The following is a 70,910-nucleotide window of genomic DNA, read 5'->3' on the forward strand; positions in this document are numbered from 1 at the left end:
AGCGAGGGGGGGGGGGGCAGGAACACAAGCATCTGAGGGCCCCCCTTCCCCAGGGACACCATCCTAGCAGCTTCCCAGGAGCCTGCCCTCAGGTCACATCGTCACCTCCCCAGCTCACTGCATATTTTCTTTGAACTTCTAGAGTGCTTCCACAGTGTTCCAGGGACACCCAGATTGGTTTGCTGGGGCCTCCCAGAAGAGGGAGACTGGAGGGTGCAGTGCCTGCTTAGAATGCTGGATGGTCACAGATTTATTGATGGAAGCTCTTCTCAGAGCCTCAAACATTCCAGTACCTGCTACCCAGATGGGGAGTCCTCGTGCAAAACGTCTCTGACCTGCCCCTCACAGAGGTGTGGCGCCACACTGCTTGGAAAGCTGTTTTACCACCAGCCCGCAAGGGCCAGAGTGGGAAGGGTGGCAGGTGCAGCGCAGCCCACAGGGCCGTCTGGCTGAATGATTCTCTTCTAAATCGGGCATGCAGACGGCTTCCGTGGGGCTCCCTGCGGCTCAGCATGGCACCCTGGCCCAGCTCCTCCGAGGAAGTGGCTGGCCTGCCTCTGTCTGGGACAATAAGGGCTCGTGGGAGAACAGGAATCAGGACAGGCCCTGGGAGGGCGCCAGAGTAGCACGCACCACACACAGACCTGCTCAGAGCCGCCCTCTGACCCAAGCAGTGGGCTGCGGGGATGGCCAAGGTCCAGTGAAGACTTCTTTCAGCCCTGCCTCCTCCCACAGGCCGCCCTCCTATGACATTTGCCTGGGATGACAGGCCGTTGGGGCCTTCCTTTCTTCCTTGCCTTGCAGACATCGGGACGCCTCCTGCTTGCGCACACAGCTACTGTGCTGTCCCACACATACTGAAGAAAGGTGTGAGCCTTGGACAGGGCTCAGTCCCCCTTCCCACACTTGGTGGCCTCCCAACAGGCAGCACCGTGGTGTGGGCTGAGCAAGGGCTCTCAGGTGGTGTGTGCAGAATGAAGGGAGAAGTGGGGCAGGGAGACTGGGAAGGGCAGGGAGGACACCATAACCCTCTGGCTCCAGTGAAAGGTCCTGAGCTGTTTGCTTTGGAGAAGACAAAATGCATTTTAATGATTTCCATGGCCCATGGGACACCTGGGTGGAGCCTGGTGAGGGACTGCGGGGCCATCATACAAAGTAGGCAGCCAGGGCTGACATCTTGTCCTTGGGCCGCCTGGCGCTGGGCCTTCCAGGGGGCCGCCGGCCCCGGGCCCGCCCTCGGCCCTGCCTCCTCCCCGGCCCACCGCGGTGCATGGGGTGGCAGGAGGCCGCGTGCTTCAGCTCCACGAGCTCCTGGAAGATGGGGTCGCAGAAGACACAGCCCGTGTGCTGGGTCTTGTCGCCCGGGAGTGGGGACTTGGCCTTGTTGAAGTCCACGGCGAGCAGGGCAGCCTCGCAGCTGCCGCAGGTGTCGGCCGACACGCGCACTCGATAGGCATTCTCGAAGCAGTGCGCCACCACATTGCACTTGTTGCAGGCCACCTTCCACTTGGGGCCTGAGGTGGGGTCCAGCACCAGCACGCCGCTCTCGCATTCCACGCACTGGCCGATGCCCAGCATGCTCAGCGAGTGCTGGCAGGTGGGGTGCGTGCACTCATTGCAGCCCATGCCTGGTGGAGAGAGGGCAGCCTGATGAGCACCCCCAGCCCCGCCCACCGCCCCCAGGGGCCTTCTCCAGGGCCTCATGGTCCAGACCCCTCATCCCAGCAGAAAGCGTTCCTCTCGGCCTTGCACACCCTGGCTCTGGATTCCCCTGCTGCCACTGCCCCTGCTTCTCTACTTATCTAAAACCTCCTCAACCTCTGAGCGCCAACCCCCCAATCATTTCCAGAAGGCCTTCCTGGTGGCCTCCAGCCAGGTTCAATCTCCCCTTCACTTTGCTTCCACAGCTCATTATGCCACTGAGTCACACGGGGCCGTCGGCTTCCCTGGAAGCTGCTGGAGGGCAGGGAAGGACCTCAGTGACCCCAGCAGCTCAAATGCAGACTGTCCCTGCCTCACAGGTGAGGCTTGAGTCAGGAGAGGTGAATTGAGACCCCTGAGGGCTCCCAAGACCCCCAGATGAAAGTGGGTAGATGCCTCTCGCTGTGCCTCGCTCCTGTCTATAGCATGGGGTGTAAAAGAGACGGCACAGGCCAGGGTGAGTGTGCTGGGCCCTGGGCCCCCTCTAGACTCTCGGTCCCACCTGGACACATGCTCTCCTTTCTCCAGTAATAACCGTGAGGAGAGAGAACAGTGGTGGACGCTGACTGAGGGCACACCCCTTGCCAGGAGGGGTCCCCCAGCCTGCTGCATCCTCTCATTCACCCTAGCCTGGGAGGGGGCACAGCACGCCTACTGCCCAGATCCCGAATGAGCTGACTGTAGGTGCCCACTTGATTCTGACCAGCATGGAGAGGGGCAGACGGCTGGCTCCGCCTCAGCAGGGCCCAAATCCACCCCAGGTCTCCTACCCCCACGCTGGTGAGGAGCCGGGGCTGGGGAGGGGCCCCTCAGAGGCCAGCATGGTGTGGGGCAGGGGCAGGGCCTGTCTCTGGAGGGAGCAGCCAAGGCCCAGAGACACGGCACTCACCTTTCTTCATGTCTCGGAAGGGCGGGTGGTTGGAGCAGTAGGGGCACAGTGGGTAGCTCTTGCCCCGAGAGCCCGATGACCACAGGACCAGCTCGAAGTCATCCAGCGGGCACCGGAGCTCCTTGTAGAGCTTGATGGTGCCGTTCTGGGGGAGGGTGTAGGTCTCGTCACAGTGCGAGCAGTGCAGGCGGCTCGGCTTGGCCTGCAGTAACACCAGGGAGGGGGTTCGGGGTCACCGAGGCCACCAACTCTCCTGTCCACCCTCACTCTCATAATACCGAAGTAACCGGTAACGTGATATGTAATGCATGTAACACGTAACCTGTAACATATGCTACACAACACAGACTATGGAACATGTAATGAGTCATGCATAACATGGTATGTGATACAGAAAATGTAACATGACACACATATACCATATACACAGCCTAATACACTGTTTATACAACACATGAATACTATGTAACACAAAATACTAATGCATAATGCATAATACCTATGTATACCTCCGCAGATAATGGCAGAATACAGACCTATGTGATACACGTGTCACATGTAATCTGTAACGTGTAACACATAATACACAATAGATAATGTGGAACGCGCTGCCAGGCAACAATCTCTCAGGCAAGGACCCCTGGCCACGAGTCTCAGGACACCTGCTGCACGCGTGAAGAAAAGCAGTTCTAAATTCCCCGTGTGTATATGAACATCCAGGACAGCAAATAAGGTGTTGTTGGGAAAGAATGGACAATGTGTTTAAGTGGCCTCACAGCTTACATGCTCCTGGGGTCAGGGACACACTGTGGGTGTTTGTGGGCAAGGCTGCAGTAGGCCTCTCAAGCGTGTGTGACCACCAGGACCAAGACTATTATTCCTGTAGGACTGAAGATAAAGCAGAGGCCTCCAGAGGTGACAAGACTTGCCCAAGCCTGCGCACAATGGTGCCAGAGGCCAGAAGGGGCGGCCACAGCCCTTCACCCCACTTACCTGAATGTATTTCATGAACCGGTGGCACTTCCCGCAGCGGGACAGGGGCTTGCCCGTGGCCGCCAGGGGCGAAAAAGACACCTCCATCAGCTCGTCCATGCCTGAGGGCAAGCAGTGCAGGGAAGAGTCACATCCTCCGGGCCCGGCAGCCCACCTCCACCTTGGACAGGCGGGTGGAGGGGAGGCCCCCGTGAGTGGGCAAGGATCAGAGTGAGCGCGTCTCTATCCCCAAGGGTGCGGGGATCACGAAAAGGCAGAGCTGCAGCCGCATTGGTCACCTGAGCCGGGTACCTCGCGTGTGGTGTTGAGATGCCCACTCTTTAACCCCCATGATGATGAGGATGGCCCAGCAGTGAGGCGCCACTGCCTCGTCCGCCCAACGGAGCCCCAGAGCCTGGAGCCCAGATCTGGATGCTGGTCCCGCACGGCCATGGCGGCCCTGGCCCAGGGGTAGGGAAGAGGCAGGCCTCACCGGCAATAGAGTCCACGAAGTAGTGGAACTTCCTCTTGAAGACATCCAGTGTGTGGCCCAGGACCTGGCGGTAGTCGGCCTTGCCCTGGGCGATCAGGTTCAGCTGCTTCTCGACCGCACTGCGGATGGTGGGGAGCACCAGCTCCGCATCTGCAGGGTGGGGTGGGGGTGAGGTGCCACTGTGAGCACTCGCACTGAGGGGCTGTGGCTGCCCCCCGGCCAGCGCAGGCTGGAGTCCCGTGACCCCAGGCCTTTCCTGATCTCCTACCCAGAAAATCCTGCGTGGAGTGGCCAGGGACATCCTGTCTCTAGGACGGTGTCACAGTTCCTGGGAGTCCTCGGGCCAGGCCTGTGCTCTGACATCTCCCCTGGTCCCCTGGGAACCTCTCGGGGACAGAGCAGACAGCTCCACAAGGAGGACCTGGGCCCCACCAGGAGCCGGTCTGTGGGGAAGAGCCCCCCCGCAACGCCCCTTTTGGATCCTTTGCACATGACCATTCATGCATCAACCACACAGAGCCCCTACTGGGGCACGTCCTCAGGGGGGCCGGTGTAGCACCCTCGCAGTGGGAGTTTATTGGCCCGGCAGAGGCTGTGGGCCGATAAACGCAGCGCCACAGCTCAGCCAGACTCACCGATCTTGTAGTAGCCGTGCACCAGGACGATGCCCAGGTTGGTGGGTCTGAGCCGGCGCCCACTCTCCACAGTGACATAGTTGCGCTGACAGATGTTGTTGATGTGCACGGGGATGCTGGCGTCCGTCCCTGAAACACATGGCAAGGCCCCGGGCTTCCTTGGGCTGTGCCCGTCACGCTGCAGGCTCCATGTCTGCCCCCACCCACCACGCGGGCCCTGGTTCTCAGCTCCTTCCCCTCTGTTTTTGGCCAGCACTGTGCGGGACACCACAGTGTGTGTTTCGAGAATGGTCTTATGAATCAAAAAATGGCCCTCCCAGCGCCAGCGCTCAGTGCTTAATCCCCCTCTACAGACAACAGGGGCTCATAGAGGTTAAGGAACTCTGCCAACATCATGGGAGCTCATTCTACCTGCCCCTCACACCTGGGAAATGTGACCTCCTCGGCCTCTCCTGCCTCGATGCTGAGACACTCGACCCTTCTAGAACCAGGGCTCAAGACCCCTGAACATGGAGGAACTCCCATGCTCGCTGCCAAATCGTCCCCTCTGAAACCTGCTCAGTATTGCCCACTTTCTGGCTCCTAGGTCCCTCGTGGTCAGTTTCCGGGGCAGCCCCTTCCCCGGAGACCTCAGGGATGCTGCCCTTACTGCTTCGCCGTGCTGAGGAGCCTCCTTAGAGGTGCTCAGAGGCTGGGACCACCGAGGTACCACACTTGAAGGATGATGCTGGGACTGGGATCTGAACCAGCACACTACCCGCCATGCCCACTGCATTCCTGCCACCCCTGGAGTGGCGCCCCCCTCCCCCGGGGAAAGCGTCTTCACGCAGCCCTGGGGGCGCCTGGTCAATAGCGGCACTGTCATGTTCAGAAGGTCACATGAGCCCTCTTCGAGGACACAAATTCATTTTGGTCATGGGGTCTAGGGAGACATGGATGTCTTGTCAACAGGGAAGGAGAAAGGATGCCCCCACCCCACAGCATCTATACCTGAGGACTCAGGGCAGGACCCACCGCAGGCACCCAGGCCCCTGGAAGAAGCAGGCTCAGCTCTCCAGCTGAGGCCACCACTGTCACTAGAAGCCTAGCCTCAGGTGAGACATCACCTGTCATGACTGTTAGTGATAGAGCCGAAACCAGGTACAGCAACCTGGACTGTTCGCAGCCTTCTAGAGCCTGGTCAGCTGGTGCAGCACATCAGGGAACAGGCAGTTCCCATCAGAGTGATCAGTCCCTGGGGAGCTGGCCACACCCTGGGCCCCGATTACCAGGTGCTGGGCACGGAGGGGTCATAGAGCAGCTCTGGAAGCACCGTCTCCTGGACCCCGGTCCTGGGATGGGGACCCTTGGGCCTGGGGCCTGGGCAGGCGGGAGGGTGGGTGCACCCACCGATGCCGTGCTTCTCCATGAGTGTGATGAGCTCAGCCTCCGTCAGGTAGTCGGGCGGGCTCGTCTGCTTCTCCAGCATCTTCATCTCACTCACGGGAAAGATATCGCCCCTCTGGCAGGTGGGCAGGCTCTCCTCCAGTGGTATGCTCTGCCAGGGCATGATCTCCGTGAAGCCTGGAGACACAGGGTGCTGCCACTCAGGGTCCCATCCCAGGCAGCCCAGGCCCAAGACACTGAGACCCCCTCCCCAGGTCCGATGGAGAACATTCTGTCCGTCTGTGGAGGTGTGGGAGGAGCCACGCTGGGACTTGCAGTTCTACCTGGAGACATGACGGTTTTCCCTGTGCAGGTGAAGTGCTCGGGCCCGATTCGGAAGGAAATGGTGCTCTGGAGGTACCTGCAGTCGTAGCTAACCGTGGCGATGAAGTGTCTGGTGATGTACTCATACAGCCGCCAAGCCTCGCTCCCTGCAACGGACACGGAAGCTGGTCACCGGCCGGGGACTGGCTCTGAGGACTACCCCCCGGCCAGCGCTCTCACTCCAGCAGCAGGGCCCTAGCTGTTGGCACGGGATGCCAGGGCTGGCCTGCACCGAAGCTCGAGAGAGGAGGAGGGGAAAGTGAGTCTCCCGGGCCGTGGCGGTTCCTTCACAGCTACGGCTCCCACCCCCCACCTCCCACCCCTGCTTTGAGGTGGGACTGCTCTTCAGAGCCTGGCCAGTCCGCAGCTAGGGACTTGCCACCGTCACTTCAAACTTGGGCTGTGCCCAGTGGCTCCTGTCTCTACCTCTCCCCTTCCCTGACTCCTCCCCCAGCCTCGATCAGGTGGGAAGCAGGCTGGGCCCTAGCACTCCCTGTCTCGCTTGGTCCTGTCCTGTTCCGTCCTTGCCCATCTGTCTCACCTTCCCACTCGCCTCCTGCGAGCAGCCTCCTGCACCCTGCACTCAGGCACGCCACCACACACCTGCCGCCACTTCACTTCTGTCCTGTCCCTCGGCCACAGAACACAACTTTCAGGCGACCCCCTCTGCCACAGCCAGGGGCAGGTGGGGGAGGGAGGGAACTCCCATATTGCCATCGGGGCCTGACACTGTCCAAAGGTGCCATGTAGCTTCCCACCCAGAAGCTTGGAGAGAGTGTGTGTGTGTGTATGTGTATGTATGTGTTGGGGGATGTGCCCAATACCTAATTCGGCCTCTGTGGCAGACCTCATGGGGGTGATGGGGGGATGGTCGCCAGCGTCATGGCCCTTCCGTGGACGATTGATACCTTCTGCTAACAAGCGCTTTACCTGAGGGAGAGAAGACAAGGTGGTGTGAGTCCTGTCTGCGGAGGGAGCCAGCACCAGTTCTGGGTTTGGCCAAAGAGCCTGGGCTGGGTCCCAAGACCCTGGCAACAAGTGTGCCCAGTGGCTCTGCTCACCGTGTCGGCCCAGTAGGGGTGGTTGGCCTGCTGCCGCAGAGGGCCCTTCAGGTCAAAGTTCTCGGGGTAGTGGGTGGTCTCAGTCCGCGGGTAGCTGATGTAACCTTGTGTGTAGAGTCGCTCGGCGGTCTGCATGGCATGCTGTGGTCCCATGCCTGCGACAGAGGGCAGGCTCAGCTGGACCAGAATGCTGGGGATGGCCAGGTCCCTGCCCAGGGGCTGGGCACTCAGGCTCCCCACCAAAGGCGGCCAGGGCCTCCTGGTAGGTGAGGAAGGCTCTGGGTGGGCACCGCGAGCGCACGGAGCTGCTGGCCAGGCACCTGTGCCCGGGCAGCATCCTCCAAGGCCGAGGTCCTGAACCTGTGAGGTGGACCCAGGATGGGGACGCACCACAGTGTCACCCTCATGACATGGCTATGCCGATTAAATGTGGCCTGCAGAGTGCTGATGTCACACGCTCTGGCCATGGTGCGCATGAGGTCTGCCTCAGGGTTGGCTGATGTCCCACTATGAGAGCAGAATTAGCACACGCCCCCCCATTCTGAATCCCCTGGGTGTTTCTGTCCTTATGGCACTCCGGGACCACTGAGGGAGGGCTTGTCCTCCTGCTTCCTCTGACCAGCAGAGGCTGGCCCTCAGCTGTCGGTCACTCGGTGTCATCGTTGCCCTCTGAGGATCCCTGAAGGTGACACTCTGCGAGGACACTGCCCAGCTTCCCGGGGCTGCAGAGGCCACCAATACCTTGAGGGCAACAGCTGTCAGAGAAGGCCGACTTTCCAGTCCCCACCTTCTCACTACTGTGGAAACAAGGCTCAGAGAGGTTACGTCAACACTGGTCACACTTGCCCTTGCAGGAGACGGGCCTGGAGCACCAACCTCCCATGGCCTCTCCCTGCACCAGGGAAGCTGCTGTGGGATGCTAACGCCAGGCTGCCCCTGTCGGGGAGTGGATTGCCTCTGCTCTTGTGAGGATGCACATTTCAATCATTTCATCCTCAGAACAACCAACTCCAGTGATGGTCGCCCTGTGTTCCTGTGAGGAAACTGAGGCTCCAGGACAAGAAAGAAAGTAGCCAAGCTGAGATTGGACCAGAGTTTGGGTCCGGAGCTGGACCTCCATGGTCTAATGCCTCTGAGGGGACTCCACTGAGCCAGTGACAAGCGAGGGTTGCCCCACAGGGGGTCCCTGACCATGGCCTTCCATGTACAGCCCAGGCAGCAGCTGCATGGATGTCTAGTAATACAAAATGGTCTGAGTTTTCCCCACATAAATTCAAAGAAGCTGTTGAATATTAACCAATTATCCTCTGAAATGGGATCCTCTCGCGTGTTTGTTAGTTTATTAGTTATTTTCACTCTGAAATTTAAGAGAAATGAACGCTGCATGAGGCTCAGATTCTCACTAAGCCTCACAAGACACTGCAGGTAGGCTGTTCCTTGGCACAGGTGAGCACAGAGGGAGTTACTCGTCACAGGTGAGCACAGAGCAAGGGGCCTCGTCACAGGTGAGCGAAGAGTGGGGGCGCTCGGCACAGGTGAGCACAGAGCAGGGGGCACTCGGCACAGGTGAGCACAGAGCAAGGGGCCTCGGCACAGGTGAGCACAGAGCAAGGGGCCTCGGCACAGGTGAGCACAGAGTGGGGGCGCTCGGCACAGGTGAGCACAGAGCAAGAGGCCTCGGCACAGGTGAGCACAGAGTGGGGGCACTCGGCACAGGTGAGCGCAGAGCAAGGGGCCTCAGCACAGGTGAGCAGTGGGGGAGTTTGGCACAGGAGAGCACAGAGCAGGGGGCACTCAGCACAGGTGAGCAAAGAGCAAGGGGCCTCGGCACAGGTGAGCGCAGAGCAAGGGGCCTCGGCACAGGTGAGCAAAGAGTGGGGGCGCTCGGCACAGGAGAGCACAGAGCAGGGGGCACTCGGCACAGGTGAGCACAGAGCAAGGGGCCTCAGCACAGGTGAGCACAGAGCAAGGGGCCTCAGCACAGGTGAGCAGAGTGGGGGAGTTTGGCACAGGAGAGCACAGAGCAGGGGGCACTCAGCACAGGTGAGCACAGAGCAAGGGGCCTCGGCACAGGTGAGCGCAGAGCAAGGGGCCTCGGCACAGGTGAGCAAAGAGTGGGGGCGCTCGGCACAGGAGAGCACAGAGCAGGGGGCACTCGGCACAGGTGAGCACAGAGCAAGGGGCCTCGGCACAGGTGAGCACAGAGCAAGGGGCCTCGGCACAGGTGAGCAGAGTGGGGGCGCTCGGCACAGGTGAGCACAGAGCAAGGGGCCTTGGCACAGGTGAGCAGAGTGGGGGCGCTCGGCACAGCTGAGCAAAGAGTGGGGGCGCTCGGCACAGGTGAGCGCAGAGCAAGAGGCCTCGGCACAGGTGAGCGCAGAGCAAGGGGCCTTGGCATAGGTGAGCACAGAGCAAGGGGCCTCGACACAGGTGAGCATAGAGCAAGGGGCCTCGGCACAGGTGAGCAGAGTGGGGGCGCTCGGCACAGCTGAGCAAAGAGTGGGGGCGCTCGGCACAGGTGAGCGCAGAGCAAGAGGCCTCGGCACAGGTGAGCACAGAGCAAGGGGCCTCGGCACAGGTGAGCATAGAGCAAGGGGCCTCGGCACAGGTGAGCAGAGTGGGGGCGCTCGGCACAGCTGAGCAAAGAGTGGGGGCACTCGGCACAGGTGAGCGCAGAGCAAGAGGCCTCGGCACAGATGAGCACAGAGTGGGGGCACCTGGCACAGGTGAGCATGGAGGGAGAGTGCTGGCAGAGGTGAGAGCATCAGCACTGCCTGCATTCCCAGGCACCGCGCACCAGGGCTGAATGGCTCACCGCGTGCCCGTCCCGAGAAGTCTTTTGTGGGCTTTAGAGGAGCGCGCTTACATACCCAGAGAAGAGCTAGCTACTCGCAGCATCTCCACAGTGTTCAGGGCGAGGGGCCTCTGCTTTGCCTTCTCTTTCTTGCTTGTGGCCTCCACCTAAATAGAAGACAGAACAGATTCAGTGATTCGGGTGGCAGGGGGAAAGATGCCGTAACAGAGAATCCGGATGTGTGGGCAAAGGGTCTCGTTTCATTCATTTGGTCTCCCTGCTTCTCGATTTCACTCTTCACAGTGCTCTCAAGACTTGAATATTTATTTAGACCCAGGAAGGGAAAAAGAAAAAAAATTCTTTTTTAGAGAATTTCTAGGGAAAGAGAAAACTTGGAAGAATGGCAAAGAGCCAGGAGAAGGGGTTGCAAACTCAAAATCCTCCAGGAGCCAGTGGTGGCCAGGCCAGGGGGACGGCAGATGAGGCCTGGGCCAGGCCACGGAGCACGGGCCCACCTCAGAGGCAGCCACTTGCCCTTTGCTGCACCCGAGCACTCCCACCAGGGCCTACTGGTGTTGCTCCATCTTCCAGGTCGTCAACAAAAGCTGCAAATCCGGACTCTTACGTGAAATCTTGTAATTTTCTAATGTTGGTAACTATTTTAAGTATTTGTAAACACCATGCAGTTTAAATAAAATACCGGTCAGCTTCAAACTCTGGGCTTGAACGGCTGTCAGAAGGGATGACTGTTTTGCCCGTGGCAAAAACAATCCAAACAACTCAACTCTGATGCCTTGCCCCTCCCAATCCCATGGAGACCTAGCCACGGGTCAGTGCAGTGCCTTCTGAATTCCAGATGGACAAACGTGGGGGCGAATTTAGGCCAAAATGGGTGTGTGCTGCAGTGGAGGCTGGGGTCACAGGGGGCACTGTGGGTGAGATCTGGAGATGGTGGTGAGGGGGTCTCTTGAGGAACATGACCGAAGATAAAAGTATGAAGCAGCTTTGGAGAAAGTTCTGGAAGCCTGAGTCAACTGCATAGCTGAGCAGAGGGCACCCAAAGAAAGCTTGAAAAGGACAAGAGGAGGCGGCTAAAGGAGACCAGGCCGCACCTCCACGACTCTGGTAGCTGGTAAGGCTTCAGGTAATGGTGGTGGAACTCCTCCACCTGGGGCACCCAGCCCCTCATCACCCTCTTCTAACAGCCAAGCACGTGACCCTCAAATTCATAAAGACCCTGAGTAAGAGCCACAGTACCATAAAGGCCATGAAAGCTGACCGAGGTGGGGACATCCCATGCTAGCTGTGGGACCCCGGACAGGGCCACTGACGTGCACACAGGTCCCTCTGGAGCTGTTAGCATTCAATATCACAGAAAAGGGACCTCTGTGTGAAATGGAGTCCTGCCAAAAGGAGAGAACGCCCCTGGGGTCACGTGGAAAGGGGCTGGCAGGTGGCGGATGTGGGGCAGTGCCCAGGGCGGAGCAGGGGCATCGCACACCGCAGTGACCGCAAGCGTCAGTAACTGTCCTTTCCGAAACATGTCTGTTTCCAAAAAGGAGACAAAGACGGGACCCTAGGTCACGAGGTGCTCTTCCAGCCAGAGGCACCTAGAAGCCTACTCCCACCCAGAGCAAACATGACAGATGTGGGCGGCGCAGGCCCACCTGGGCTTCCTTCTCCAGCTTTGTCAGGTTTAAAAACATCTGTGCGATCTCCCGGTCGAACACTCGCACCCGGTCCCAGTCCAAGAGAAGAGACCTGTCTTTATCCACATTAACCTGCAGGAAAAAGGGTAAAAGAAGTCGGGAAAGAAAATATCCAGGTGAGCACACTGCCAGGGAAGAGAACTGAGTAGATGAAGCAGCTCCTTGTCTGGAGGAAAACGGTCCCGTCCCTACGTCTCACGGGCCTACGTGTACAGGTGTGCGCAGGTACACAGACACGCAGGCGGAGACCCCGCCCCGCCCCAAGGGAAGGCTGCTCTGATTCCAGGCCTCCCCCCTGAGATTAGGGAGGTGGTCTCACAAGGGGAGCCTGAAGCTGAGGCTGCTGTGTCCTTAAGGAGTGTGGGAACCTCCACCTCAAACACCATCCCTGCCAACCCTCTAAGGCCTGGCCAGCACGAGGTGTGGCCCTTCTGGGGGTCCCCAGCCCTATGTCAACCAGACCAGCTCTGTGTGATTTAAATCTTATAAGCAGCTTATGTGGAGGATTTTATTTGAAGAAAGGGTTCTAAGGCTTCAAAAAGTTTGAAGTCACTGGCCTATGGCCCTCAGTCCAGACCTTGGACCTGACCATCACAGCTGACGGCCCTGAGGCGTGACCTCCCCTCTCTGCACTGCCAAAGCGGACTTCATTCCTGCTTCTCTAAGTTCAATGCATCCAGGCCTATGTAGGCTGGGTTCCCTTCTCTGGGCACCCCGCAGACCAATCTGGCCTCCCTTCTCTGTGCCCGTGGCCTGGGGGGCTTACAAGGCTATGATGATGATGGAAGACCCTCAGAGTCCATAGCCTGAACCCGGGAAGACCCGCGTGCATAGGGAAGGGAAAGCAAACCTTGGCCTGCAGCACCCAGTAGGTCTCCGGTTTGAAGGACTGGATTTTATCATGTCTCTCCACGCAGAAGCCCAGGGTAGGGGTTTGACATGGCCCAAAGGAGATGAGGGAGCTGTCCAGATTGCCGTATTTTCCCTGGAAGTACTTAGTTTGAAACCTACAAGGAGGCACGGGGCAGAGAAAGGTATTCTGGTCATGGATTCACTCCAGACACCATCATTCACCAGCCATGTGAGTCCAGCACCGGGCCAGCTGGTGGCGGCGCCCAGCTCAGAAGACAGGGGACAGGGTGAGGACACGCTCAGCAGGGGGCCTGGGGAGGGTGTGTGTGTTGTGTGTTGTGGCACACATGGCGGGGAAGGCAGGAGAGAAGAGTAGATGGGGCTGGGAAACCTTTCTATTCCATTCAATCCCCTCCACCCTCTTCTCAAGACCCACACAGTGTAGACGAACACCCCGCTCATCATGTGGTGCCCTGTGTGGTCTAAATCAGCTAGATCGTTTCCTTCATACAATGTTGACATTGGCCTAGAGCTAACCAGGCCCAGGGCGGCCAGTGGGGACCGGCGAGACAGGGGCTCTAGCCAAAGGGCAGGCAGCCAGTACCTGGTGAACGCACAGCCGATGCGCAGGTCCAGCTCTTGCCTGGCGTCCACCGACAGCGCCTCGTTGTGGTCGGGCTCGCCCAGGCGGGCCATGGCGGCGCAGATGTCTGTGTCTGTGATGGAGCTGAACCTGGCCCTGTACACTGTCTTTTCGCCACCATGGGTTGGATTCATGACTGGCAGCACAGCGTCTAGGACCTGGGGGAGGCGGCCCAGCGGTCACCCACCTCGGAGGCCTCTGCCCCCAGCTCTGTGTCCCACCTGTGAGGCCGCGGCTCCTGTCCTGGCCAAACCTCGCTGTGCGTGACTCAGTCTCCCTCCTCCGTCCCCTTCCCCGTCCAGAGGCTTCAGTCTCTCCACAGCACTCCTTCTACATGGCTTCCTTTCCTTCCGCTGACAAACCTGTTCAAACACCCCCCTCCTTCCTACCACCCTTTCTCTCTTCCTTCTGCTTTCATCCCCGCTAAACCAGGAAATGCTAATGCCACGGACGCCAGGGGGCGCAGTCACGAAAGCCACCCCACTTGACCCATCTCCCTTCCTTCTAGAAGGCAGAGTGCCTCTAGAGGGGTGGGTGGAACTTTTAAGAGACTGAAGAAAAGCCAGGGAAGGAAAACAGAATGAGGAGGAAAAGGCAGAGGGCAGGAATGGGGAGGGCACAGGGAACTCCCAAAGTGGGGGCTTCGGGGGGCTCAGGGCTAAAGCACAGCGTGGGGCCTGGAGCCAGACTCACTAGGAAGGCCGTGCAGTATATGGGGAAGAGGTACTTTCGTTTCGGAGGGGAGAAAGCCCCATGAGCCTCCACCCCCAGATGCAAAGGCCCCCCAGGGGAGGAGCAACCCTGTAGGGGAAGGGCCGGGAGAGGAGTGTCTGGGAAGGGACAAAGCGTAATCGTGTTTACTGAGGGTGCTGTGGAACAGGGGGTGCCCCGAGCTCCCTCTGTCACACAGGAAGCATTTCCTGAGCCCCAAGGTGTGCCAGGCCCCAGGTGAGAGCTGGGGATGCAGAGGCAGGAGGGTGAGCGGCACCAGAGGACACCTGCAGTCAGGACCCACGTGAGGGCGCCACAGCTGCAGGCGAGGCAGGCTAGAGGGCATCTTGGGTGGGGCAAGGACAGTGAAGGCCAGAGCTGAGGAAAGGAGCAAGGAACGCGGCCGAGTGGCAACCAGCCTCAGCTGAAGGTCCCTAAGAGGTGCCCAGTAGGCTGGGATGCTGAAAACCAACGCTCTCCTATCCACCAAGAAAATTCTGCCCTTTCTGTTTGCTCACACAGTGCACCCCGGCAGGGGAAGTAACACCCCTTCGCCCTTGGTAGAGTCCATACGTTTGAAAGTGTCTCTGCAGTTTCCAAAATAAAGGAGGAAAGAAAAGGCATTTCTAAGGCAATGTAGTGGATTCCTGGGCTGCAGCCTCCGGAATGGGGTGACTGCGGGTACAGCTGGCAGGAAGGCCCGAAGTGAGGACCACAGTGGGCCCCCCTCTCACCTCAAAGCAGATGTTCTCCCCCTCCTTGTCACAGTCCAGCCACAGCACGATGTAGTCGCAGCCTTTGCCCTCCACCTGCCACGCAGCACACAGCGACTGGCACCTCCGTGGCCCGGCCCGCAGTGCCCACCCACGGTGCTCCCACCCAGTCCCTGAGCCCCGCGGAGCAGGACGGGTGCCCAGAGCAGCGCCTGGGCAGTGAGGTTGCCTTCGCCACTCAGAGAACTTTGCTCAGAACTTAGTTTTTTGGACACAAAATGGTTATAAATGCAATATCATCTTAACCCCAAAACCGCACAGAAGAGGACTGAAATGAGATAAGCTTAAAGGTTAATGGTGGTTGTCTTAGGTTGTGTGATTATAGATAATTGTTTCTTCCTTCTACTTTCTAATATTTTCCATAATATGTATGCATTTGTTTTAAAACTAGAAAAACCACTACCACCACACAATTTAAAAAGCAGAATTTCTGCTCTCCAGGGCTGAGTGACAGGGCTGCCCTGGTGGGCCAGTCAATGGTTCTAAGGCGAGGAACAGGCCTGAAAGGTGCCTCATGGGCCAGCAGGGGCGCTCAAAGAAAGGGTAGGGAGGCCCGCCCAGGGCTTCCAGCGAAGGCCTCCAGGTTCATGAAAGGGGGAGGGACCGGGGGAGGCCGCCTGCAGTGCCCGAAGCCCGGGATGGAGACTTCCCAGATGTCGGTGCCCTTCCCCGCCCCACACACCTGCAGGAACTTCACCATGTTCAGCTTGGGGTTAGCTTCCTTCTTCTCTGTTGGCGCTTGGCTGAACAGCTCTGCGGGGTCCACCTTGTCCCATTTGTTGTACTTTCCTACAAACCACAGCCACAGTGACATCTAAATCACACTTCTGGGCTCACAGAGCTTGACCTCTGCAATGGTCGTAACCCCAGGAGGAAAGGGACAGCTTGAACAATTTGCCCAGGACAGCCCCACAACTGGAGGCAGAGCTGGGCCTTCGTTCCCCTGGGCTGCTGAGGTGACACCACACCGTGGCCACCCCCAGGAGCCACCCCTGGCCAGGGCCACCGCTGCCCCAGCCTCACTTCAGGACGTGCCCTGTGGCTGGTAGCGCCATTCCTGGGCTGGCTCACTTTGCCAGAGCACCGAACCACACCACTCGTACTTCTGCCTTCTCTCCCAGCCTGAATTTCTGCAACTCTCCCCCCACCCAGCACGTGACCGCACACAGGCCAGGGGCTCAGATGATCCCCGTGGGAAATCAATCTTTTGAGCCTCATGACTGGTACCTCCACCTACTAAGCACTGAGCCCTCTTTTAGTCCCCATTTCGTGCAGCCTGGGAGAACAGGGTCAGATAGAGTCAAATTCAAATCCCAGCTCCCCACCTGCTGGCTGGTGACAAAACTCAAGAGTCCAAATGCTTGGCCACACAACTGAATCAATGTCATTGTTGTCACTGAGCAGCAAGAAGTGTTGAGACTTTGTTGTATGCTAAGCTCTCTACCTTTCACGGTCACACTGAGTCCTCAAACAATCCTGGGAAGTGGATGGCACCGTCGGAAGAACCACTTCACCCATGTGGGACAGAAACTCATAGAGGCCCCAGTCCCAGCCCATGAGCCCCTGGAGCAGGGGTCAGAGCCCAGGCCGGACTCTTGTCAACCACAGGGCCCTGCATTTGGCTCTGCTGGGTCACTAAAGCTGGCTCTTCCAAGGTGACAGATAGCAAAGATACAAGGATGACAATGACGGCCACCGAATGACCACTGGGCAACAGTTACATTCAGCAGGAACCACCTCCTGAATGCCTGCATGGGCCAGGCCCCCCTGAGTTGGGCATTCACCACCTCTAGGAAGCACAGGAAGAAGGAGCATAGGGCATGCAGTGACTAAAGGGTGTCTCTGGGATGGGAACCCAGAGGGCACTAAGCTCCAAAACCCGGGTTCTGGGCACCTCACCCAGGGACCCTGGGTCACCTCTTCATGATCCGTTGGCCTCAGGACTCATGGGTTCTGCACACTTCTCTGCCTGAAGCCCTCCCCTGGCTCCAACTAGACCCACGGCAGCACTCTGCAGGGCTTCCCTCAGAGGGATGGGGGGTGGGCAGGGGCTTGGGGGCTCACCCAGGAAGTCCAAGGTCATCACGTGACCACAGACAGATGTCATCTTGAAGCGGACGGACTGGCCAGCGAAGGTCCCGCTGTACTCGTGCACTGAACACGTTCCGTTCAGCCCTTTGTGTGAGGACATGTTTCCTGCAAGGGAGAAGTACAGTGATGGCTCGCCATGCAGAGCCCTGGGTCGGCTGAAGGCCAGGAGCGCCCTCTCTGAACGCTCTCAAGAGCAGGCACTCTTTTTTTTTTTTTTTTTTTAAAGATTTTATTTATTTATTTGAGACAGAGAGAATGAGAGAGAGAGAGCACATGAGAGGGGGGAGGGTCAGAGGCAGAAGCAGGCTCCCTGCCGAGCAGGGAGCCCGATGCGGGACTCGATCCAGGGACTCCAGGATCATGACCTGAGCCGAAGGCAGTCGCTTAACCAACTGAGCCACCCAGGCGCCCAAGAGCAGGCACTCTTGGGCCCTTCGCTGCATTTTCTGCCTCACTTCTTTCCAACTTCACTTGAAGGCCTCTGGGGGCCTCCTCATTATCAAGTCCCTCGATGTCTTCTCATGCTCCCCACTGACGGCCCTTGGCCTCTGGGGACTGGGCACTTCTCAGCTCTCCCCTTCCCTTCGGAGAGAAGCCAGCCCGCTGTCCTAGCCCAGGGGAGGTCACGGTGGGCGTGTGCCATTTCTAGGTACCCAGCACCCAGGCACCCTTCCTGTCTGCAGGGAATTCAGAGATACGAAGGGAAGCAGCACCCTACCCGCTGCCTCAGTAGCCGGAGCGGGGCTAGCCTGGTGTCTCAGGAGGGCTGTAGACAAGGGTCAGCCTGGTGGCTACTCTCGAGTGACGCGAGGCACACCAGCTGCAGATGTAGCGGTTCAAGGCAGGGGCAAGGGTCCTGGGGTGACAGTGTCCGTGGCATGGCCTCAGACTTACTCTGGGGTCTAAGTTCGGGGTCAGACTTAGAGTAGGGTGGGCTCCTGGCTCTGTCTTCTTCCTTCCAGTGAATTCTCTTTCTGTGTGAGTTACCAGGGCTGGTTGCTGCTTACGCCCAACAGCCTGACAGGTGCAGTGCTCTTACAGGGGCTTGCCTCTGTGACCTCGGCCTGGATCCCTTGGGAGTCCCAGACCTGGCCCGCACCGGCTGCGGCAGTAAGTGCATCCCACAGTGACCAGTACCGAGGGGCTGCAGTGGTGCCCGCTGTCCTGAAGCACGTCAGCTCCAGAGGCTGGGTCACGCTTGGGGAAAGAAAGAAACGACCATGCTTACAGTGCCCCCTCCGAGGGCTGTCCTCCCTACCTCGAGAGAGGATTTTAGCAATGGACTGGGCCAAGGATGGCTTTTCTGCAACCATGAGCACGGTCTTCATCTTGTGTTAAAGCTGCCAGGGGCTTCGGCCCTTCACACTCCAGTCTCAGAGAGATGGCAATGAAGGTCAGAAACTTCTCTTCTGCAGCTCAACACTACTGTCAGCGCTGACTCCTGAAGAGAAGAAGAGACACACTGAAAACAGAGATACTTCCAATGGAACCTCTACCACTAAGAAGGAAACTCACTTAAAAAAATGAAAAACAGGGGCATCTGGGTGGTGTAGTTGGTTGAGCATCTTGGTTTGAGACTCTTGGTTTCAGCTCGGGTCTGATCTGAGGGTCGTGAGATTGAGCCCCTCGTTGGTCTCCACGCTCAGTGGGGAGTCTACTTGGGTTTCTTCCTCCCTCTCTCTCTGCCCCTACCCCCGCTCGCACGTGCTCTCTCTCTCATAAATAAATCTTTAAAAAAAACACCCTGGGGCGCCTGGGTGGCTCAGATGGTTAAGCGTCTGCCTTTGGCTCAGGTCATGATCCCAGGGTCCTGGGATCGAGTCCCGCATCGGGCTCCCTGCTAGGCGGGGAGCCTGCTTCTCCCTCTGCCTCTGCCTCTCTCTCTCTCTGACTTTCATGAATAAATAAATAAAAAACATTAAAAAAATAATAATAAATAAAAAAGACACCCCAAAAAACAAATAAATTTCTTTGGGGCGTCTGGGTGTCTCCGTCGGTTAAGCGTCCGACTCTTGATCTCAGCTGAGGTCTTGATCTCAAGATTGTGAGTTCAAGCCCTGTGTTGGGCTCCACACTGGGCATGGAGCCTACTTAAAAACAAAACAAAACAAAAAAGGGGCACCTGGGTGGCTCAGTTGGTTAAGCAGCTGCCTTCTGCTTAGGTCATGATCTTGAGGTCCTGGGGTCAAGCCCGATGTCAGGCTCCTTGCTCAGCGGAGAGTCTGCTTCCCCTCTCCCTCTGCCCCTCCCCCTGCTCAGCTCTTTCTGTCTCTCAAATAAATGAATAAATAAAATCTTTAAAACAAAACAAAACCAAAAAAAGTAAAAAAACAAAACCAAAAACGCCCAAACCCCCAAAATAGGGGTGCCTGGCTGGCTCAGTCAGTAAAGCATGCAACTCTTGATCTCAGGGTTGTGAGTTCAAGCCCCACATTGGGTGTAGAGTTTATTTAAAAAACAAACAAAAACAAACCTGAGGTAAGAAAAAGAAGTTAGGGAAACTTGAAGACATTGGACAAACCAGGGCAATGGAACTGGCTTAGAGATGAACACCTTGGGAATTTGGGTTCCTTTGGGAGAAGCTGATGTGGCTCCATGATCTCAGGTCAGTCTTAGGAAGACTTTGGGGCCTTTGGATCTGGACTGATAGGCTGGGGTAGGGCAGATGGCTGGCCCTCCTCCTAGGGCACAGTTCTCTTTGCTCCCCAGGGCTGAGAGCAGCCCCTCCACCTCAGCTGAGAATCGGGATGCCCTGGGACATTTTTTTGTTTTTAAGACTTACTTGAGAGAGAGAGAAAAAGAGCGCACAAGCAGGGGAGGGACAGAGGGAGAGAGAGAGAGAAGCAGACTCCCTGCTAAGCAGGGAGCCCAACCTGGGGCTCATGATCCCAGGACCCTGAGATCACCACCCGCGCTGAAATCAGGAGTTGTCAGATGCTCAACTGACTGAGCCACCCAGGCGCCCTGCTCTGGGACATTTTATAAAATGCAGATGCCAGGCCATGTTACCCAGATCGTTCTGATCCAAAACTAGGGCCTGAGACCCACTGGCCAGGAAATCCAGACCTCAGCAGAACTCGACAGCCCTTTTCCAATGGGCTCCGATCTACCTTCCTGCCTGCCCCACGCAACCTCTAGCCTTGCAGACCATCCTCTGCCCAGTTAAACTAGACACCACTGTTCCCAAGCCTCTGTTCCCTTGCTTGGAATGTACCGCCAAACCCAGAGAATGCAGCTCGACTGCCTGAAGGCCCGGCTCTACTGCTAACTGTTGTTTAAAGAGCTCTCCCAGCACCCACTGGCAGGCCGAGAAGCTTCCTGCTGTCCCCCCGCCTATTACAACAGACTGCGCACCTGCCGTGGTTAGTTACCGTCTCATCTCCCCAGCAGCGCATCAGTGGCCTGAGGTCTGGATCACTGTTGGCAACTGTGACAGCTGGTTCCAAAACTGCTACAGGACACTTAATTCCTGCTGGCTAAATAAAAGAAACACAAGCCCTCTCTTTTTTGATCATTATACATATGGCCTTGACGTTGACAAATATGACATCGTAATAAACAACACTCAGCATCTACTGAGACAACTGGGCAACCTTTGGTGGTGGGGGGGCGGTTAAAGCTAGACTCCTACTTTACACTTTCCACCAAAACAGATTCCAGATCTAGCAGAAATTTGAGCAAAAAGATGAAACTAGAAAAATACTAGAAGAGAACATAAACTTTGGTATGAAAAGCAGAAGACACCTAAGGATTTCAGAAGCACAGAAACACACCTCTTCATGTTTAAAAGCATTTGCCTTCCTTTTCTGTGAATGAATGCCATTTTTTCCCCAGCTAGACTGCTGTTTTCTTATTTTTAGCAATGATTTTAGTTGCTAAAATAACTTCCTACATAATATTTCCTAAATAATGAGGAAATCGGCCGTTTGTGATATGATGGCCAATAACACCCATCACGGTAAATTAGGGGTAAAATGAGCTTGTGCCTGTCTCACCAGCAATGATCACAGGATGAGCACACAGATGGGTGAGGGTCTGGTGACAGGCAAACTCGAACAGAGGTGGTGTTAAGTTCAATTGGAAAGACCTTTACGTGGAGTGATTTGACGATGTCTCTCAGAACTCCAGGAGCACATCCCCAGCAATCCCACTGCTGGGAATTAATTCAATCATCCCACAATTATTTACTGAGCACCTACTACATGCTCAATACGTGTCGCCATGTGCCACATGGGGTGAAGCAGAGCCGGGGTGGGGAGGGACTGCAGGGTGAGCCCTGCAGTATCTGGGGGAAGTCCAGGGAGGTTTGGGGGACAGTGGGGAGGGTGGCTTTGGACTTTGGGTTTGCCCTGAGGGAACTGGGAGGTAGCGCAGGAGCAGGATGACCTGACTCCAAGTGTTCAAGGGATTCCTCTGGCTGCTCGAAGAAGGGAGTCACTGGGCCCCTGGGGAGCAGCAGCGGAGGTGCTGAGGGAAGCTTGGGGTCTGGGCAGATTCTGCAGGAGGCGGGAGTGATCGAGAAGCAAGATAAGGCCATCGTCTTCCTTTTCACCTGCCAAGAAATTACTGCCCCTGGATTCCAGCTAATTAGTTCACAAAAGGACCCTCCTTCATCTCCATCAACAACAACTGAGAGAAACACACCAGGGTGCCCTCAAGACTGAGCCGGGGCCCAGGGGACAGCGAGTGGCCCACTGCCTCCCAGAACCTCAGTTTCCCTACCTGTGACAACAAATTCAGACAACAGGAACAGGACTGGGAACGGGAAGTGAGGCGAGTGGAGAATGACTCCAGGGCTTTTGGCCTAGCCAGTTATAGGACGGGATTCCCATTTGTTGAGATGGGAACTAGGAGGAAGGAGCAGCCCGGGATGAAGATGCAGGAGCTGCGTCGTCGGGTGTGTTAAATGTGAGCTGCCTGCTGGAGGACGCCGTGGCATGTGGTGGCGGGTGGAGCGGGAAAGGAGCCCAGGCTGGGGGTAGGGGAGGTGAGCTGACTCAGGAGAGGTGGGATCCTGAAAGCCCAGAGAAAAGGCACTTCAAGGGGGAGCCACCACCATGTCGAAGGCTACAGATACCCGCAGGCCGAGTGAAGTGACAGCAGAGACCTGACCTTGGAGTCTGGAGACTTCCAGGTGCCAGGTGACCCTCAGGGGCGCTGTTTTGTCAGTGAGTGCTAGAGGTAAAAGCACGAGTGGGGGGAGCTCAAGAAGGCCTGGAAGAAGGGGAGAGGGAACAGTGGGCTTTTGCATTTTAAGATGGAAGATACATCAGCATGTTTGTCCGAGGATAGACCTGGTCGAGGAAAGAGGGAAAAGAGAAGATGCAGGAGGTAAGGAGGGAACTGCTGGAGAGATGTCTCTGGGTGGGTGAGAGGGTAGGAAGCTGTGGTTGTCCTTGGCCCGAAGGAGGGCCACTCTTCTCTTAAGGCAAGTGTCAACAGTGAGGACAGGAGGTGCTCTGGGGGCAGGCTGACAGCCGGGGGAGAGCTAGATTGAGCAGGGATAGGATCTGCCAGGTCGGTATGAGGGACAGAGAGGGGCCGGGGTTGAGGGGAATGATTCTCTAAGATGGGTAAGGAGGAGGGAAGGACGTGGGAGGGTGCAAAAACTGCAGGTGCTAGAGTGGGGAGTCAAAGAAAATAGAGGTCAGAGGGCAAGGTGCCTGGCAGGGCCCTTTTTTCCTATGGTGTCAAAGTTTCTAGAAGTTTTGTATTTCTAGTACTCCTCTTCATACCTAAGGATCCTAAACACTTTTTCAGTAAAGAATTAACAGATTCCTCTCCAAAGATCCCTTTAGAGAGAAATGTTTTGCCGTGGCATCTTCAAAGGGAGTACCTCATTTATCCAGGGCTAGGGATACAACTGGACAAAGGCACACCAGCATCTGTCCTGATTTCAGATCACCTGTCCACATGTCAGACTAGTTGCTATTCCACATTGATACATGTACGTCTTTAGCAGCTTTGGCTCTAGTTCAACAATTTATATTTCAGTTCTGCATGAGTACTTTGTAATGATCTCAGTATCACTATTTACTAGGAAAGAGATAGGACTTCCTTTAAGGATTCAGAATCATGGAATCCTGGGAAAGGGATCCTGGGAAAGGGACTCTGGTGATGAACTGATACAGCCACCTCAAGAAAGAACAAACTAAGACTCAGAGAAAGATTTTCCAAAAGTTACCTGGAAGTTTGCTGAGTTGTGGTTGAAACTTCTGCTTCCTTACCAGGTACTTTTTTTTTTTTTAATTGCATCAGCTTCTACATCTTAAAAGAATTCTGCAGTCTTAACTGTGATTAATTTTCTGTGATTATCTTGGGGCCTCTCCATTTTTCCATTAAGGCACACTCCAATTTCAAAAGGGAAGTCAATGAGGAGAATAAAAGCTGAAAGCAACGGTTTGCAAACTTTGATCATACCGTCATTATACCATATAACATCTTAAAACCCTTTTGCTCTACCGACGTCATTACTCACTTAAGTTTTTGCTTTTTAACAAATGCTTAAATGTATATTTTTTTAAAAAGAGAAGTAATATAGCCTCGTAGGACCTGAAAGCCTGTAATCAATGGTCAGAACCAGGTTCATCCGTAACCTACATGGTTAATCAAGTTTGATCCTGTTGCCTGCTAAAGCTGAGTCTGAAGTTTGTTCTCTTATTTCAAAAGGGGAGATCAGCAAGTGCTAAGGGAGTTAGCACCCCAAACTGGAACTGTAATTAGGAGGGCCCAAAGTGAAAGAGAGTAGCAGGTTAGCCTGTTACTACCTGGTCAGCTCTCACCAGCAATACCACCAATGGTGTGGGGCCTTCGGGACAGTACATAAAGTCCTTTCCTGTCCGTCTTACGAACAACTGAACTTAGCCTGGGAGTGGAGACCTAGCAGTGGTCCAAACAGCATTTGGAGCCCTAGGATCTCCCACCTTAGTAACTTAACCCAATACCCATGGAGTCAGGAAAAGAGGGAAAGAAAGCTCTTCCTCTGCAGGCAAGCAATTGCTATAAACTGCTACTTTGTTTAATCTTGCCAACCACTCTACAAGGCTGGACTTGTAAATTTTAACTATGAGTAAACTGAGGTTCAGAACAATTCAGACTAGTGTCAGGTGACCTTTGCCAAGGTCCTAGGGACCCCAGGGCTAAATGGCCATCAAGCCCACGCTGGACTTTCTCCACGTCCTGTTCCCAAAGGCGGGAGTGATAGAGAAGCAAGATAAGGCCATCGTCTTCCTTTTCACCTGCCGAGAAATTACTGCCCCTGGATTCCAGCTAATTAGTTCACAAAAGGACCCTCCTTCATCTCCATCAACAACAACTGAGAGAAACACACCAGGGTGCCCTCAAGACTGAGCTGGGGCCCAGGGGACGGCGAGTGGCCCACTGCCTCCCAGAACCTCAGTTTCCCTACCTGTGACAAATTCAGACAACAGACCGCACCTCAAAGAACTGCAGGGCGGTTCGATGAAGGGGAGTATAAACTGTAGCGCCTATTCCTTCCAGGCACCGGACTAAGCCATCATCACCTCCCGGAACCCCCACTGCAAGCCCTCGGGTGGGGGTCCACCCCCTCCGGGAAAGAGGCGGCGAGAATATGCAAGAAGCCCGGATCCTTTCCCATGCCCCGGGGCTGGGGACCGCCCGGTCAGCATTCGGGAAACGTGCCCGAAAAAGGCCGGTGCTTCCCACTTCCCGGGGTAGCCCGCCGCCCGCCGCTCGCCGCTCACCCGCAGCCCCACCGCAGCTCCCGCCTGGCCTCCCGCTTCGGCTTTCGCTCTGGGGGCGGGCTCAGCCACCTCTACTTCCGGGTCCGGCCGCCGCTGGCGTCCCCTCGTTTGCCTTCCGGCGCGCGCACGTCCGCTTCCGCGGGTTCCGTGGCTGGCGCGTACCGGGAGCACCGCCTCCAGCTGGCCCCCGCTCAGCGCGGTCGGCTGGGACCCCCAGCCCTCCACCCAGACTCCTCCTCACAGAGGTCGTGGCGAGGGGGTCCCAAACCTCCATCCTGACCCCTCCCCGCGGCCTCCTCAAATCCTCCACCTTATTCTTCCCCGCCACGGGGGGAGCAAAAATGACATTTTATAATGATTATAAAAACTGGATGATAAACATGAAAAAAAAAAATATATATATATATGCTGTTAATAATTAAAACTGCAGATATGTGTATAGCGGGCTTTTTTCAATGCTATGAACGTTTGTGGAATGAATGAATGAACTGTAAAATATATCTGGAGGGCGAATTGGGCAACAAAAGCAATTTTTTGTGTCTGTTAAAGCATTAGGATTATGGAAAGCTTAAAATAATTTTCATGACCTTATTTAAGTATCTCTTAAATAGTAGTACACACGCATTTATTTCCCTTGCTCCCTGTAGACACTTTCCCCAACCTGCCTTTTTTGGAATAGGAGCCCTGATAGATGCTCTGGAAAAAGAAACGTCTTATGGTCAAATTAAGGTTGGGAAATGACAAAAATCAAAAGTCACAGTGAGATTCATTTTCAAAACAGAACTCCTGATTCCAAATCCATTCCTTGGCAAGGTCTCCTTTTCCAAAATGGCAGCTTCATCCTTCTGATTGCTCAAGCCCAGTGCCTTGAAAGCACCCTGCATTCCTCTCTTTTTCTCACCTATGACCCATCTGAAAATCTTGCCATCCCTGTCTTCAAAATACGTTTGAGATCCAATCAATCCTCCCTGCTTCCACTGCCACCATCCTGATCCAAGCCCTATCTCCCTCCTGGTCTCCTGGACTGCACCCTGCGCCCTACAGTCTGTTTTCTACACAGTCTGTTATAGTAGTCAGGTCTAAGATTGGATCTAAGGGGTGCGACCAATTGGCAGAGAGGCAACACCAGAGCCCCTCTGCTCTTTTAACGCAGTTTGGGTTCATTCTGTGCACCGGGAGATAGGACCTGCGGCCTGGACCCAGCAGGGGGCGCTGCGTGCTCAGCTCTGGGGGCTCTCAAGCGTGTTCTTGTCAGAGCTGAGAAACTGCAGCAGACCTCTGCTCTCGCCCGGAGAGCCCTGCCGCTGAGCCCTCCGCACAGATCTCCCAGGGAACTGCGGGGCAGGCCTTCCTGTGGACCCTTAGGTTGACAAATGACCCAGATTCAGAGGACCCCTTTGACCTTCCTTCCTTCCTGCACAGGTGCCTAGTAGTGGTGGATGGGATACCTGAGCACTCTTGGCTCTCTCTTCTCTCTCGTTGGGCATAGGCTGGGCCATGGTCCCGATAATACTGTTAACCCACCCAGTACTTACTCGTTCTAGGCAACTTTCTATTATTAGTGCCTTTAATTCTCATTTCAACAATGATTAATATCATTATTATCTTTATTTTACACATAAAGAGACAGGTCACGCAGATGTAAATGGCAGAGCCAGCTTTCAAGACGAGGCAGCCAGGTTCCCGAAGCCAAGTTCTCAACCACTGGCTGTGGGGCTTCTCACTGCTTTCTCATCCTCTTTATCTTTTCAGGCTCCGGGGCCCGGTCTGTGCTGACTCAGCTGGCCTCAGTGTCGGGGTCCCTGAGAGACCTGATCACCATATCCTGCACAGGAAGTGGCAGCAACATAGTGATGGTACCTTAAACTGTACTGGCAACTGCCAGGTCCCCAAAGTCCTCACCTACAAGAACAACAATCAGCCCTTAGGATTCCTGACTCGTTCTCTGGCTCCAAGTTGGGCACCAGGACCCTCCTGACTATTGCTGGGCTCCAGGCTGAGGACAAAGCTAGTTTTTTTTTTTTTTTTTTTAAGATTTTATTTATTTATTTGACAGAGAGAGCACAAGCAGGGGGAGCAGCAGGGAGAGGGAGAAGCGGGCTTCCCGCTGAGCAAGGAGCCTGATGCGGGACTTGATTCCAGGACCCTGGGATCATGACCCGAGCCGAAGGCAGACGCTTAACCAACTGAGCCCACCCAGGCGCCCCGACAAAGCTAGTTATTACTGTCACTCCTATGACACCTCAGTTAAGCCTGCATGGCTCAGAGCTCCAGACCCCAAGGTAAGTGAGACATAAATCTTTTGGCTCTTACAGCACATTCATGACATCTGCTGGGTAAATTTTACCTTCTTGTCACCAAGATGGTTTGTAAGTCAATTCTGGCATTTTTGTGTGTTTAGATTCACACCTTATGTATGCCGGCTCCACGAGCATCTCTGCCTTCATGGCTGATGATGGCATATGGAGAACTGTGGCCTTTATGCTTGGAAGTCAGTTTGGCTGGACCTAAACTCCTCCACTCACGTTTTCCTTCCTTGAATATCTTAAATATGTCATTCCAGTTTCTTCTGGGATCAAATGTTGCTCTCAATAAGTCTGATCATCTGATTTTTCTTTCTCTCGTGATTCTTTTTGCCTCGATGCCCAAAGTCTATTTCTTTTTCTTTTAAGTTTATTGATTTTACTAGAATACATCCTCGTGTTCGTCACTGGGATCAGCTTTCTCAGGTTCACCGTTTCCCTTGGAATATATGGTTTCAAAGATGCTTTTTCAAATTTAAGGGAAGTTTTCTTGAATCTGTACTATTTGTACTTGACTTTGTACTATTCTCTTGTCTTGGTTTTCCTTCTCAGGGTCTCCTATTATATACATATATATTATGATGGAATATCAGTCAGTTTTTAAGATGATAATGAATCTATTTTTAATAAAACGAGATAGAGACACCTGGGTGACTCGGTCGGTTAAGCATCTGCCTTCGGCTCAGGTCATGATCCCAGGGTCCTGGGATCGAGCCCTGCATCGGGCTCCTGCTCAGCAGGGAGGCTGCTTCTCCCTCTCCCACTCCCCCTGCTTGTGTTCCCTCTCAGTGTGTTTCTCTCTGTCAAATAAATAAATAAAATGTTCAAAAATAAATAAAACGGGGTAATTTAGACAGGCTATTATTTTTTTTTAAGTATGAAAAATGTTACTATGTAAGTGACATAGTAGGTGACATCCCAGGACTCAGCTGCTTGGAGGAGACGGGCACTGGGGCAAAGGCAGGAGCTGCCTGGTGGCCAGCCCGCTGTGAGACCAACTGGCCATCGTCACCAGGGGGGACACAGGCATGAGAAAGGCCATCGTGACTGAGCTCCTGCAGCTGGGGTGTAATGTGGTCATTGCATCTTGTAGCTTTGAGAGATTAAAATCTACTGCAGATGAACTGCAGGCCAGCCTGCTCCCCCTCCAACCAGGCTCAGATCACGCCCATAAAATGCAACATCGGCAAAGAAGAGGAGGTGAACAATTTGGTCAAGTCCACCTTGGATATTTATGGTAAGACCCTTTTTTTTTGGTAAACAATGGAGGCCAGTTCATGTCTCCCGCAAAACACCTCAGTGCAAATGGATGGTATGCTGTGATTGAAACCAACTTGACCGGCACCTTCTACATGTGCAAAGCAGTTTACATAAAAGAGCACGGAGGCTCTATTGTCAGTATTATTATCCTTACTAAGAATGGATTTCCAGGATTTGAGCATAGTGGAGCTGCCAGAGCAGGGGTTTACAACCTCACCAAATCTTTCACTGCAGAATGGGCCGGCAGTGGAGTACGGATCAACTGTGTGGCCCTTGGAGTCATTTATTCCCATGGCTGTAGACAACTGTAGTCCTTTGGCAAAACACTTATTTGGAGGGTTCTTTAAGACAATCCCAGCTAAGCGAATCGGAGTTCCTGAGGAGATCTCCCCATTGGTCTGCTTCCTGCTGTCCCCTGCAGCTTCCTTTATTACTGGACAGTTGGTGGATGTGGACGGGGGCCGGTCTTTGTGTATGTGAGTATTTGATATACCAAATCATGACAACTGGCCTCAGGGAGCAGGGGACGTTTCTGTTGTCAAAAGGATGAAGGAGTCTTCCAAGAATAAAGCCAAGCTCTAAGCTAAGGAAACTAGAGGTGTCTTTTGTCCCCAAATGCCTTAACATCTCAAGAATGCACTTTGGATGGGGCACCTGGGTGGCTCAGTCAGTTGGGCGTCTGCCTTCAGCTGGGGTCATGGTACCAGGGTCCTGGGATCAGGTCCCACATCAGTTCCCGGCTCAGCAGGGAGGCTGCCTCTCCCTCTGCCCCTCCCCCTGCTCATACTCTCTCCCTCTCTCTCTCAAATAAATAAATAAAATCTTAAAAAAAAAAAAAGAATGCATTTTGGTACTTTATAGGAACTAAAAATTTGTATGGACCAATCACTTTCTGCCTTTTTAATGTTATCGATTATGCCCGTGCAAAAACTATTCCTGAAATAAATGCATTTTTAAGCCCCAACCAATGTTGTTTAGCCTGTGATTAAAGATTTTTTTTATGAGCGGAACTTAACATACTTTGTGATTAGACTTTTTTTTTTTAAGATTTTATTTATTTGACAGAGACAGAGACAGCCAGAGAGGGAACACAAGCAGGGAGAATGGGGGAGGGAGAAGAAGACTCCCTGCTGAGCAGGGAGCCTGATGCAGGGCTTGATCCCAGGACCCTGGGATCATGACCTGAGCCAGAGGCAGACGCTTAACGACAGCCACCCAGGCGCCCCATGATTAGATTTTCATGTCTAAGAAAGATGTTTAACAAATAAAATAATTTCAAATTAATAAGGAAGGCAATAAATCTAAATTGTGGCATCATTATGATTCTTAAAACTAGATTTATACATTTTTGATGGCAAATACTTTTGGATCCATAAAGCTTTATGGTAATTATCGATGTGTGGTTTGTTTTGTTCATGAAGTCAAATTTGTATAAAGCCTCTTAATTCAAAAGAAAAATAAAGTTATGTGTAATAAAAAAAGATTTTTTTTTCTTTTTTTTTACTATGTAGTGTGTTTGATGCTATTAAGATATATATGCTCCTTAAAGGAAAGACAGCAACATGTTATTGTGGCTGGTTTTCACTCTCTTCACACAGTGCTGGAAACATTCACATCAGCTCACACATTCCTTTCAGCTGGCTTGTGCATACTTCCCTTTAGCTCAAGGGTTGGGGCAATGGTTGGAAGTGTACATGAAGCGCTTTTTGTGATAAATTGTAAGCAGGCATACATCCAGCCAGAAGCCTTCCAGATTGGTTAGAGACATATAAAAACATGGAGGGAAAAAGAAAATGGAACTGAATGACTACCAAATTTCTACCCAGTACAGCACATTTTAGACCTACAACAGTAGCTCTAAAAGCTCACATGAAGCACGTTGTAACCACTATCTCATTTAACCTTCACACACACAACACACACACACACACACTTTACGAGGTATGTAATACCATTGTACAGCTGAGGAATGCTTTGCTTGAGGTCATGCAGCTAGTAACTGGAGCTAGGCGTTCTTAACCTTGCACGCTCTTCTCCCCCTGTGGGAGGTACTCAACTCGGCAGTTCTGAGGATTAGGTGTGCTAAGTCACATTTCTTTCCTTAGCCCAGTGCCTGCCATGTACTAAGTAGTCATTAAATGATAGCTATTATTAATAAATTATTAATAATAGTTTTATTAATAATATTAATATTATTAATTTTATTATTAATATTAATTTTATTAGTAGTATTAATATTATTATTAATATTACTTGTGCATATCTGGGGTCCCGTGTAGAGGTTTTCCAACCATTTTGTTTAATCCATGTACTTCAATATCATATAGCACACAAGTGAGAATACCTCCAATGTTGTGATTCCATAAATTAATAGAGTTAAGACTAGGAAGATAGAAGCACTCACAGTTGAAAATTTTTAACTCACCAGTTAGTGCAATTGTGGGTCAGGATGATGTAAGAGAGTAATGAGCTAATGGGGCCATCCTAGTTGCTGGACGATGTTCTGGTCAGGAGTCCACGATGGCAGTACCGTGGGATGGGCACCACATTCTGGAGTCTGGCTCTCAGCACTTGCAGTCCAGAAATTAGATTTAGTCAGCATACGGAGAATTATTCAAGCTCTTGGAAATTATTAAAATGAACCAAGCTAACCAAATAATAAATCTTTTAAATCCTATTGTCAATTATGTATGTATAATTAGAGATATACCTCTCCTAGAATGGGCTATGCTAACCCCTTATTGCCCTAGCAATGAGAACGAATTCTTGCTCCCAGGTTGTCCATGGAAATCACTTCCCTAACCAGAGCTCTTCCTCTCCAAATCCTACCAAAGCCTACTATGTGTTTTATTTTTCTGTAGCATTTATCACTATCTAAATTATCTTATTTCCTCCTAGATTGTCTGCCTTCCTCTACTAGAATGGTAGGTTCTTGGATGTTTGTTCATCACCATATCCCTAACATCTAGAACAGAGCTTGACACATACTAGGAACTCAATATATGTTTGAATGAATGAATATAATCTGGTGACTGTAAATCCAAGTTAGATGAAAGTCAATTCAAAGTTCTTTCCCTCAACAGACAATAATTCCCTTGTAACTGAACTGAGTCAATATGTGCTCTCAGGAATCCTCCCTTAAAATACAATTTATTAGGTTTAAGTGGACTAATAGAATAACTTGATTTTTGGTTCTCCTTACCACTCATTAGAAAGAAGGCATGAGAGATTGGGGAGGGTTGGCTATGGCAACAGGGTGTGAAGTCCATTCATTTCCTTATCCTTTTAACACATAAATTTCTTAAGCTCCTATCACTGTCAGCATCTTGTTGGATGTTGGAAAAGGGGGGTCCTGTTGCCTCATTACTCTGTGATGAAAAAACAAAAAAGCAAATTTTTAATAATTTTTCCAGCCAAAGGAAAATGCCCTTCAATGAAAACAGCTCCATACAGCTGCTGTATCAAAAGAAAGAAACAATCTCTATAAAGTATTGGATTTACCTTAGGTACAAAGCAGTTACTCACATAAGGTAGTGGGAATTCTGCCCAGAGACTGCTAACTCAAATGTGGGAAGTTCAGGAATGCTTTGCAGAGCAAGCAGTACAAAAGCCAAGACCAAAAGGATGTGTGGGAATAAGCCTGGAGAGGAGCGAGAACACGTTTGTGAAGCTAACAGAAGAGCAAACATGAAGGCACAGAAGCAAGGGAGATTTGGGTCTGCTTAAAGAATCAAAAGAAGTTCCACCTGCTGGGAGCTTAGATTTTGATAAGGAATTTAATCTATTTCTTGCATTAAGTCCCATTTCAATATATGGTTGGAAACTCTCCAGATGTGCCTGTCTGCTCTTCATTTTTCTGTAGGATCTCTCAGTATATATATCTAGGTCCTGTCCTGTTTGTCTTATCATTTATTTTTCCTTGTATTTTTCCTTGTCTCAATATCATTGTTCCTGTCTCTATCCTTAGTTCTTCATAACACACAACCTTATTATTTTTTACTTGCTCTATTTTTAATATTCCTTATTTTTAACTGGAAGCAAATAAAGCTTATTGTATTCATTATTTTTCAAATGTAAAACAAAACGTAGACGTCATGCCTTAAGAAGTCAATCAGATCGGCCCTGATGTTTTCTGTTCTACAGTACAGATCTGATTAAATGGATGAGGCTGGGCGCCTGGGTGGCTCAGTTGGTTAAGCGACTGCCTTCGGCTCAGGTCATGATCCTGGAGTCCCTGGATCGAGTCCCACATCAGGCTCCCTGCTCGGCAGGGAGTCTGCTTCTTCCTCTGACCCTCCCGACCCTCCCCCCTCTCATGTGCTCTCTCTCTGAGTCTCTCTCTCTCTCAAATAAATAAATAAATAAATAAATAAATAAATAAATGGATGAGGCTTTTGGAATAGTTTGGCATTGGAATTTTGCCTCTACTGCTTACCCGCTCGGTGACACTGGCCATTTTACTTAAGCTAAGCTTCAGTTTCCTCATTCATAAAATGCGTATACAAATAGAACGGGTGAAACAGTGTTGAGGAGAAAGTCTTGTCTATCATTAAATATCTCAGGATGAGAACTCCTATATCTCTAATTTGGAGATGACTTTCAGTAACCCATTTAACATCTTTGGATTCAGGATGCTTACCCCAGGAATGTTTTAGGAAGGCAATGGGCCATCATTTAAGAATATAAAGCACCAGGGGCGCTTGGGTGGCTCAGCTGGTTCCTAGGGACTGACCGAGGCTGAGGCTCTTAAGGCCCAGGCTGTGCCCTGTGCCAGATGACCATGGATGATCTGTGTAGCCAGGGCTGAGTGGGGCCTGAAAGGTCCAGAAGGCGGGGAAGCCGAGGAGTGACTCAGTGTAGTGCGGCAGGGTGAGAAAAACCGCTTACTGGACTGGAGGTAAGGAATTTGCATAAAGCCCCTTACTAACTGGAGTCTTGGTTAAAGCAAAAGAAAGAAGATGAAAGAAAGCTCAAAGGGGGCTGTGGGGTCAAGCATCTCCACCACGGCATAAGTCTCAACCTTTCCTCATGAGGTTTCTCTTACCTCTTTGTACGGTTAGAGCAGCACAGGCTGTGATCTAAAGTCACACAGAGGGGCGCCTGGGTGGCTCAGCTGTTGATCGGCTGCCTTCGGCTCAGGTCGTGATCCTGGGGTCTTGGGATCTAGCCCCGCATCGGGCTCGCTGCTCGGCGGGAAGCCTGCTTCTCCCTCTCCCACTCCCTCTGCTTGTGTTCCTGCTCTTGCTATCTCTGTCAAATAAATAAATAAAAATCTTAATAAATAAATAAAAATAAAAGGCTAAAAAGAGGGGCACTAGGTGGTCCAGTCATTGGGCGCCTGCCTTCGGCTCGGGTCACGGTCCCAAGTCCTAGGGTCCTGGGATCAAGCCCCACGCCGGGCTCCCTGCTCAGCAGGAAGCCAGCTTCTCCCTCTCCCACTCCCCCTGTTTGTGTTCCCTCTCTCGCTGTGTCTCTCTCTGTCAAATAAATAAATAAAATCTTAAAAAAAAAATTAAAATAAACAATAGGTGTTGGTGAGGATGTGGAGAAAGGGGAACCCTCTTGCACTGTTGGTGGGAATGCAAACTGGTGCAGCCACTCTGGAAAACAGTATGGGGGATCCTCAAGAAGTTAAAAATAAAACTATCCTGGGGTGCCTGGGTGGCTCAGTCATTAAGCATCTGCCTTCGGCTCAGATCATGATCCCAGATCCTGGGATCGAGCCCCACATCAAGCTTCCTGCTCAGCAGGAAGCCTGCTTCTCCCTCTCCCACTCCCCCTGCTTGTGTTCCCTCTCTCGCTGTGTCTCTCTCTGTCAAATAAATAAATAAAATCTTAAAAAATAAAATAAAATAAAGTCACACAGATCTGTGCTTAAATCCTGGCTACGTCTTGCTTCCTGTGTAATTTTGGTAAGTTACTTAAGTTCTCTAAAGCTCATATTTTTATCTTTAAAAGGGGGGAAGTAATTATACTTGTTTTAGAGTTACTGTGAGAAAATATATACATCACACAGCACTGAGCTTTATGCATAGTGAGTACTCAATTTACACTTGCTCTTTTAACATTATGTGAATTAATGAAAACGTTTGCCTGGTTTGCTTCATCTTGTCCTAGCGGCCTACGGCACTCTCTTGGAAAACCAGTGAGGCCAAAACAAAGACTCATCACATGTTGAAAACTGTTTAATTTAGGAAAGTATGAAGTGGGTTCACATTGCCTTAAAAAGGGCAAAAGAACACTAAAGGGTAGATTGTCACCATAGTTTACAGTCTTTAGGTTCATGAAAGGATAATCAGAGGAAGAGACCATGGAAGGAAAAGAAGAATGAATAAACATTCCAGACAATTGGAATAGCATGTGAGAAGTCCCTGAAATGAGCTGAAGCATGGTAGGTGTGGGGAACTGAAGTTAGCCTCGTTTGAACGGAGATATTAATGAGGGGATGGAGAGAAGTGAAGATCAAGAGGAAAGCAGGGCCGTTTCTTTTATGGCCTTGTAAGTCCTGTTAAACAGTGGTCATTTGAATTATCCTTCCTGATCATGTATTTATAATGTATGCATTAGATTAAGAATCTTAGGATGTAGACAGTGCGGAATTGGCAAATTACAGCTGCCCCATATGGTAACAGAGGCCAGGTTTCCACAGAATACAGGTAAAGTGCCATCTCAGTTCCATACATGATGTCGCATGAAGGAATGCTCTACTTCAAGTGAATTATTGATTTTTAGGGAGTTCCCCTCGAGAGGATCCTGGAGGTGTCTGGATAAAAGGTAACAGCTACTGCCAATTCAGCCCCATTCAGCAATGGTTTTGAAGATGAAAATTCCTAATGCTGCACTGCAGGAAGAGGAGACTAAAAGGGAATTGCGCGCTCTTACTTTGTGAGAGAATCTTCCCATTGTCCTACTTCAGGTATTGGCAGCAAGATCTAAATGAGATATCCCAAGGATGAGAAAGAAACCACCAAAACTGCCAAAGAAACAGGGCCTCGGTGGGGCGAGGGGTTCTGCATGGAGTCAGCTGGTCTGGGGTGAAACCTCACTCTCCAACTAAGTTAACTGACTGTGTAATCTCTTTGACCCTTAATTACCTCATTTATGAAATGGGTATGGTATTACCTTGATCATGAAACTGTTGGCAGGAGAGCTCTACCCTAGTGCCTGGCATGTAGTGAGACCTCAGGAAATCCTAGTCATTATGAGTAGTTTTCATCTTACACCTTTTTGTGAACATGTGATCATTTGACCCTCACAACTTTGGTAAAGTGAATATTGTAAAATCAGAAAGCCATACTCAGCAAACTCACCTGGCATTTCTTTAAATTATTCTTTTTTTTTTTTTTTTTAAGATTTTATTTATTTGAGAGAGAGAGCACAAGCAGGAGAAGTGGCAAGCAGAGGGAGAGGGAGAAGCAGGCTCCCCATGGAGCGGAGAGGCTGATGTGGGGCTCCATTCCAGAACCCCAGGATCATGACCCGAGCCAAGCCACCCAGGCACCCTAGAATTCATTTATTTCTTGAAGTCATTTGTGTTAGTTTACCAGGGCTGCCTGGTAACAAAATACCACATAACAAAATTCCTATAACAAAACACCACAGATTAAGTGGCTTAACCAACAACAAATATTACTGTCTGACAGTTCTGGAGGCTAGAAATCTAAAATCAAGGGGTTGGCAGGGTTGGTTCCTTCTGGGGCCTCTCTCCTTGGCTTGTAGATGGTCGCCTTCTTGCTCTGTTCTCACATGAGTTTCCTCTGTGTGTGCACGTCTGTGTCATGATCTCTTCTTATAAAGACACCAGTCACAACGGACGAAGGCCCACCCACATGGACCTTATTTTACTTTAATTACCTCTTTCCAGGCCCCCATCTCCAAATACAGTCACATTCTGAGGAACTGGGGATTAGGACTTCAACATACGAATTTTGGACGCAGGATGGGGGGGGGGGCACAATTCAGCCCACTATAGCAGTTTTTCAAAAAAAGCCTTTTTCAATGGAAATGCAAAGGTAGAAAAAGAAATAGTACAATAGATCCCACATACTCATCACTCAGCTTCAGTAATTATCAACTCTTTGCCAATCCTTTTGCATTCACACCCACACCCTCCTCTTTCCTTCTGTATTTTTTTTTTTTTAAAGATTTTATTTGTTTGACAGAGAGAGACACAGCGAGAGAGGGGACACAAGCAGGGGGAGTGGGAGAGGGAGAAGCAGGCTTCCCGCATGAGCAGGGAGCCCGACGCGGGGCTCTATCCCAGGCCCCTGGGATCATGACCTGAGCCGAAGGCAGACACTTAACGACTGAGCCACCCAGGCGCCCCTCCTTCTGTATTTCTTGGAAGCAAATCACCAACATCACATCACTCCTTCTGCAAATAGTTCAGCATTTACTTCCAAAGTATAAAATATAACCACAATATCATTTTAGCACATGCAAAGAACTTAATTTTGTTCTTTGATTTGATATTGTTCTTTGATTAGATATTGAACTAGATATCCAATATCTAGTCGGGGCTCAAATTTCCAGTCATCCCATAAGCTGTTTACTTAAATCAGGATCTAGATAAAGTCCACATGATGTTTGGGTGATATATCTTTTCAGTCTTTTTAAATCTATAGTTTTTTTTCCCCCTATAGTCTTTAAAAAATATAACGTAGAGGTTTAGTCTTAGCCTGCCTACAGACACTGTGGCTTCCCCCTTCCCATTTTCCTTCATATTTAATACCTGTCATGTTATATATTACATATCTGGTGTACTGTGTCTTCATCTGCCTATCATTAGAATAAAATCTTCATGAGGGCATGGGAAACTTTTCTGGGAGCAAAAACTGGAATGTGCTTGACCTATGGCCCCTTCTAATAGTGATTTCCAGAACTTGTGTCCTTGAGACGGGGAGGCTGACAGAGAAGTATTGCATTTATTTTTAATGATTATTCTCTTCTAAACTGATTTATTCAGGGTGATCAGCCTAGCAAGAATTGGTCTGATGGCTGGATGTTAATTTTTTTTTTTTTTTTTCTGTTTGAGGTGACACTAATCAAGATGTGAACTTCCAAGATCAACCTGGTAGGGTTAGAGAGGAAAAGTGGAGAAAAGTATGGCGATGGGGTAAAGGGGGTGGTTTGGAATGGTGATGTGTGGGGTGGTGGCTTTGGCCCGGAGCAGGAGGTAGCCCAGGGTCAAAGATAAAATGCACTGGACAGGTAAGGAGATTTTATGTAGCCTGTTGCAACAGGGAGAGCACCCCAGATCCAAAGATCTGAGTGTCTCAGCAGAATGGGTCAGCCTCACACTTTTATAGTGAGGGGTAAACAAGTTGCAGATGAGATTGTCAGTAGGGGAAGTCTCAGTTGTCTGACCAGCAAAAGTTTTTCTTTGTGGTTTCAGGGAGACAAACATTTTTCTTTTTTTTTTTTAATGAAGGTTTAACTTTATTATTTATTTTTTTTTAAGATTTTATTTATTTGCAAGAGAGAGAGAATGAGAGACAGAGAGCATGAGAGGGAGGAGGGTCAGAGGGAGAAGCAAACTCCCCACTGAGCAGGGAGCCCCATGCGGGACTTGATCCCCGGGCTCCAGGATCATGACCTGAGCCAAAGGCAGTTGCTCAACCAACTGAGCCACCCAGGCGCCTGAGACAAACATTTCTAATCTCACCAGGTTCAGGGTCTGTGTCTGGCCTTGCCACAGGTAAACAAGGGAGTCCTAAGAAAGAATGGGGAGTGAATCTTATCTAAGTCACATGGGGAAAGGTAATTCTTTGAGGTAAGCTGTTTCCTAGAACACAGCTTTTCAGAAAACAAAAGGTTGGGGGGATTTCTTCACCACGGCGGTTTTCTGGGTGCACAGGGCTCAGGTAAAGTTCGATATTGTCAACAGCTTGCCTGTTAGATGGCAGAATAGGTAGGGAACTGCTGGAGTTTCATTGCCCTGAGAGAAACTACCCACAAACCCGCACTTTGAACCACGCGTAGTCAAGCTCTAAAACCAGGGCCGTTGCCCAAGGCCAGGCGGGTGCTGAGCTGCGGACAAGTGGAGACTGTCTGATCTCAGGGAAGTTGACTTCCCATCCTTCTACCGCCAAACCCACAGAGCCGGGTAGTTACAGTCTGAGAGTCTCCCCCTGATTCTGCTTCTCCTGAGAGGCAGAAGGTGATCAGACGTAATTGATTTTGGGTTTTTTTTCTGGTGTTCTCATTCACTGCCCACCCCTTTAGCTATTTGGAGCCGACGGGATCCCAGTCTGGTCTTCATCCATTCCTTTGCCCTATTGTGTGTTATTTTTATGTTCAGGAAATAATTTACTATCAGTTGTATAATGCTCTCAGTCAAATGAATGGGAGAAAATCCACCAAAGCACGGACCCCTTCTTTGGGCTTAAGTGGTCATTTATTTATGCACTTTTAAAATTTCTGAAATAACTATTGGCATACACAGCCCCCTCAGCCCCCTCTTTTTACAGATGCTCAGCCTGGGCCTGAAGCAGTGCTCAGGGACAGACTGGAGAAGGCACTGGGTGGGGGCCAGTTTATGTGAGCAACCCTTAGGTCAGTAAAAGGGTAGAAAGGCCTACAGTAGCCCAGCCCCACTGCATCTCCCACAGCCTACTTGGTCTCCTCCTGTGCTCCTCTCATTGTATGGGTGGGGATGGTTCTCAGAGACCTGGGGGCTGCTCCCCAGCATGAGTCAGCCCCCTCTGGCTCAGACCCCAGAGCAGGCACATCCTGGCCCAGCCTAGTGATCCGTGTGTCTACTCTCCCACCCTATGCTAAGTCAGCTGGCCTTCCTCTCCATATCCCCAGGATCAACTGGCCACACTAACCTCCACCCTGAGCCACAGCTTCTGGGTTGGTGGCTACAGGATGTTCTGGTATAAGCAGAAACCAGGGAACCCTCCCAGTTTCTCTTAGCCCTTTCTTTAGACTAAAGGAAGCCTCAGGCTTTGGGTCTCCAGTTGCTGTTCTGGACCTAAAGATGCTGGTGCCCAGGTATCTGCTTCTGTCTGTCTCTAACCAGTTCTGGCCCAACAGTCTCCTCACTGTGACAAAGAGGGGCTGGGATTCACAGATTCTCAGTACTGTGATCCTTCTTGGTTGTTAAAATAACTTTAAAGTTGTTACGGTACTAATTTATGCAACTGAAAGTGAATTTGTGCTTATGGTCATTGACTCTCCCCCTCCCATGGTCCCATTAAATATGAGAACTCAAAAGGCTAACTCTCAAGACCACCCTGAAACAGTGTCCTCCAGTTTTTTGGGTTTTTTTTGAGATTTGAGAGCGAGAGCGAGCACAAACTGGGGGGAGTAGCAGAGGGAGCGGGAGTAGCAGAGGGAGAGGGACAATCAGACTCCCCTCTGAGCACCGAGCCCCACAGGTGGCTCGATCCCAGGACCCTGAGATCGTGACCTGAGCTGAAGTCAGATGCTTAACGGACTGAGCCACCCAGGCGGCCCTAGAGTCCTCCAGTCTTCCTTCAACACCTGTGGTACTACAATGAAGCTCTCCAACACTGGTGTCCTAGAGCTGTCCCTTCAGAGGCCACACTGAGAGTGACAGGCAAGCAGCTGAGCCCTCCTGTCCTTCACACCAGGCTTCTTCCATTAGAGGCCTGGGAGACTCACAGGCAGTCCCGCCACTGGGTGACCCCTGCCCTTGTGGGAGGCAGAGATCGAGCTTCTTTCTCAGCCAGACACACGTGCCTGAGAGGCTGCCGCGCGCGCGGCATCCCAGGCGGGGTGCTCTGTGCGGAGTCAGAGGTAAGAAACGCTCCCAGGGGGACTTTGAAGGGAAGCCAGAAGCTTGGGAAGTGTGGCTGCTCTGAGAGTCAGAAGGAGCTCAGCGTGGAGGAAGAACAGGGATGGTATGGAGGACCCCGATCCCATCAGAGAATGTATTTGGGTCCTGGGGGTCTCATGCAGGACTGGGGTGCCAATCCAGGAGAGACTTTTTTTTTTTTTTAAGATTTTATTTATTTATTTGAGAGAGAGACTGAGATAGAGAGAGCATGAGAGGGGGGAGGGTCAGAGGGAGGAGCAGACTCCCTGCTGAGCAGGGAGCCCGATGTGGGACTCGATCCCAGGACTCCAGGATCATGACCTGAGCCGAAGGCAGTCGCTTAACCAACTGAGCCACCCAGGCGCCCCTCCAGGAGAGACTTTATTCAGCTCTGTTGGGGCACGGAGACACTATGTATCCGGTGTTTTCTGAGAGCCATCCGTTACTGTCTTCTCTTCATTAAAGTGAGGGGAAGTGATTTCTTTAAGTTGGGTTTTTAAGATCAATTGAACTACTTTTCAAATGACTGAATTCACAAGGCAGATCACAGACTATCTTAGTTCAGGAAACAATTACCTGCAATGCATGTAACCTCTTACCCACCAAGTCCATTGTTTACTCCTAGCCACACAGTCTTTCACTCTGGGTATCACCCTAATCTTGGTGTGGCTAAATACACGTCCCTTGTTTTCACAGGTTCGTCCATTCCTTTCATGGTTCTACTTCCTGTTTCTTCTGCATCCTGTTCTGTGCTGTTCCCAGCTGCTCTGAATCTCTGCAGTCTCTTTAGGGGAGTGTGCTGACGTCAAGATGCTCCTGGCATCCAGGTGGTAAGTAATGCCATCTAAAACCTGGTTCAAAGTTCCATGCTATCCCACGATGTCACAGGAGCTGAGGCCTGTCTACACAGTGACCTACTTCACAACCCCCAGAAACAGCCTATATTCCATAAAATGCAGGGGGTGGGTCATTACCAGGAGACTGGAATGAAAACTTAAAAATAACTCCATCAATCCAAATAGGATGGGCCTGCCCTCTGTTTTACTTTCCTTTCTTTTCTTCCTTCCCTGAGAGAGGGAGAGCACAAGCAGGGGGCGAGGGGCAGAGGGAGAGGGAGAGAGAGACTCCTAAGCAGGCTCCACACCCAGCATAGAGCCCGACGTGGGGCTCGATCTCACGACCCTGAGAACATGACCTGAGCTGAAATCAAAAGTTGGACACTTGGGGCACCTAGGTAGCTCAGTTGTTAAGCGTCTGCCTTCAGCTCAGGTCATGATCCCAGGGTCCTGGGATCGAGCCCCGCATCGGGCTCCCTGCTGGGCGGGAAGCCTGCTTCTCCCTCTGCCACTCCCCCTGCTTGTGTTCCCTCTCTCTCGCTGTGTCTCTGTCAAATAAATGAATAAAATCTTTAAAAAAAAAAAAAAAGTTGCGAGCCACCCAGGTGCTCCTCAGTTTGTTTTTCTCCTGACCCTCTTAAGATAGAGATCTTATGCATAAATGAGCACTATCAAAGACCAATGGGTGGGGCGCTTGGGTGGCTCAGTCGGTTAAGCGTCTGCCTTAGCCTCAGGTCATGATCTCAGAGTCCTGGGATCCAGCCCTGTGACAGGCTGCCCGCTCAGTGAGGAGTCTGCTTTTCCCTTCTCCCTCTGTCCCTTCCCCAGCTCATGCTCTCTCTCTCTGAAATAAATAATCCTTTTAAGAAAAAAAAAAAAAAAAAAAAAGACCAATGGGGCTCACGATGTGGTTGTCTGTCCTCAGTGGTGCTGGGAGCAGGTCTCTGCAGACTTAACACTCCCAGCGTATCACAGGGAGATGGTCACTTACAGGTCAGGTCCTCAAAAATGTGAAATTAATCCAGGCAGAGGTAGAAGTACTTTCTAGAAATTGAATTTAATAGCACCTGTTAGGGGAAAGAAAAGTCTCCATGAAGATTGTTCAGAATGAGGTTCATGGAGTCAGAAGATCTGGGGAAATCCACAGAAGAGCCTACGGTGTGGCACTGTGGGGAGAAGGGTTCCGGCATCGTGGGGAAGAAACGCAGAATCTGAGGAACCGGAACTGGGAAATCAGCTTTTCTGCTGCCCACGACCTCAGCCAACTCACCCCTCCTGCCCATTCCCTGTCCTGGGCAGGCGGTGCCTGTAACAGTGAACCCAGGAAAGGAAAAGACAGCAGGAAAGGGAAAACAGGAATAGAAAAATGGAAAGAACAAACAGAAGAAAAATAGTAAGTGAGAAGAACGTGTGGTTTTTTTTTCTCTGATACCAAATACATGTTGTTTTTCACACCAACTAATTCTGACACTAACTGGGTATCTAAAAATTCAATTCAATAATGACATGGTCTACCTGGAGTTAGCATCCGATTCCACAAGTTAAATGGCTCAGTCCCACAAGACTATGTCCACTTCAGATGCCAGCCACACTTCTGCCTGGCCGATTACAAATTTGGGGGCTCCCCCTACCCCCTCAGGTTTGATTAGGACTCAGAACTCAGGAATGCACTTTACTTACAAGTACTGGTTATAAAGGCTACACCACAGTAACAGCCAAATGGAAGTGATGCATAGGACATGGGGTAGAGGGTGGGGGACACAGAACTTCCATGTCTTCTCCAGGGTGCCACCCTACCAACACAGCCGTGTGTTCACCAACCCAGAAGCTCTCTAGAACTTGTTTTGAGGATTTTTTTATGGAGGTTTCATCATTACATAGGCATGATTGATTGAATTACTGGCCACAGGGATTGAGCTCAATCTCTGACGCCTCTCCCCTCCCAGAAGGTTGGGAGTGAGGCTGAAAATTTTAGCCCTCTAATTATGTGGTTGGGTTTTTTTTTTTTTTTTTAAGATTTTATTTATTTATTTGAGACAGAGAGAATGAGAGAAAGCACATGAGAGGGGGGAGGGTCAGAGGGAGAAGCAGACTCCCTGCCGAGCAGGGAGCCCGATGTGGGACTCGATCCTGGGACTCCAGGATCATGACCTGAGCCGAAGGCAGTCGCTTAACCAACTGAGCCACCCAGGCGCCCCCTTTTTTTTTTTTCCAAATTTAAATTCAATAGCCACCATATAGTACATCATTAGTTTTTGATGTAGTGTTCAATGATTCATTAGTTGCCTATAACACTCAGTGTGGTTGGTTTTTCTGGCCACGAGCCCACATCCTGAAGCTATCTAGGCATTCCTCCCCCTAGGAGTTACCTCATTAACATACAAAAAACAATAAACTCCAAGAGTTTTAGAAATTCTGTACCAAGGACCCAGATAATGTTCATTATTATATTATATCATATAGACATAAATCCCACCACACCAATAATTACATTAAATACATATGGCTTAAACACATTAAGACTCTCAAATTTTATTTTAAAAAAGATCCAGCTATATGCTACCTACAAGAAACCTACTTTAAATATAGTGATGTAATTGAAACAAACTTGACATTTGTAGAACTCTCCACCCAACAACAGCAGAATACACATTCTTTCTAAGCACTAAAAGAGACTATATTCTAGACTATAAAACAAACTAACAAATTGAAGAAAACTGAAATCATATAACGCAGGCTTTTGAACAAAATAAAATTAAACTAGAAGTCAGAGAAAGGTACCTATAAAATCTCCAAATATCTGAAGATTAAGGAAAGTCAACAGGAAGTCAGAGGAGAAATTTTAAAGTATTATGACTAGAAAGAAAATAAAAATACAGTTAACCCTTGAACAATGCAGGGATTAGAACCAAACCCTCACACTGGCAAAAATCTGTATATAAATTTGACTCCCCCAAAACTTAACTACTAATAGCCTGCTGTTGACCAGAAATCTTAAGATAACATAAACAGTCGATTAACACACATTTTGTATGTTATATGTATTATATACTGTATTGTTATAATAAAGATAGAGAAAATGAAATCATAAGAAAAAACACATTTATAGTATTGTACTGTATTTGTCCAAAAAAAAATCCAGGTATAAGTTGACCCCTGAAGTTCAAATGTGTTGTTCAAGAGTCTACTGTGCTATATATCGCCATTCACAGGATGCAGCTACAGCAGTGCTTAGAAAGAAATTACTAGCATTAAGTGCTTATGTAAATATGCCATAGACAACATGACCTTATACTGGATGTGAACCTCAATCTGGGAGAGAGTTTGGCGCTCCCTGGAGGAAAAACAGCCACCCATGAGCCTGGTCATTGGGTTCCTGAACTTTTCCCGTAACTTCCCAGAAGGTCTACAGTAGGAATGGTTGGACAGAGACAGAAACTGAAAGCTAGGAGTTTATGTGGCTAGAAACCCAACATATTCTTTGTACAAAGAGAAAGGAGAAGAAAGAGTGGCATGGCAGAAAAGGTAGGATTGTAGCACAGGATGGTTTTGATCCATTGACCTTGGGTTATGAGTCCAGAACCCTTTTGCTACCTGTGCACCTCTGTTCTAACAAAAATCCCTATTGTCAGGGCTATAGGGAAAAGCACCCGTGGTATCCCTGTAGCACAGTGAAAGGGTTAATTCAAACTAAACTTAAACCCAGGGTCCTTAAACACTATAAAGCGACCATACCCTGAGGGAGGCCCTTAACCATGAGGGTGCTAATTGGAGGATCTTTGGAGAAAGAAATTTATACAGATGAGGAGAAATATACGAGAACCCACTGAAGTATATACCCAGTAATTGGAAGGAGAAAGAAAGAAACCTGGACACAGTGAGGGAACTATAACAAAGGCTAAAATAAGGGTCCACAATTTGACCCAACTGAAAATTCAAAATAAAAAAAATTTGCTACAATAACAAAAAGGCACAGATTGGCTTTGCGCCTCTGTAACATAGGTTCTGAATTAACTTTAATATCTGCTGAAATGTGCCAGTTGGTAAACCTTCATGGCCTTAATACTGAGGCTCAAATTATAGTTGTTGTTGTTTTTTTAAAGATTTTATTTATTTATTTGACAGAGAGAGAGATAGCAAGAGAGGGAACACAAGCAGGGGGAGTGGGAGAGGGAGAAACAGGCTTCCCGCGGAGCAGGGAGCCCAATGCAGGGCTCTATCCCAGGACCCTGGGATCATGACCTGAGCCAAAGGCAGACGCTTAACGACTGAGCCATCCAGGCGCCCTTCAAATTATAGTTGTATCTAGAGGCCCCAATAAATTTAACCAAGGTACTCCTTATAATCCTTTAAGGGAGTTACATAAAGTGGAGGACAAATAGGCTTTATCTTGACCATCAGAACTATTATTGTCTTGCCTAAATCTTCATGGTCATAGCACCCACTATCCCCTGGTGGGTAAGAAAGCTCTGCCCAAATGAGTAATAAATTAAAATTAAGACTTTGGCAATTATAGGGTCACCTGGCTGGCTCACTTGGTACAGCATGTGACTCTTGATCTCAGGGTCATGAGTTCGAGCCCCATGATGGGTGTGGAACTTACTTAAAAATAAGAATAATAAAAAGACTTTAGCAGTAACAAATCGTCTTGACAAAACTGAACCCCCATGGACACCCCTCCTCCACTAAAATAGTTAATATAACCCAAGTAAATTAAAATAGGCTTTTTTTTGGGCCACCTGGGTGGCTCAGTCAGTTGTGTCTGACTCCTGGTCTCAGCTCAGGTCTTGGTCTCAGGGTTGTGGGCTCAAGCCCCATAAAAAAAATAGGCCTTCCTTCAAAGATTGAAATTAGAGAAGATCTAATGAGTGAAGAAGTGATTATCCCCACTACTGACCAATTTTGCCTGTTCTTAAACTTGTAAAGAAGGGAGATACACCTCATGGTAGATTATATGAAGTAACTATTTTTGAACTCTGACGTCTATTAGAAGGTTTGCGGTTTCTAGGGGAAGGTTTGACTGGTAAATAATCAGTTAATTTTGGTCACTTTCAGCTCAGTGCAGCAACTGATGTAGGAAAGACGTTATTAAGATTCGAAGCTGATGGCCAAGAAAGAATTCTTGAGGCGTCTTTGGTGCAAAAAGGTGATTTCATTAAAGCACGAGGACAGGACCCATGGGCAGAAAGAGCTGCAATGGGGTCATGAGGAGTGGCCCATTATATACTTTCAAATTGGGAGAGGGTTAGGGATATAGTGAAGTCTCTAAGAACTTGGAAGCAAGGCTCCCAGGACCTTGAGTGGGCTAGCTATTGTTGGGAAAAGGCCATTTATTACCGTCTAATAAAACCTTAGTCATGAGGGTGCCTGGGTGGCTCAGATGGTTAAACGTCTGCCTTCGGCTCAGGTCATGATCCCAGGGTCCTGGGATCGAGTCCCGCATCGGGCTCCCTGCTCAGCAGGGAGCCTGCTTCTCCCTTTGCCTCTGTCTCTTGTGAATAAATAAAATCTTTAAAAAAAAAAAAAACCTTAGTCATGAGACCCTTCGGATGTATATTGGTGGGCCATATGCCTGGGGGATGATTACCAACACGTAACTTCTGGGGAGGGGTGGGGTGTTTAGAGATAAAGGAAGTTTCCAAAGGCATTCTTATACGTTAAAGTAAACTTACAGGATTGGGGGGGGGGGGGCGGGAAATGGAAGGTCAGGCTAGGATTGCCTTTTGCCCTTAGCAAAGTATTAACATTGAAGCAGTTGAGTCCCTAGAGCAATGTCTCTCGGCCTGTTTCAAGGACATGTCAATGGGCTGTAGGTAGTAAGGAAATTTAGTAATTTTTCTTCTGCCTTTGTTTCCCCCATCAGCAACAGCTACCCATTCTGCACTCCCCAACCCCGTGGCAGGCAGCTGTGCCAGTGTTCCTAGTGTAGCTTGGGGTAACTGTCACCAGGGAGACCCCCTAAACTCTGGAAGCTCCTAGAAGCTTCTACCCTACTATCAATTTTATCTTTTAGAATTAACAAATTGGGGTGCCTGGGTGGCTCAGGCGGCTTAGTGTCTGGCTCTTGGTGTCTGGCTCACATAATGATCTCATGGCTGTGGGCTCGAGCCCTTATCGGGATCCCTGCTCAGCAGGGCATCTGCTTGTCCCTCTCCCCCTAACTCACACTCTTTCTCTCAAATGAATGAATTAAAAAAAAAAAAAACTAATGAATTGTTAGAACAGGAAAACTAGTATTTTGAGTACGGCCTCCAGGAAGATGCCTACACAGATGAATCCTCAAGTGCCTAACAGCTACCTCAGTTTCATTATAATGTTAAAATCCCTGGGAGGGGCATTAAACTCGTAACAGGACATACAGTACGAGTGCTGAATGCGCATGTGTACCTTTTTGCCTGTAATGACAAGGCCTCCACCTCTGAATATTCATCCCGATCCTAATAAAAGAATCCCTGCTCAGGGAATTACAGCTTTGGAAAGGAGTCCCTGTGATTTCCTTATTTGCTGCAAATAAAGATGACTTTGCGAGGCAACTCCACCTGGTGTAGTCTCTATAATTCACCAAAGAGCGACCTGCATTGGTTGGGTAATACAATCAGGATGGGTAATAAGGACTTTGTCCTCCACAAATCTGGAATCTGTGTTTTGATTGCTCTTGATCGTACATGTGTAGGCAGAAGCCGGCTGACATTGTGGTAATTCCCATGGGCCAAAGCAGCTTCCAAGGAGTTTAGAAAGACAATGGCTATTTTTTCCCCCATTTTTCCCTTTTCCCTTTTTGGGAGCTAAATATTGAAGGATTTAGATATTCAAAATCAACAGCTTCAAAAACTTTAGAAAATCATTGCATATATCCTGAAAAGATGCAGGCTTAAAGAAGAACAAAAGAGACCTTAGATTTCTCTCTCAGGTGATGTGATCCCCAGCAAAGAGATTCCCTACAACAACAACCCCAACCCAGTAAACCGGGGGGAAAGGGAAGAATCTGATTTATGGAGTTCCCATATTGTAAGATTCAAATGTCTAGTTTTCAGAAACAACAAAAAAATCACAAAGAAACAGGAAGGAATGTCCCATTCAAAGGAGAAAAAAAGAAATCAACACTTTCTGAGAAAACTACATGGTGGACATACTAAATAAGGACTTTAAAACAACCATCGTAAAGATTGCTTAAAGAGCTAAAGGAACAGTGAACAACATCCAGAAAACAATATATAAACAAAGTAGGAATAATTTTAATGTTTTCTAAAACATAAAACAAAACCAAAAGGAAATCCTGGAAAGTACAGTAACTGAAAAGAGATATTCACTGAAGAGATTCAAAGGCAGACTTGAACATGTAGAATAATCAGTGGACTTGAAAATAGGACAACTGAAATCAGTATCAGAAAAAAGATATGAAATAGAGCACATGCACATAATAAACCAACTTGATCTAATAAAAATATACAGAACACAACAGACATTCACATTCTTCTCTAACACATATGGGACATTCATCAGGACTGACCACAAAACAAGACTTAACAGATTTAAAAAGATACTATAGAAGGTATCTTATCTGACCACAATGGGATGAAGTTAGAAATCAGTAACAGAATGACAGCAACAAGATGGAGGGTGAGGAGATCCCAACTCTAGTGCCCCACAAAAACAATTTAGCAATTACCCAAGCATGAAAATAGCTTTGGGAGAGATATGGACTACAGTTAATGAGTTCCAACAACCCAGCAAAGCACAAAAACTGAGAATAATCACATAGAAAAGGGGTAGGAAGCATTATTCCTGTGTCACCACATCCTCCAGGCTGGACCATCTCACTATCAAGAGGAATTACCTTGGCTGACAGTTCCCTTGTGGGGAAAAAGAGGACGACCTCAGCAGTCTTTACCTCTACTGCAAATCCCCTCAGTTTTCAGAGATGTGGATCCCAGCTGCTGGAGGAGCTAGAGTTGTTGTGTGCCACCCAGAGTGGATGCTGCCATGTGATCCTACCCCTAGCCAACACCATGGTGCTCCCCCCACTGCTGGCGCCAGCATATGCCTACCATGAATCTTGCACCCACATTATCCCCTATATCCAGTGCCAACATGCACCCCCACCTAGCCAGCGGCCTCATACTCACTTGCAGGTGGTCCTTCCCTAACAAAGCCAGCCTGGAAAGCCTAGAAGAGGTGACTGCTTCTTAAAATGCAAACACCACTACAAGGCCACAAGAACACAAATATCAGGGAAACATGACACCACCAAAAGAACGTAATGTATTTCCAGCAATCATTCCCAAAGAATGGGGATCTAGGAATTGCCTGGCAGAGAATTAAAATTGTTTTAAAGAAGCTCAGCAGCCTTCAAGAGAAGGAAAAAGAATGGTGAAAGCCTACACGATTTATGGGATACTATCAAATAAGCCAATATACACATTACAGAAATCCTAAAAGGAGAGAAAAGCAGAAAGATTACTTAAATAAGGACCAAAAACTTTCCAAATCTAGGGAAGGAAATAGACATCCAGACTCTAGACACTCAAAGGACCCCAAATAATTGAACATACAGAGGTTTACACTGAGAAAGATTGTAATTAGAGTACTTTTCTTTCTTTTAATTTTTATTTATTCATGAGAAAAAGCACAAGCTGGGGAAGGGGCAGAGGGAGAAGGAGAACCAGACTCCCCGCTGAGCAGGGAGCCTGATGTGGGGCTGGATCCCAGGACCCTGGCATCATGACCTGAGCCGAAGGCAGACGCTTAACCAACTGAGCCCCCCAGGCGCCCCAAGAGTAGTCCTCCTTTATCCAGTTTTGCTTTCTGCAGTTTCAGCTCCTGTGGTCAACAGCTGTGTGGAAGCAGATGACCCTCCTCCTGTTGTGTAGTCAGAAGGTCAATGGTAGCTTAAGCTACCATCACAATTTTTGCAACATTCACTTCATTTTGTCTCACTGTATAGACATTTTATCATCTCACATCATCACAAGAAAAAAGGTGAGTACAGTACAATAAGGTATTTTGAGACTTGAGAGACCACATTCACATACTTTATTCCAATATATTGTTTATAATTGTTCTGTTTATTAGTCGTTAACGTCTTACCATACCTTATTTATAAATTAAACATCACAGATATGCATATGTAAGAAAAAAAAAGTTACATATAGGGTTCGTACGGTACTATCCACAGTTTTAGGCACCCACTAGGGGTCTTGGAACATATCCCCTGCAGATAAAGAAGGATTACTATAAACTGTCAAAGCAGCAATCAGATACAATTTTATCTTATATTTATATTTTTAGAGAGAGTGAGTGCGGGGGGTAGAGGAAGAGAGAGAATCTTAAGCAGGCTCTATGCCCAGTGTGGAGCTTGACGTGCGGCTCGATCTCACGACCCTGAGATCATGACCTGAGCTGAAATCAAGTCACACGCTTAACCAACTCAGCCATTCAGGCGCACCTCAGATAGAATTTTTTTTTTTTTAAGATTTTATTTATTTATTCATGAGAGACAGAGAGGCAGAGGGAGAAGTAGGCTCCCAAGGAGCAGGGAGCCCGATGTGGGACTCGATCCCAGGACCCTGAGATCATGACCCGAGCTGAAGGCAGACGCTTAACCATCTGAGCCACCCAGGCGCCCCTCAGATAGAATTTTAAAAGCAGCAAGAGAAAACCATCTCATAAGGAACCACCCCCTCCCCACCAATAAAACTATAACTGGATTTCTCAAAAGAACCTTGCAGACCAGGTGACAGTGGGTTGATATATCCGAAGAACTGAAAGAAACAAACTGCTGGGACGCCTGGGTGGCTCAGTCGGTTAAGTGTCTGCCTTCGGCTCAGGTCGTGATCCCAGGGTCCTGGGATCGAGCCCCCCATTGGGCTCCCTGCCCGGCCAGGAGTCTCCCTTTCCCTCTGCCTGCTGCTCCCCCTGCTTTGTGCACGCTCTCTGACAAATAAATAAAATCTTAAAAAAAAAGAAAACAAAAACAAAAAACCTGCCAACCAAAAATCCTATACTTGGCATACTATTCTTTAAAAATGAAAAGTAGAGGGGCGCCTGGGTGGCTCAGATGGTTAAGCATCTGCCTTCGGCTCAGGTCATGATCCCAGGGTCCCGGGATCGAGTCCCGCATCGGGCTCCCTGCTCTGCAGGGAGCCTGCTTCTCCCTCTGCCTCTCTCTCTCTCTCTCTCTCTGTCTGTCATGAATAAATAAAATCTTTAAAAAAAAAGAAAAGTAGATAGTGGAAGGAGGATTCAAGATGGTGGCATAGGAAGATCCTGAGCTCACCTCCTCCCATGGACACAACAAATATACAGCTACATATGGAATAATTTCCTCAGAAAAAGACCTGAAAACTAGATCAACAGAACCTCCACAATGAGGGACAAAATGATAGCATTCTGACAGGTAGGACTGGCAGAGACAAGGTCTCATCAAAAAAAAGAAAAACCCCACCTCAAGTGCAGTGATCCACAATGGGAGGGGTATTAAAAACACAGAACTTCTGGGCGCCTGGGTCACTCAGTCGGTTAAGTGTCTGCCTTCGGCTCAGGTCATGATCTCAGGGTCCTGGGATCCAGCCCGACGGGCTCCCTGCTCAGCAGGGAGTCTGCTTCTGCTTCTCCTTCTCCCTCTGCCTGCCGCTTCCCCTGCTTGTGCTCTCTCTCAAATAAATAAAACCTTTAAAAAAACAAAACAAAAAAACCACAGAACTTCTCCCTGAGGAGTGAGGAGTTGAAATTCCACATCAGGAACTGCAACCCTTAGGTCCTACACAGGAGACAGGAGCCCCCAAAAAGCTGGGTTTTGAAAACTAACAGTTTATTACTGTTAGTTTTTACAGTAGTTTTATTATTGTTAGTATTACAGAGCTATAGAGAACAGAGAACCCACTTTCCTAAAGGGTTCACAAGCGGTCTTACAATAAAACACCAGCTGGAAAAACGCCTAGAACATAGGTGAAGGAGACCCACTTCTCACCCTAGGGCATCTGCTGGAGAGGCAGGAAACTGCAGATATACACATACTCTCTAGGGAGGGAGACACTGCTGGGCGCCATTTTTGCTGTCACTTTCCACCTTGCTAGTGCCAACACTGGAAGGTGGCATCTTGGAACTCTCACTCCAACCTGCTGATGCTGATAGGCATGCACTGCTGAGAATCCTGCTCACCGCCCCAGCCAGGGCAACAGTACTGCAACACCTCAGCCAGCGGCCCAGGGAGGAGCCCTGCCCACCACCACAGCCGTAACAGCAGCCTCAGGGCCCCAGCCAGCCAGGCTAGGGGGAGAGCCCTGTCCCCCCTGCAGCCCCAGCCAGCTGTGCTGAGTGGGGGATGGGGAGTCCCACCCACCAGAGTCACAGCCACTGTCCTGCCAAAACAGACAGATGCACACAGCTCACACAGGGCGGTCCCTTGAGCCCCGGGCTCTGGTGACAGGGGTGTGGGGTGTGGGGTGGGGTGGGGGGGTGGGAGGGGTGGGGGCGTGGGGATGGGGATTGCTACTGGGCCCCATGGCACATCTCCTGCACAAGCCAACTCCTCCAAGACTGGGAGAGGTAGCCAATTTGCCTAATATATAGAAACACATCATCAGGCAAAATGAGGAATCAAAGAAACATACTCCAAACAAAAGAACAAGATAAAACCTCAGAAAAAAGACCTCAGTGAAATAGAGATAAGTAATCTACCTGATAAACAGTTCAAAGTAACAGTCATAAAGATGCTCACTGTCCTCAGGAGAAGAAAGGAGGAACACAGTGAGGACTTCAACAAAGTTAGAAAATACAAAAGTACCTAGCAGGGGCACCAAGCTGGCTCAGCCAATGGAACATGGGACTCTTGATCTTGGGGTTGTAAGTCTGAGCCTCATGTTGGGTGTGGAGATTACTTAAATTAAATCTTTTTTAAAAAAGATTTATTTATTTTAGAGAGAGAGCATGTGGTGGGAAAGGGCAGAGGGAGAGAGAGAATCTTAAGCAGACTCCCTGCTGCACGTGGAGCCTGACATGGTGCTGAGATCATGACCTGAGCCAAAATCAAGAGTTAGACACTTAACTGACTGAGCCACCCAGGTGCGCAGAGGAAAAAAAATTAAGTGAGGATAGCTTAAGGGACCTCTGTGACAACATAACATGTACTAACATTCATAGGAGTCTCAGAAAGAGAAGAGGGAGCAAAAAACTTACTTAAAGAAATAACGGCTGAAAACTTCCCTAACCTAGGGAAGGAAACAGACATTTGTATCCAGGAAGCACAGAGAATACTAAACAAGAGAACCCAAAAAGATCCACACAAAAACATACTATAATTTAAATGGCAAAATTTAAAGATAAAGAGAATCTTAAAGTCAGCAAGAGAAAAACAAATTGTCACATACAAGAGGAACCCCCCCATAAGGCTATCAACTCTTCTTTTTGAGAGAGAGAGAGGGTGAGGGAAGGGGTAGAATGGAAGGGAGAATCTTTTTTTTTTTTTTTTAGATTTTATTTATTCATTTGAGACACAGAGATACAGAGAGAGAGAGAGCATGAGCAGGGGTAGAGGGAGAAGCAGGCTCCCCGCGGAGCCAGGAGCCTGATGTGGGGCTTGATCCCAGGACCCTGGGATCATGACCTGAGCCGAAGGCAGATCCTCAACCAACCGAGCCACCCAGCCACCCCGCAGATGCTGTGATTTAGATTGGAAAGTCTGTGGTAACCTAGTGTTGAGCGAGTCTATTGGTGTCATTTTTTCCAACAGCATTTGCTCACTTCATATCTGTGTGTCACATTTTGAGAATTCTCACAATATTTCAAAATTTCTCATTATTGTATTTGTTATGATCTGTATCAGTGATCGGTGATATTACTATTGCAACTGTTTTGGAGTGCCATGGACCGCACCTAAGGACCATTTAAGAAGGTGAGCTTCACTGAGAAAGCTGTGTTCAACAGCTCCACTGACTAGCTGTCCCCTCTCCCCCTCCCTCTCCTTGGGCCTCCCTATTCCCTAGAGCATGGCAATATTGAAATTAGGCCAATTAACAACCTAAATGGCCTCTAGGTGTTCAAGTGAAAGGAACACCTGTTCGTCTCTCACTTTAAACCAAAAGCTAGAAATGATTAAGCTTAAGCAGCATGTTGAATGCCTAGACAGGCCAAAAGCCTGGTCTCTCGCGCCAGTTAGCCATATTGTGAATGTAAAGGAAAAGTTCTTGAAGGAAATTAAAAGGGATACTCCAGGGAACACACGAACGGTAAGAAGGCAGAAAAGTCTTACTGCTGGTATGGAGAAAGTTTTAGTGGTCTGGATAGAAGATCAAACCAGCCACAACAATTCCTTAAGCCAAAACCTAATCCAGAGCAAAGCCCTACCTCTCTCCAATTCCATGAAGGCTGAGAGAGATAAGGAAGCGGTAGAAAAAAGTCTGAAGCTAGCAGAGGTTGGTTCCTAATGTTTAAAGAAAGAAACCATCTCCATAACATAAAAAGTGCAAGGTGAAGCAGCAAGGACTGATGTAAAGGCTGTAGCAAATTATACAGATCAAGCTAAGACCATTCATGAAGGTGCCTACAATAAACAATTTTTTTTAAAATTTATTTTAGAGAGAGAGCATGTGCTCATTTGTGAGTGCACAGCGGGGAGGGGCGGAGAGGGAGAGGGAGAAACTCCAAGCACACTCCACGCCGAGCACGGAGCCTAACGTGGGGCCCGATCTCACAACCGAGATCACAGCCTGAGCAGAAACCAAGGGTCGGACACTTAACCGACTGAGCCACCTAGGGCCCCACAACAAAATTTTCAATGTAGACAAAAACCGACATATTGGAAGAAGACGTCACCTGGGACTTCACAGCTAGAGAAGAGAAGTCAATGCCTGGCTTCAAAGCTTCAAAGGAGGGGCTGACTTCCTTGTTAGAGGCTAATGCAGCTGGTGACTTTAAATGGAAGCCATTGCTCATTTACTATTCCAGAAATCCTACGGCCCTTAAGAATTATGCTAAATATACTCTATAAGTGGAACAACAGAGCCTGGAAGACAGCACATCTGTTTACAACATGGTTTACTGAATATTTTAAAACCACTATTGAGACGTACTGCTCAGGGGAAGGAAAGAAAAAAAAGATTCCTTTCAAAATATCACCACTCACTGACAGTGCACCTGGAGATGCCTTCTGATGGAGTTGTACAGTAACATTAATGTTTTCATGCCTGCTAACACATCTGTTCTGCAGCCCATGGATCAAGAAGTATGACTTTCAAGTCTTATTTAGAACTACATCTTGGGGGCGCTTGGCTGGCTCAGTTGGAAGAGCATGAGACTTGATCTCAGGGTCGTGAGTTCAAGTCCCATGTTGGGTGTAGAGACTACTTAAAAAAAAAAAAAACTTAAAAAAAAAAAAACATTTTGTAAGGCTAAAGCTGCCATAGTGATTCCTCTGATGGATATGGGCCAAATAAACTGAAAACCTCTGGAAAGGCTTGACCATTCTAGATGCCATCAAGAAGACTCTCATGGTAGCCATGCAGGAAAAAATCTGTAATAGATACACAAAAGATAAAGAAATCATCAAATAATAAAGACAGCAAGAAAGAAAACAGAATTGCAAAACAGGCAACAATTAACAAAATGGCAACAGTAAGTCCTCATCTATCAATAATTACTTGAAATGTAACTATTAAATTCTTTTATTGAAAAGATTTATTTATTTGAAGAGAGCACACATGCACCTGCGCGGAGCAGGGGCAGAAGGAGAAGAGAGAGAATCTCAAGCAGACTCCCTCCTGAGTGAGGAGCACAACACAGGACTCAACCTCAGGACACTGAGATCATGACCTGAGCTGAAACCAAGAGTCAGACGCTTAACCGACTGAGCCACCCAGGCGCCCCACGGTTAACGTCTTTATTCAAAAGGCATAGAGTAGATAAATAAAACAAGAACCAGTAACATGCCGTCTGTAAGAGACTCATGTTACATGAAGAATACACACAACCTGAACCCAAAAGTGAAGGAATGGAAAAAGATATTCCATGCAAGTGGTAACTATAAGAATGGATGGCTATGCCTATGTCAGACAAAATAGACTCTAAGTCAAAAACTGTCTGTAGAAACAAGGAATGTCATTATGTAATGATAAAAAGATAGTAAAATATAAGAACTGTAAATATATATGCACCCCATATCACAGGATCACAGTGAATATACAGTAGTCCACCTTACCCATGGTTTTGCTTTCCATGGTTTCAATTACCCACGACTGACTGTGATCTGGAAGCAGATGATCCTCCTCCTTCTGACGTAAGGTCAGAAGGTCAACAGTAGCCTAACACTACATCACAACGCCTACGTCATTCACCTACTTCATCTCCCCACATAGGCATTTTATCATCTCGCATCATCACAAGAAGAGTATGGTCCTACAAGATATTTTGAGAGAGACCACATTCACATAACTTTTATTAGCGTATATTGTTAAAATTTTTTGTTTTATTATTAACTTCGTTGTTAATCTCTCACTGTACCTAATTTATGAAGTAACCTTTATCATAGGTACGTATGTTTAAGGAAAAAAATAGGATATACAGATGATCCTCGAACACCACAGGTTTGAACTGCGTGGCTTTTTAAAGAGTTGACAGCATAAGCCATGAGGCATTTATTTACAACTGCATTAGATCAAACTGAAGGCCTTTGGCACTGAGGTCATGCCTGCTGCCCTCTGAATACCTAGAGAGGCTTAATGAGGCTGCCAGCATCCCCCCTAGGGGGACCCAGGACTGGGCAGGGTGCAGGTTGCCTCATGTACTAATGCGGTGGCTGGGTTGAACTCCTGGGGCTGGCAGGAAGGAGGCTGGGCTCAAGTAGAAGAAGGTGCCCAGAGGGCGGAGACAGTGCCGCAAAGGGAGCCCCACAACCCTGGCGCCCCCATTCCCAAGTCCTCCATGCACTGGGCTCTAGGGCTGTGCTGGGGTCACTGCAGGCCTTGGCCCCTCTTGGGCTGGGTGTGGACTCCTCTCTGTAGTGGTGCCCTGGCCCCATGGCCTCCTGGAGGCCGGCACACTCAAGCTTGGCCACAGTGGCTGTTGACCGTGGCTGGTGGTACACCTGCGGGCAGATGGGGTAGCAGCTATACTCTAGCTCCAGGTTATTGCTGCCACCTCTGGGCCCACCAGCAGCTGCCACTACTGAGCCGAGGCTACAAGCTGCCGAACGTTGCCATCCCAGGGCCGGGCCTGCCACTGCCACCACCCGTCCTGACCCAGTACACCGATACGCAAATTTTTTTCAGTAAGTATAAGTACAGTACTTGTAAATGAATTTTCTTTCTCGCTCTCTTTTTTGAAGAGAGAGTGTATGCACAAGTCGGGGGGAGGGGGAGAGGAAGAGGGAATCTTAAGCAGGCTCTATGCCCAGTGTGGAATCCGAGGTGAGGCTCAATTCATGACCCTGAGAGCAAGACCTGAGCCGAGATCAAGAGTCGAACACTTAACCGACCAAGCCACCCAAGCGCCCCCGTCTTCTCTTCTTTATGATTTTCTTAATGTTTTCTTGTCTCTAGTTTACTTCATTGTACGAATACAGTATATAATACATATAACGTATAAAATATGTATTAATCATATTGGTAAGGTTTCTGGTCAACAGTAGGCTATTTTAGTAGTTAAGTTTGAGGGGAGTCAAAAGTTATACAGATTTTTGACTGTGTAGGGGATTGGTGGCCCTAACCCCCATGCTGTTCAAGGGTCAACCATACTACCAAACTAAATTCAATAGCACATCGAAAGAGTCATATACCATGACCAAGTGGGATTTATCCTTGGGATGCAAGGTTGGTCCAACACATGCAAACCAATCAATGTGATACACAATACAAACAGAAAGAAAGACAAGTATTACATCATCTCAATAGATGCAGAAAACACATTTGACAAAATTCAATATCCAGTCATGATAAATAAAGTCTCTCAAACTTCAACACAATAAAGTACATCTATGAAAAATCTACAGCCAATATCATAACCAATGAGTTAAAACTGGAAGATTTTCCTCTAAGATCCAGAACAAGGCAAGGTTCCCCACTCTCACTACTGCTATTCAACACTGTCCTGGAAGTCCTAGCCAGAGCAATCAGCCAAGAAACAAAAATACACAGTATAGAGGAAATCGTAAAGAAAGAACTAAAATTATCTATTTGCAGATAGAATCATCATATATGTAAAAAACTGTAAAGAATCCACAAAAAACTACTAGAACAAATTCAGTAAACTTAGAGGCTACAATTATCAACATACAAAATTCTCACTTCTAAAGACTAAGGAATGAACTATCTAAAAAGGAAACTAAGAAAACAAGCATTTATAATAGCAACAGAAAAAATACTTAGGAAATAATAAAAGAGGTGCAAGACTTCTATGTGTTGAAAATTATAAAACATTGATGTCTTTATAAATTACAAAGCTTCATAAAATTATAAAACACTGTGTCTTTGAAAATTTCCTTCATCAATGTTTTAGAATGTCGTGGATTGGAAAAATATTGTTAATATGTCCATACTACTCAAAGTAATGTACAGATTCATTGCAACCCTTACCAAAATCTTTTTACAATGACACTTTTTACACAAATAGAAAAACTGAAAAAGAATTAGTATGGAACCATGAAATACCGCAAATACCAAAGCAATCTTGAGAACAACAAAGCTGAAGACATAATGCTTTCTGGTTTGAAATCATATTACATAGCAACCACCACATAAAAACAGATAAAGCAATGGAAAAGAGAGAATCCAGAAGTAAACCCACACATTACAGCCAACTTCTCTTCCACAAGTGTGCCAAGAACACACAATGGGGATAGGATACTCCTCAACAAATGGTTCTGGGAAAACTGGGTAGCTACATTCAAATAATGAAATTATACCCTTAACATCATACACAAAAATCACCTCAAATGGATTAAAGAATTAAACCTCAGGCCTGAAACTACAAAACTCCTAGAAGGAAACAGGGAAAAATCTTCTTGATATTGGTCTTGGCCATAACTTCTCAGATAGGACACCAAATTACAGGCAGCAAAAGCAAAAACAGACAAATGAGACTACATGAAATTAAAAAGATTCTGCATATCAAAGGAAACAAGGTGAAAAGGCAACCCACGGAATGGGAAAAAATGTTTGCAAACCATATATCCAATAAGGCATTAATAACCAAATATATATAAGGCACTCCTACAACTCAATACTAAAAGTATAAGTAACCTGATTTAAAATGGGCAAAAGACCTAAATAGCACTCTTTAAAGAAGAAATTCAAATGGCTAACAGGGACATGAGAAGGTTCTCAACATCTCTCATCAGGGAAATGTAAGCCAAAACCACAATGAGGTATCACTGCAGGCCTGCTTGGTTGGCTTTTATCAAAAAGACAAAAGATAACTAGTGTTCGTGAAAATGTGGAAAAAGGGAGCCCTCATACACTGCTGGTGGGAATACGAATTAGTACAAACATGGAAAACAGTATGGAGATTCCTCAAAAAATTAAAAGTAGAACTATCAAATGATCCAGTAATCCCATTTCTGGGTAAATGTTTCCAAAGAATTGAACGCAGAATAGCAAAGAGGTATCTGCACTCTCATGTTCTTTGCAGCATTATTCAAGATAGGAAAATGACCTAAATGTCTGTCGGGAGATGAATGAATAAAGAATATCACATTTCCTTTAACCATTTGTCTGTTGAAGTACATTTATATACACGTATGATGGAGTAATAGCCTTAAATAGAAAATCCTGCCACTTGTGACAGGATGGATGGAGCTGGAGGACAGTATGCTAAGCAAAATAAACAAGATACAGAAGAGAGATACACTGAATGATCTCACATGTGGAGTCTAAAATATTCAAAGTTGGGTGCCTGGGTGGCTCAGTCGGTTAAGGGTCTGCCTTTGGCTCAGGTCATGATCCCAGGGTCCTGGGATCGAGCCCCACATTGGGTTCCCTGCTTGGCGGGAGGTCTGCTTCTCCTTCTCCCCCACTTGTGCACATGCATGCTCTCTCTCAGTCTCTCTCAAATAAAAATCTTAAAAAAACAGTAATAAAATAAAATATTCAAATTCACAGAAGCAAAAAGTAGAATGGTGGTGGCCAGGGGTGGGGTGGGGGGGAAATGTGATGATGTTGGTCAGAATACAAAGTTTCAGTTATGCAAGATGAGTAATTTCTGGAGATCTAATGTATGTACCTCATGGTGCCGATAGTTAACAATAACGTTTTTTTTTTTTATGTTTTTATTTTTAAAGATTTTATTTATTTATTTGACAGAGAGACACAGCCAGAGAGGGAACACAAGCAGGGGGAGTAGAAGAGGGAGAAGCAGGCTTCACATGGAGCAGGGAGCCCGATGGGGGGCTCGATCCCAGGACCCTGGGATCATGACCTGAGCTGAAGGCAGACGCTCAACGAGACTGAGCCACCCAGGTGCCCCCAATACTGTTATTTTACGCATGTTATCTGCTAGGAGAATACATCTTGAATGTTCTCCCTACACATGCACACACAACCTAAGTAGAAGTAATGTATATATTAATTAGGTTGACTGTGGTGATCATTTCACAATATATACACATATCGTGAAACACCAAATGCATAACTTAAATATATGCAATTTTTATATGTCAATGATATCCCAGCAAAACTGATTTAAGAAGAAATAAAGGATTATAAGAAAGAACTATGAACAACTGTATGCCAACAAATTAGGTAAGCTAGAAAAAATGGACAAATTCCTGCAAACATAAAACCTACTAAGACTGAATCATGAAGAAATTAAAGTTCTGAATAGATCTAGAACTTTTAAGGAGACTGAAACAATCAGAAAGCTTCCAGCAAAGAAAAACCCAGGACCAGACAGTTTCACTGGTAAATTCTACCAAGCATTTAAACAATTAACACCAATGTTTCACAAATGCTTCCAAAAAACTGAAGAGGAAGGAAAACTTCCTAACTCACTGTATGAGGTAAGCATCACCCTGACACTTAAGAAGGACAGACACTACAAGAATTGAAAACTACAGGCCAACGTCCTTCACGAATACTGATTCTAAAATCCTCAACAAAATACTAGCAAATGCAACTTAACATTTATTTATTTATTAATTTTTTAAAGATTTTATTTATTTATTTGAGAGAGTGAGAGAACGAGAAACAGCATGAGAGGGGAGGGGGTCAGAGGGAGAAGCAGGCTACCCGACGTGCTGGGAGCCCGATGTGGGACTCGATCCCAGGACTCCGGGATCATGACCTGAGCCAAAGGCAGTCGCTTAACCAACTGAGCCACCCAGGCACCCCTAACGACATTTAAAAATGATTATACATCATAACCAAATGGAATTTACCCCCAGAAAGCAGGGACAGTTTAACATTCAAAAATTAATGCAATACACCACATTAGTATAATGAAGGGAAAAAGCTCGCATGATCATTTCGACTGTTGGGTATCTGACAAAATCCAATACCCTTTTATGATAAAAAGCAGTAGTTAATAAACTAGAAAAAGAAACAGAATACCTCAATGTAATAAAGGCCTTTAAGGAAATACCACAGGCAATGCTGTAGTCAATGGTAAAAGACTGAAAGCTTTTCCCCTAAGATCAGGAACAAGACAAGCATGTCTGCTTTCAACACTTCTATTCAACACAGTACTAGAAATTCTAGACAGTGTAGTTAGGCAAATAAAAACTAAAAGGCGTATGAATTGGAAAGGAAGAAATAAGATTTTATCTCTGTAAAGTTGCAGGATATAAAAATCAGCTGTATTTCTATACACTAGCCATGAACCACCAAAAAAATTAAGAAAACAATTCCATGTATAATAGCATCAGTAAGAATAAAATACTTAGGAATAAACTGAACTATGGAGGTGACATATCTGTACACTGAAAACTACAAAATTATAAAATAGAGATAAAATAAATAAATAGAAATAAACTAAAGACCTAAAGAAATAGAAAAATATCCTATGTTGTTGAATTGGAGGACTTCTTATTAAGATGACCATATTACGTTGGGGTTGAACTGTGTCCCCCCAGAAAGATTACCTGACAGCCTAATTCCTGGTACTTGTGAATGTGACTATTTGGAAGTAAGTCTTCACAGATGCAATCTAACAAGAAGTCATACTTGATTAGGCTGGCCCCTCCTCCAATATGACTGGTGTTCTTACCAGGAAAATTTGGACACAGACAAGAAGGGAAGACAATCATGTGAAGATGAAGGTAAAGACTGCAGTCACATGCTGCTACAAGCCAAGGAATTGCCTGGGCTACCAGAAGGTCTAATAGGCAAGGTCTAACAGGTCTATCAGAAGGTCTAATAGGCAACATATGCTAGGGATTTCAGAGAGAGCACGACCCTGCCAATACCTTGATTTCACACTTCTAGCCTCCAGAACTGTGAGAGAATATATTTGTTGTTTTAAGCCACTTCATTATGGTGGGGGGGGGGGGGCGGGGGCGGATAAGAAGTACTGTGTAAAGGTAAGAGACTATTTGGAGTGAAGAAGTTTTGGAAAATAGTAGTTCTGGTTGCAAAACACTGTGAATGTAACATGCAACTGAATTAACAGATTAACTTCCATAGAAGGAGTAGAGAAAGTTATCAGAATCTATCCTATAGGATGCACCAAGCCCAGAGAGTTTCACAGAGAATTCTACTAAACTTTTAGAGACTATAGATTTCCCCTGCTATCCAAAAGTAGAGCATTCTATTTTTTTCTTGAAGATTTTAATTTGAGAGAGAGAGTGCGAGCGTGCGCACAAGCAGGACGAGCAGCAGGCAGAGGGAGAAGCAGGCTCCCTGCTGAGCAGGGAGCCCAACGTGGGGCTCGACCCCAGGACCCTGAGACCACAACCTGAGCTGAAGGCAGACCCCTAACCAACTGTGAGCCACCCAGGCGCCCCCGAAAGTAGAGCATTCTTATGAAACCTTTCGTAAGTTGAAATGTCCGTGTAAAGCACAGCAAATACCATTAATTTATATGGAAAACATCTTCATGTTCCCAGACCCAAAAAATAACCTCTTCTAGACTTGTCTTTAGCACACATCTTGCTAACAAAAGCACAAAATAAACCAAGATAAAGCACAGATGCTCACAGACACAGTTCACAGCGATGGTGGCTTGACGATAAGATGCTGAGCGGAGTTCCCAGGGGGCACTTGGCAGGGGCACTCTCGCTGCTCAGGGTGCCGGCTGCCTCTATAATGGCTTGCTGCAAAACAAACGCTGAATGTTTTCGCTTTTTTTGTAAAACTGAAAATCCTCTTCAGATTTCTTTCGATTAGCGGGAACAGGTACTAATGTAAGTCTTTCACTCAAGTGGCATAACGCAAATTTTCAAAAAGCAGGGGACACCTGTGTCTAGGAAAAAAAAACAGCCAAAGTGAAAATCATCCTGAATAAAGCAGCATCATTTCAAACTGCCATATGCTGGAGACATAGCTTACAACATCAGGAATGAGACAAGGACACCCACTCTCGCTCATCAACATATTGGAGATCCTAGGCTGAGTGATAAGGAATAAAACTTGTAATGGAGACACAGAATTGGAAATAAGCAAATAAAACTGCTGCTATTGCAGATGACAGAGAAAACACAAAAGTATAAATTGTTAAAAATAAGAGGAAGAAGTGAAATGAGCCCAGAAAGTTAAGGGCAGTTCTTGGGAAGAAGTGCAGGACAGGAAGTAGGGTGGGGAAGAGATACGCGCTTAGGTATCACCATTTATTATGAAAGAAAAATTAGAACGATTCTTCTCCATTACCCTGCCCTCCACCTTAATCACCTTTGTTTCAGCTCAGTTCCTTTTCTCCAGGGGACTCTATGCAAAGGGCCACTCCATGAGAAAGGATTCTCCGTTTTCACCATCAAAGGGTTTGACATAGCCTTCATCCTCCATGTCCTTGACTCCTCACTGTACCTCTCATTTCTCTGCCTGGGAGGGCTCTCCCCAGCTCTCCTGATATCTGGATGCTTCTCCACACTCACCTATCAGTTACTGGTATGTTTCCAGAGAAGCCTCGATTCCCTGCTCTCCCCCTACCAACTCCCTCAAAAAGAGCAGCCACTGTTAAGGAAAACTCCAGTTCTGTCTCCCTCCCTCATAGGGAAAAACCCAGTTCTTCCCTGCTGGGAGTCTTTCTCCTGTGTCTCTTTTACTCCTCACACAAAACACTGCACTCTTGACACTTCTGGTCACCAAATGTGTGGTGACTTTTCCCTGCAATAAAAACAAAGTCACACCACATCTCTGACACCATCCGCCGGGAGATAGTGGCGGGCCCCAGCTGAAGGGCTCAGTCCCACAAGACTGCCCCCACCCTACTTCAGATGCCAATAGCAAGTAGTTAAGTCCCCAAGTTACCCACAACTTGTCTGATTTAGCTACAAATCAGAGACTCCCATGACCCCCTCCTCAGGTTGAGTAATTTGCTAGAGTGGCTCACAGATCTCAGGGGAACACTTACTTAGGTTTACTAGTTTATGGAAAGGATGATAAATAGTAAGGATGAAGAGCCAGATGAAGAGATACACAGGGTGAGGTCTGGGGGGAGGGGATCCAAGTGCAGGAACTTCTGTCCTCGTCCTGTTGGGGTGCATCACCCTCCCAGTATGTGGAAGCTCTCCAAACCCCCTAACTACTGGGGTTTTATGGAGGTTTCCTCACGTAGACATGATCAGCTCACTCCAATTCCAGCCCCTCTTCCCCTCTGGAAGATGAGGGGTAGGGCTGAAAATTCTAAGCTTCTAATTATGGCTTGGTCTTTCTGGGGACCAGCCCCATCTGGGAGCCATCTGAGCACCCACCCTGAGGCACCTCACTAGAACAAAAGATGATCCAAGCGTTATCACTTAGGAATGTATAAGTGTTTCAAGAACCCTGTATCAGGGGTGGGGTCAAAGGCCAATTGTTGGAACAAAGGATGCTCCTAGTGTTATTACTTAGGAAATGACACAGGTTTCAGAAGCTCTGTGCCAGGAACTGAGGACAAACCAATATATTTTCTCAATCACCCCACAGTCCCCCACTCCAGTAACCCCTCATCATACAGGTATTCTGCTGTTCTCATGGCACTCCTCTGAAACCAGCTTTCTTACGGGTTTGCTGACCTGTCTAGTGGTACCCCCATCCCCTTCCAAAGCTAAGTTCTTTGTAGGCAGACACCTTGAATGTTTACACTCTGTCTCCCTCAGTGAAAGCAGTTTCTGAACAAGACAGGAACTCAACAAATATTTGAATAAATAGGTGCATGAAAGCTGTGTGCTCGGCACCTTATATTCATCTATTCCCTTGATGAACACGTCAATGACCCCACTTTATTAAAAAAATGTTTTGAGAAGAAACTCACCCAACTGCGTGCTGTTCAAAGTGAGAATACTGAAGCAAAATGAAAGGGAAATTGGGTAAACAGACCAGAAGGACAAGTGCTGGGAGAAGCTCTCTGTTTATATCCAGCATTAGAACAACACCTGTACAGTGTTATTTCTGACCGCTGCTTGTCGATGTCATGAATAATGGAGCCCCAGGTGGATCCAGAAACAGCAGTCCCGACCACAGCGTTTGTTGTGTTTTTTCTTGTTTTCGTAGTTTTCTTCAAAGCCACACCATCCAGTCGGAAAATCCACTGCCCCGGCTCCAGGACCCACTGCTGCACCTCTTCCCCATCAGGTCAGCTGTGTGTTTTCCTAAGTCAGGCCACTGAGGCCGAATTCGTCAACTCCGTGTCGGCCCACTGTAGCGCCTGCAACATTTCCCGCAACTTGGCGTGCATGCGGGCGAGCGCCACTCTGTTGAGGTTCCCCCACCCGTATTCATCCAACACACTCGGCAGGGAAAGGGTACTGCACGCGCTTCAGCTCTGTCAGCCCTGCCAAGTGCTGCAGCATGCTCATGATGCCCGAGGTGGAGATGACATTGTTGCAGAACACCAGAGAGCGGAGGCGGGAGCTGCAACCCAGGGCAGGCAGCAGGGCTCGGGGCTGGGCCTCCTTCAGCCAGCAGCTTCTCAAGTTCAGGTGCTGCAGAGTGCCGGACACCTCCCCCAGCAGAACCTCCAGGGGCCCAGGAACCATTTGGGACAGGTTATTACCACAGAGGACCAACTCCTTCAGGTGGGTGGCATGAACGCTCTGGGACAAGTAGGTGATGTCATTCTCAGTGAGCCTACATCCATTGATCACCAGCATCTCCAGCGGTTTTCGCAGGCCACTGTGGAGAGATGGACACTGTTTACTTCTTAGAAACTGGAGTCTAGCACTACATACATTTGGGAAAGATCCAGAAATCTGGCCTGAGAAATTTGCACTACGCCTACCTCAGTCTGGATGCAAATGGTGGGAGCCATCTTCTGTAGTGGTTAAGAACACAGAGCCTGGAGTGAAACATTTCCCCATTCCCCACAGGACCTCTCTGTTTTCAGAGTATGGTGTCAGGCACACCTCTTAGCCTCAGCTTCCTAACGAGCCACATCAACACAATTATTACTCATGCTCCATAAAGTGTCGTAAAATTAATGAAATTTAGATATAGCTCCTACACATGGTAAGGCCTAGGTTTTATTCCGTGGAAGATTCAGGAAGATGGTTCCCCATGCTTTTATTCACTCAAAGACCAGGCCCCAGGAGAACAGCTCCCTATTCCAGGGCTTGCCACAGAGAAGTCTGAGAGACATAAATGAGGGGAATGAATTCACCAGATCAGCTGAGCTTAGATGTTGTGGGGGCAGTTCCCTCTCTCAAACACCACCCTCACAACTTACCATACTTATTCACCTTCTCTACAGAAGCTCTAGGAAGACAAGACCCTGATTTTGTTCAGGGTTTCATATCCATTCTTAGCTGTCTGCTTGGCATGGACTAAGTGCATGAGTGAAATGAGTGAGTGAGTGAATGCGTGAGTGGATGAGATGCCAGTTTCAAATGTGCGTCCTTCTCTTCTCTAGCAGTGGAGAGCCAATGGCTGGCCCAGGACCCCTGCCTTGGAGTCTGGGTCCAGCAGTGACTCTGTGGACTTACAGAAGGGGAAGTCCAGACCTGTCTCTGCACCGACGCAGCAATTCCCAGACACCCATCCCGGGATCCTGGCCTCTGTACCTTCAGACGACTTGCCGCATACTCACCTCGGCATCTGGTCCGAGAGACAGCCAAAGATGAGATGGAGCTTCTGAAGGTGGCCCAGCAGACTTAGCAAAGAGAAACAGTCTGCAGGGAAATCCCAGGGTATGTCGTTCATGACGAGGTGGCCCAGACTGCTCATCTGCCCTACATGGGTGAAGAACTGGATGAGGTCCGACTGGAAGCAGAACCTACTCCTGTGATGAAGCCTCACCTCTTGGATGGTCTCCAGCTCCAGCATTCCCAGGATCTCTACGAGGCTGCGGAATGGCACCTGGTTGATGACCACGGTCCGACAGCGGAGGCGCAGACAGCCATGGCTCTTCTCGACTCTCTGCAGTATGTACGAGGAGAACCCCGACAAGTGGAAGAAGCCAAACAAACCACCAAGAGAAAAAGGTCTGTGTGGATTTCCACGGGTTCTTGGTGATGTGGAGGCTGTTCTCTGGAACTGGGCACAGCGGTTCTGCCTCCGGCTCTTCCAACATGTGCGTGATGACAAAGGGGGCGGGAGTAGTCTCAGAGCACTCCTCCCAGTTGGAGTGCTCAAAGTCATGGGTAAAACCCAGCACCTTCAGCTTCGATCTCCTGTGAGGAATGAGGAGGAGAGCAGAGACTGGGACTTTCCAGCCAGCAGAGCAGGGCTGGTAGGAGACCAGTAGCAGGAGACCCTGGGAAGGGGCCTCTGGGCCAGCCAGCAGCCCTGCCCACTGCCATCCACTATGACTTCGAAGGGCCCTCCTCAGTGCCCACCTTTCATACAGTGTGGGGATACCACCCAGGAACCTAGCCACACTCTTCACCACCTCAGCAGCATGATCAGCTCTGAACCACCCCAGGGCTCTCTTCTCAGAGGGACCCTGAGCAATGGCCTCAAGGCCTCACAATGATCGATGCTGTACCTGGTGGCACATGCTTGGGCCCCACGTCCCTGAATCCAGCTCCTGCTTCCTCAATTCACAGTGCCCCTACCAGCACCCCGTCTCTCCACTTACCTGGGGCATGCAGCATTGGTAGGAACCAATTCCAGCCCATCGAGGACAGCTTCCAACTTCTTGAGTTATTGACTGATCTCTTAACGATCCCAGACAGAGGCAGGGGAAGGGCCAGGCCTGCACCATTGCTGTCACAGTCTTTGTGTGTCCCCCATCAAAGGCTGCCGTGGACAATGCTGGGAAAAGGCCCACAGGGAGCTCCTCCAGGGCACAGACAGCTGAGTACTCATTATTCAGCAGGCTCTGTGCTGCAAGATCCAAGAGACTGGGAGGGTCTTGTCCGCTCATCTTCACTGACCTGGCACAAGGTAAGGGAAAATCCTGAGTGGATTTTCACAGACCTCAGCCTCCCTCTTTTGGGCCAGGACAACCCAGCCTCCACCACCCTTCTCAGCAGGAAGTGAGATCCCCGGAGGTCTCCCAGCCCTCCTTCCATCCTACAACTTCTAGTCCTAAATCTGCAGCTCACTCTCTCTCTGCTGGTGGCACCTGGTGTCCCTTACCCTGATCCCAGCTGGCTTAAAGAATAATTAGGGCTTTATCTCTGTTCCTTATTGTGCTTCAGAGAGCATAAATTGTTTCAAACTTAATTTCCTGAACTTTGCCCAAGATCATCCCCAGCTCCAAGGTGATTTTAAGGAGGACTGAACAACCCATCCCCTACCCTAGTCCAGTGTAAGAGCTCAGGTTCTGAGGTTTTGTTTGCCTTCTCTGGCAGGCAGGCCTTCTAAAACAGTAATGGAAACTTCCCACATGTTCAGATCTGGCCTCCTTCCTGCTCTATAGAGTGCATTCCTACTCACATTCCACCAGGCTTCAACGCAATTCAAAGACAAGAAAATTATTTTCAAAAAATCAAAAAGATGTAAATCTCCTCTTGTGGGCCTAGTAAAATTCTGCACAGACCGTCAAAAAAGACAAGAAAAAGGAAAATTAAAGCACCATCCCAAGTATAAGTAGATACAACAGTCCTAAATAAACTATTATTAAAGAGAACGAAGCAGTGTCTCATAACGAAGCAGAATCACAGAGCGTTTCTTCCAGGAACAAAAGGAGAGTGACACAGTAGAGAATCTACCCGTGCACTCTGATTACACTTGGAAGACTGAACACGAGTGCTCTGAGCTGCCACCCGAAAACCCAAATGAAGTAAAGGAAGAGCTAAAACCAGAAAGTCAGAGAGAAGGAGTTAGACATCCCTGCTCTTCAAGAAAAAGCCAAGTTTTGGTATCTGGAAAAAGGTGGATCAGGGGAACTAGTGTGCAGTCCACAGAAGCCAAAACCTAAGCCTGTGTGGACGGTGAAGTCAGAAATCAATTGCCAAACCTGCAAAGGCCTCAGGAGTGATGCCCACAAGCAGGGCCCAGGGCAAGGGCCAGAGAGCGTGGCCGGCCCTGTGGTACCGGAGGAGTCTCTACAAACACGGGCACTTCCCTCCACCACCAGCACAGCCAGCAGTCCACACCTGGGCCCAACCTTCCTCTGGGTCCCACCCTGACTCTGCTCTGCGGCTCCCTGGAGCAGCTCTCAGCTCTCATCCTACAGCCCGCTGCTCTCGTGTGTGCTAGAGCTGGTTCGGTCGATGATCATTCTAACCACCGAAACACTGGACTCTGACCCGCCTGAGCATTTTCCACCTATGTATGAGTGAGAAGGGGCACCTGCTCAGAACTGAGGCCCGGTAGGCAGCATGGAGCAGACAGGGCGGGAGAGGGAGCACCAGGCCCCTGTCACAATCCACCAATTGTTCTGACAGCAGAGCTCCTCTGAAGCAGCCAGGGCCCTGGCTGCAGAAGTGGCTGTGTCTGAAGCTTCCCCCTGGACTTCAGAAATGTCCCATTTCTCTGAAGGAACAGCCCCAGGGAAGCCGCATGCCTGCGACCCTCAGGGGCGTCTCTGCCCTTGCCCCTCCTTCATGCCCCTCTCACTCCGCCAAAGTCTGTCCCAATACCAAACTCTTCACGACGGATGTATAATCTACTGATACCTGCACAAGACACAGAGAAGAGGTTCCCCAAAACTCGGCAGTGAGAATTCCTCATACTTTCTGAGACAATCTCGCTTCCCCTCCCTCAGCCTGTTGCCTTCCTGCCAGATGCCTTCCTTAGGAGGAGCCATTCACACCTGCAGCTTCTCCCAACTGAAGCCCCTAAGCATCTCCCTGCTGCACACCTAAAGGATCCTCACCCACCTCCCTCCATGGTGGAGGGGCATGTCATAAGCACACATTCTACTTGTCACACTGATTTCTCAGGGCCTTCTCCTAGGTACCAATGCATCGTTTCCACTGCATCGGGATTTTCAGCCCAAGGCCCACGGGTATCAGCCCAGCAGGATATGATGAGCTAAGGCCTCTGGCTCCTTTACTTGCCCACAAAACCCAGGATCTATTGCTGGCCAACTCCTACCACGTGCACTGCCGGAATGCACTTCACCTGCTTGGGAAGCATTTCCTCCTCTGGGATTCCAGTGGCCTCTAATCCTAGGGGAGACTTAGAAGAGGCGGGCTAGTGAGGTAAAGGACAGTCTTGGCCACTGCAGCTGGTCTTGGGCTGCAATGGATACTCATCTTGTCTTCCCTGCATTATTCGTTGTAGGTTCCCTCAAGGTCCCCATCATCTCCGCTGTCCTTGCTGTGTGCCAGGTGGCCTGCCTCACACCTTGTCTCTGACGGCTCCGAACCTTGTCACTGTGCCTCTTGCAATGAGGGCTGCGGCACCTGTCTTTTTACTGTCACAATGGGGCAAGGGATACCTGGAGGCCACTAAATGGATCTCCTGGTTTAAAAGCAGCTCTATCC

The 70,910-nt window shown here is 48.9% G+C and overlaps 1 protein-coding gene and 1 pseudogene across 9 annotated transcripts; one reads left to right on the plus strand and one right to left on the minus strand.

The window, feature by feature from the left end:
• Nucleotides 1–1,004: 1,004 nt before the first annotated feature.
• TOP3B (DNA topoisomerase III beta) lies at nucleotides 1,005–24,913 on the minus strand. 9 transcript variants are annotated; one of them, XM_064578067.1, is made up of 20 exons: nucleotides 24,798–24,873; nucleotides 23,258–23,460; nucleotides 20,445–20,549; nucleotides 18,332–18,514; nucleotides 17,047–17,178; nucleotides 15,665–15,771; nucleotides 14,944–15,018; nucleotides 13,460–13,656; nucleotides 12,854–13,010; nucleotides 11,962–12,075; nucleotides 10,371–10,461; nucleotides 7,501–7,655; nucleotides 7,264–7,369; nucleotides 6,400–6,546; nucleotides 6,080–6,253; nucleotides 4,691–4,819; nucleotides 4,056–4,205; nucleotides 3,584–3,684; nucleotides 2,591–2,792; nucleotides 1,005–1,628 (listed from the first exon to the last, which is right to left on the minus strand). In XM_064578067.1, the coding sequence occupies exons 4-20, from the start codon at nucleotides 18,399–18,401 to the stop codon at nucleotides 1,147–1,149; spliced, it is 2,589 nt and encodes an 862-aa protein (XP_064434137.1). In that variant the 5' UTR covers nucleotides 18,402–18,514; nucleotides 20,445–20,549; nucleotides 23,258–23,460; nucleotides 24,798–24,873; the 3' UTR covers nucleotides 1,005–1,146. The 9 variants fall into 9 exon arrangements, with proteins under 9 accessions (XP_064434137.1, XP_045743153.1, XP_054366382.1 ...); XM_045887197.3 differs by having other exon boundaries at nucleotides 20,428–20,549; XM_054510407.2 differs by lacking the exon at nucleotides 24,798–24,873 and adding an exon at nucleotides 24,482–24,777 and having other exon boundaries at nucleotides 20,428–20,549.
• LOC123852432 (peroxisomal trans-2-enoyl-CoA reductase-like) lies at nucleotides 24,217–28,942 on the plus strand (annotated as a pseudogene).
• Nucleotides 28,943–70,910: the final 41,968 nt, after the last annotated feature.

The sequence above is a fragment of the Mirounga angustirostris genome, unplaced genomic scaffold (genome assembly GCF_029215605.1).
Source record: "Mirounga angustirostris isolate CCGP_5_RB_7025 unplaced genomic scaffold, mMirAng1.0.hap1 SCAF_14, whole genome shotgun sequence".
Lineage (NCBI taxonomy): Eukaryota > Metazoa > Chordata > Mammalia > Carnivora > Phocidae > Mirounga > Mirounga angustirostris.

What these genes read in the sequence shown, in the direction of transcription:
- TOP3B (XM_054510409.2), bottom strand. Translation starts at nt 18,401, where the DNA reads ATGAAGACCGTGCTCATGGTTGCAGAAAAGCCATCCTTGGCCCAGTCC. An exon ending in GCACGGCTACTACAAGATCG is followed by an intron (nt 4,206 to 4,690) that starts GTGAGTCTGGCT and finishes CCCACCCTGCAG; the next exon opens with ATGCGGAGCTGGTGCTCCCC. An exon ending in GGTTCATGAAATACATTCAG is followed by an intron (nt 2,793 to 3,583) that starts GTAAGTGGGGTG and finishes GTGTTACTGCAG; the next exon opens with GCCAAGCCGAGCCGCCTGCA.